Source organism: Balaenoptera physalus (genome assembly GCF_965194825.1).
Source record: "Balaenoptera physalus genome assembly, contig: HAP1_SCAFFOLD_1260, whole genome shotgun sequence".
Lineage (NCBI taxonomy): Eukaryota > Metazoa > Chordata > Mammalia > Artiodactyla > Balaenopteridae > Balaenoptera > Balaenoptera physalus.
This window is the reverse complement of record NW_028125536.1, coordinates 153115-225203: the sequence shown is the minus strand read 5'-3', so window position 1 is coordinate 225203 and position 72089 is coordinate 153115.

Here is a 72089-nt window from a genome sequence, read left to right as displayed (position 1 = left end):
AGTTTACAGAAACTAAATACAAAAATCATGCTGCAAAATGAAATCTTGAAATCCTCCTATTGTTGTTTGGGAATCAGAGATAGAGTGAATATCAATAAGTCTTAAGACTTATCCCACCACCAGAGCCTCCCATCAAGCCTCTTAGATAGCCTCAACCACCAGAGGGCAGGCAACAGAAGCAAGAAAAACTACAATCCTGCAGCCTGTGGACCAAAAACCACAGTTACAGAAAGAGAGAGAAGATGAAAAGGCAGAGGGCTATGTACCAGATGAAGGAACAAGAAAAAACCCCAGAAAAACAACTAAATGAAGTAGAGATAGGCAACCTTCCAGAGAAAGAATTCAGAATAATGATAGTGAAGATGATCCAGGACCTCGGAATAAGAATGGAGGCAAAGATTGAGAAGATGCAAGAAATGATTAACAAAGACCTAGAAGAATTAAAGAACAAACAGAGATGACCAATACAATAACTGAAATGAAAACTACACTAGAAGGAATCCATAGCAGAATAACTGAGGCAGAAGAACGGATAAGTGACCTGGAAGACAGAATGGTGGAATTCACTGCTGCGGAACAGACTAAAGAAAAAAGAATGAAAAGAAATGAAGATAGCCTAAGAGATCTCTGGGACAACATTAAACGCAACAACATTCGCATTATAGGGGTCCCAGAAGGAGAAGAGAGAGAGAAAGGACCAGAGAAAATATTTGAAGAGATTATAGTCGAAAACTTCCCTAACATGGGAAAGGAAATAGCCACCCAAGTCCAGGAAGCGCAGAGAGTCCCATACAGAATAAACCCAAGGAGAAACACGCCGAGACACATAGTAATCAAAGTGGCAAAAATTAAAGACAAAGAAAAATTATTGAAAGCAGCAAGGGAAAAACGACAAATAACATACAAGGGAACTCCCATAAGGTTAACAGCTGATTTCTCAGCAGAAACTCTGCAAGCCAGAAGGGAGTGGCATGATATACTTAAAGTGATGAAAGGGAAGAACCTACAACCAAGATTACGCTACCCGGCAAGGATCTCATTTAGATTTGATGGAGAAATCAAAAGCTTTACAGACAAACAAAAGCTAAGAGAATTCAGCACCACCAAACCAGCTCTACAACAAATGCTAAAGGAACTTCTCTGAGTGGGAAACACAAGAGAAGAAAAGGACCTACAAAAACAAACCCAAAACAATTAAGAAAATGGTCATAGGAACATACATATCGATAATTACCTTAAACGTGAATGGATTAAACGCCCCAACCAAAAGACATAGACTGGCTGAATGGATACAAAAACAGGACCCATATATATGCTGTCTACAAGAGACCCACTTTAGACCTAGGGACACATACAGACTGAGAGTTAGGGGATGGAAAAAGATATTCCATGCAAATGGAAATCAAAAGAAAGCTGGAGTAGCTATACTCATATCAGATAAAATAGACTTTAAAATAAAGAATGTTACAAGAGGCAAGGAAGGACACTACATAATGATCCAGGGATCAATCCAAGAAGAAGATATAACAATTATAAATATATATGCACCCAACATAGGAGCACCTCAATACATAAGGCAACTGCTAACAGCTATAAAAGAGGAAATCGACAGTAACACAATAATAGTGGGGGACTTTAACACTTCACTTACACCAATGGACAGATCATCCAAAATGAAAATAAATAAGGAAACAGAAGCTTTAAATGACACAATAGACCAGATAGATTTAATTGATATATATAGGACATTCCATCCAAAAACAGCAGATTACACATTCTTCTCAAGTGCGCACGGAACATTCTCCAGGATAGATCACATCTTGGGTCACAAATCAAGCCTCAGTAAATTTAAGAAAATTGAAATCATACCAAGCATCTTTTCTGACCACAACGCTATGAGATTAGAAATGAATTACAGGGAAAAAAACGTAAAAAAGACAAACACATGGAGGCTAAACAATACGTTACTAAATAACCAAAAGATCACTGAAGAAATCAAAGAGGAAATAAGAAAATACCTAGAGACAAATGACAATGAAAACACGACGACCCAAAACCTATGGGATGCAGCAAAAGCGGTTCTAAGAGGGAAGTTTATAGCTATACAAGCCTACCTAAAGAAACAAGAAAAATCTCAAGTAAACAATCTAACCTTACACCTAAAGAAACTAGAGAAAGAAGAACAAACAAAACCCAAAGTTAGCAGAAGGAAAGAAATCATAAAGATCAGAGCAGAAATAAATGAGATAGAAACAAAGAAAACAATAGCAAAGATCAATAAAACTAAAAGTTGGTTCTTTGAGAAGATAAACAAAATTGATAAGCCATTAGCCAGACTCATCAAGAAAAAGAGGGAGAGGACTCAAATCAATAAAATCAGAAATGAAAAAGGAGAAGTTACAACAGACACTGCAGAAATACAAAACATCCTAAGAGACTACTATAAGCAACTTTATGCCAATAAAATGGACAACCTGGAAGAAATGGACAAATTCTTAGAAAGGTATAACCTTCCAAGACTGAATCAGGAAGAAACAGAAAATATGAACAGACCAATCACAAGTAATGAAATTGAAACTGTGATTAAAAATCTTCCAACAAACAAAAGTCCAGGACCAGATGGCTTCACAGGTGAATTCTATCAAACATTTAGAGAAGAGCTAACACCCATCCTTCTAAAACTCTTCCAAAAAATTGCAGAGGAAGGAACACTCCCAAACTCATTCTATGAGGCCACCATCACCCTGATACCAAAACCAGACAAAGACACTACAAAAAAAGAAAATTACAGACCAATATCACTGATGAATATAGATGCAAAAATCCTCAACAAAATACTAGCACACAGAATCCAACAACACATTAAAAGGATCATACACCACGATCAAGTGGGATTTATCCCAGGGATGCAAGGATTCTTCAATATACGCAAATCAATCAATGTGATACACCATATTAACAAACTGAAGAATAAAAACCATATGATCATCTCAATAGATGCAGAAAAAGCTTTTGACAAAATTCAACACCCATTTCTGATAAAAACTCTCCAGAAAGTGGGCATAGAGGGAACCTACCTCAACATAATAAAGGCCATATATGACAAACCCACAGCAAACATCATTCTCAATGGTGAAAAACTGAAAGCATTTCCTCTAAGATCAGGAATGAGACAAGGATGTCCACTCTCACCACTATTATTCAACATAGTTCTGGAAGTCCTAGCCACGGCAATCAGTGAAGAAAAAGAAATAAAAGGAATACGAATTGGAAAAGAGGAAGTAAAACTGTCACTGTTTGCGGATGACATGATACTATACATAGAGAATCCTAAAACTGCCACCAGAAAACTGCTAGAGCTAATTAATGAATATGGTAAAGTTGCAGGATACAAAATTAATGCACAGAAATCTCTTGCATTCCTATACACTAATGATGAAAAATCTGAAAGAGAAATTATGGAAGCACTCCCATTTACCATTGCAACAAAAAGAATAAAATACCTAGGAATAAACCTACCTAGGGAGACAAAAGACCTGTATGCAGAAAACTATAAGACACTGATGAAAGAAATTAAAGATGATACCAACAGATGGAGAGATATACCATGTTCTTGGATTGGAAGAATCAACATTGTGAAAATGAGTATACTACCCAAAGCAATCTACAGATTCAATGCAATCCCTATCAAATTACCAATGGCATTTTTTACGGAGCTAGAACAAATCATCTTAAAATTTGTATGGAGACACAAAAGACCCCGAATAGCCAAAGCAGTCTTGAGGCAAAAAAATGGAGCTGGAGGAATCAGACTCCCTGACTTCAGACTATACTACAAAGCTACAGTAATCAAGACAATATGGTACTGGCACAAAAACAGAAACATAGATCAATGGAACAAGATAGAAAGCCCAGAGATTAACCCACGCACCTATGGTCAACTAATCTATGACAAAGGAGGCAAAGATATACAATGCAGAAAAGACAGTCTCTTCAATAAGTGGTGCTGGGAAAACTGGACAGCTACATGTAAAAGAATGAAATTAGAATACTCCCTAACACCATACACAAAAATAAACTCAAAATGGATTAGAGACCTAAATATAAGACTGGACACTATAAAACTCTTAGAGGAAAACATAGGAAGAACACTCTTTGACATAAATCACAGCAAGATCTTTTTTGATCCACCTCCTAGAGTAATGGAAATAAAAACAAAAATAAACAAGTGGGACCTAATGAAACTTCAAAGCTTTTGCACAGCAAAGGAAACCATAAACAAGACGAAAAGACAACCCTCAGAATGGGAGAAAATATTTGCAAATGAATCAACGGACAAAGGATTAATCTCCAAAATATATAAACAGCTCATTCAGCTCAATATCAAAGAAACAAACACCCCAATCCAAAAATGGGCAGAAGACCTAAATAGACATTTCTCCAAAGAAGACATACAGACGGCCACGAAGCACATGAAAAGCTGCTCAACATCACTAATTATTAGAGAAATGCAAATCAAAACTACAATGAGGTATCACCTCACTCCTGTTAGAATGAGGATCATCAGAAAATCTACAAACAACAAATGCTGGAGAGGGTGTGGAGAAAAGGGAACCCTCTTGCACTGTTGGTGGGAATGTAAATTGATACAGCCACTCTGGAGAACAATATGGAGGTTCCTTAAAAAACTAAAAATAGAATTACCATATGACCCAGCAATCCCACTACTGGGCATATACCCAGAGAAAACCGTAATTCAAAAAGACACATGCACCCGAATGTTCATTGCAGCACTATTTACAATAGCCAGGTCATGGAAGCAACCTAAATGCCCATCAACAGACGAATGGTTAAAGAAGATGTGGTACATATATACAATGGAATATTACTCAGCCATAAAAAGGAACGAAATTGAGTCATTTGTTGAGACATGGATGGATCTAGAGGCTGTCATACAGAGTGAAGTAAGTCAGAAAGAGAAAAACAAATATCATATATTAATGCATGTATGTGGAACCTAGAAAAATGGTACAGATGAGCCAGTTTGCAGGGCAGAAGTTGAGACACAGATGTAGAGAATGGACATATGGACACCAAGGGGGGAAAACTGCGGTGAGGTGGGGATGGTGGTGTGCTGAATTGGGCGATTGGGATTGACATGTATACACTGATATGTATAAAATTGATGCCTAATAAGAACCTGCAGTATAAAAAAACAAACAAAACAACTAAAAAAAAAAAAAAAAAAAAAAAAAACTACAATGAGGAACCACCTCGCACCAGTGAGAATGGCCATAATCAAAAGGTCTACAAACAATAAATGCTGGAGAGGGCGTGGAGAAAAGGGAACCCTCTTACACGGTTGGTGGGAATGTAAAATGGTACAGCCACTATGCAGAACAGTATGGAGGTTCCTTAAACAACTAAAAATAGAACTACCATATGATCCAGCAATCCCACTTCTGAGCACATATCTAGAGAAAACCATAATTCAAAAAGATGCATGCACCCCAGTGTTCACTGCAGCACTATTTACAATAGCCAGGACATGGAAGCAGCCTGAATATCTATTGACAGATGAATGGACAAAGAAGATGTGGTATATATATATATGTGTATATATATATATATATATACATATATATATATATATATATATATACATATATATATATATATATGTATATATGTATATATGTATATATGTGTATATATATATATATATATATATAAAACGGAACACTACTCAGACATGAAAAAGATGAAATAATGCCATTTTCACCAACATGGATGGAACTAGAGTTAATCATACTAAGTGAAGTTAAGTCAGACAGAGAAAGACAAATACCATATGATATTACTAGAGTGTGGAACTAAAAAAGAAAAAATGATACACATGAACTTATTTACCAAACAGAAACCAACTCACAGATAAAGAAAACAAACTTATGGTTACCAAAGGGGAAAACAAACTTATGGTTACCAAAGGGGAAAACAAACTTATGGTTACCAAAGGGGAAATGTGGGGGGGAGGAATAAATTATGAAGTTGGGAGTAACATATACATACTACTAATATATAAGATAGATAAACAACAAGGACCTATGTATAGTACAAAGAACGATACTCAATATTTTGTAATAAACTGTATTACAAAAAAAAGTTACTTTGCTACACTTGTAACTCACACAACACTGTAAATTAACTATACTCCAATAAAAAAAAAACTGCCTGAAATTAAAAATAGTAATAATACTTTAAAATCATCTGTAGCCATGATTCTTTATGAAATGTAAAAAGTGACCAATATTTTTGTATCATTGTTAATTACATATATATTTTTTGCTCTATTTCTTTGATGTGATTTGGAAACTTCAGACAAGGATATTCATCCCCTCAATGCTTAGTCTAATGTATAGATAGACCTACTATAATCAATCTTTCAGGTAACATAAACATACAGGTCTACTCGTGTATAATTAATTTTCAAAAATAACACTTTCTAAATACAGACATAGGGGAAATATTTACAGGGAATTTTCATTATAAAGAAAAACTCAAATTACAATTTTAAACAGACCACTGAGCAAATCATTTTGAAATACTTGATCAGGTATTTAGAGGTTACTATAACAATAATCAGATCTCCCTCAAATACAGTAGTATGTATGTGTCTATATATCTATACATATATATATCTATCTATATTATATTAAAAAACTTTAAAGTAATTTTTCCCACCCCAATGGATAGTGTATATCTCCAACCCAGTTAAATCTTACCCTCTTTCAACAAAAATTAAACAAAAAAGTGTTTGTGGTTTCTAACACCTTGTCTTCAAAACAAAACAACAACCAAAACAACAGAAACAAAACAAAAAATAAAAGCAACGTACCTACTAGTTATGTCAGGGTCATTAAAACCCCAGGGAGTCCAAAACCCCAAGGGGCACGTCTGGATGGAAGCTGCCTCCCTTTGCCGGAAGCTCCAAATTACAAAAATATCAGTTGCAAAAATTTTCCTTGACTGCTGGAAGATTGGAGCATTGTAAATTAGACCACAGAGTTCCAATAAACCTTAACTGGAAAAAAAATGTCTAGCACACTCTAGTGAATCTTGGTCTCTATTTTGATGATTCATCTAGTGAGTCATATTCCTGGAAAGATTCTCTAGGGTCCCACAAAGGCTCACGCTTATTGTCCAAGGCTAGAACTCTTATGCACAGTCACATCCAGTCTCTGTTTTGGGGGTCTGCCACTGTGCCTGGGTGGCTGGTGCTGCAAAGACTCAAAACATAACCACAGAGGAATAATCTAGACAAACCAACAGGTCCTGGAGATATTTCTGGATCTCAAATAAAGAGGCCCTCTTGCTTCCTGGTGAGTTCCCCTCTGAGGTCTTTGGAGCCTTTAATGTGAGTGGACTTCATTCTGGACAATCTAGAAAGAGGTTCTAATCATGTTTTTCGTCCAAAGAGAAGATACCAGGTTCATAATCTGTGATAACATCATCCCCTCCTCTCAAGGAGTATCTGCAACAGGATGCAACACTATCTGTTCTAGCTATTGCCACCACTGTTGTAACTTTTTCTGGGGCAAAAAGATCCCTAATCCCTTTCAGTCAGCATCACTGAGAAGGGGCCAGGCCATGGAAAAGTCTGAAAAAGAATGGTAATCCAAAAGATAGTTTGCATTTTCTCCTAGACACAAAAATACTAGTGACTGCTCTACCAATTGATACAGGAATACTTCTTCCTGTCTTCTAAATATTCCACTATACTTGAATAAATCAAGCTCCCTGACTCTTAATTAGGGGCCCAGGGAATAACACCCCGTACTTCCCATTCTATAATAATGGTTTTGACATTTTTATTTCTATCTCTTTTCCATAGTCTACAAGCTTTAAGAGGAAGCACACAATGTACCTTATATTTACCATAATAATTTCATTGTATAGCACAGTGCCTGACCTGATATAGTTAGTATACACAAAAAATACTTCTTAGTTAAATGAATGTATCAAGATTTTCCCATCAGTAAGTTATGCCAACTAGCTAAAAGTTTAGGGTTTTGTCATTCCATACTTCTTCTTTTCCAAAGAAGTGCATGAAGTAGAAATTAGCCCTTTCTAAATATTATTGCATGTCTTTACATAACAAGAAAACTAAATAATAAAAAGCGTAGATTGAATTTTTCTTCACGAAACAACAGTTCTCAGTATATGAAACAACAGGATGGAATGCACAGCACAACTTGCTTTGGGGACCTCACCTGACTCTCCCTCAGATCATCTTGAAAAATGCACTGTGAATTATATCTTATCAGGTTAACTGACTACTCATTTTAGCTCTAAGTAAATGGCCAAACATAGCTGACATTTAACAGAGAACACAGAAGTAAAGATCGCAATCTTTTAAGTAAGTTTCAGACTTATCAAACATAGCATTTTTCTTGCATATTGCTGTCAGGAAAACTATGAGTAACACTTTTTAAAAAAAAAATCATCGTTGCCGTCAAAAACTGAAAAACTTTGTAAGTTAATTGGGAAGTAAATTAAGAATCAGCATGTGAAAAATATAAAATCAAAATATTCATTTCACACAAAACCTCTGTGTCATGATTAATAACACTATTTTATAATAATCATGATTTCTCACAGTTTGATCTTTATAGGTTACCATAAGAATGCAGTTGATTAGTGTTTGCATGTATCTTTCTTGGTTATTACCTCTTAATCTCCTTTCTACACAAACAAAGGCATAAGGATATTAAGAAGAAGGAGAAGGAGAAAGAAGAGAACAGAGAGAAGAGGAAGGAGAAAATGAAGACAGAAAAAATATTACATAAAGGAATAGTTACTTTTCTGTATCAATTTAGTTAGGCCACGGCAACCAGATATTTGGTCAAATATTATTCTAGATGTTTCTGTGAGGGTATTTTTTAGATGAGATTAACCTTTAAATCGGTAAACTTTGAGTAAAACGGATTACCCTCTATAATATGGGTGGGCCATAGCTAATTAGCCTCTTAAGGGAATTCTGCCAGCAGACAGCCTTCAGAATCAAACTGTAGCTCTCTCCTTAATTTACTGTCACCTAAGGAAAAGGCCATATGTCTCTCTGCGGAAGAACTGAAGAAATCCTTGTCATATGTACTGACTGCATTGTTGCAAAAAACCCTTTGTTCTAGCTATCTGGCTCTTCACCAATAAATGAGCTATGGATCTTCAAATAGACACAGTTCCAGAAACTGAGTAGAGAATTATGACTTTTTACTGGAGTGACTACTGTTCTCTTTCTGCTCCGCCATGCGTGCCATTTTCTTGCTGTAAGACGTTAACAGCACCCAAGCTGGCTGCCTGTCTCTTTTGCCCTTTGGAACACTATGCTCACTATCTTTACCACCACCTTTAGGTCACATGAACCTTAGCTGCTTTTCTGACATTGGAGGTCACTCCTGTTATTTTGAGATCCATAGATTAACAATTCCAAGTTTGTTACTGCCTCCCTTGTCATCAACTCAGCCTTACGGAAGAGCGCTACCACTTAACCTGTTGTGTTGCCGATGCCGCTCATCAATGCAGTTTGGATGGCCCTGGCGAATGGTATGTATTCTGGCTCCTCCTGAAAACCTCTCCTCTGGCAGGTTTTCTGGACTCACGTAATTTATTCTATCCAGCTTTCTCTCTTCCTGTAGCCTCTTTATTCTGTCATGGCAACTCAGCTATGTCTGTTGCTCAACATGGGACATTTCTTTCTTCATTCTTCTAGAGTGTTGAGATAGCTCTATTTTCTGGGGCCCTTGCCTGAGTGTTAAATCCTCATGTCCTGAGAATTCTTGCTTATGCAGTCTTATATTCTGGCCTACTCAGCAAGTACCCCCAAAGTGCAATCCCTGGGTCATTCCTTCAACTCCTGCTAATATAAGCTAATTCTTATATCTCCTCTATAAGTGTGTATGCTCTTTCTTATCAACACATTCCAGTTGGATTAGGTTGCAATTTAATGTTAATTCCCAGCCTGTGACCCACGGGAGAAGAAATGAATCTCTCGAGGAAAGGTGGTCACCTGTTGCCCTTGTGAGAGAGGCTACTACAGTGTTCTCTGTCAGGCATAAACTGTTAGCTTTCACTAGGAAGGACTGGTGAGTCACCTCTGTGAACTCTGAGGATTCCAGGGCTCCAGCACAGACAACTTCTTCAGGATCATCTGTCTAGAGAATCTATCCAGATATCCCCATCCCCCAATTCAGCTTGACAGGTGTTATTTTCAGCTCTTCTGAAATGTTTTCTGAAGTCCTTTAATAACACTAAAATAAAGCAGATTTTGCTGAGTGCTTTGAAGATGAAAAAGGGTTGCAGAAACTAGTCCACTTAACAGTCATTTGTCATGACATTATCCAGTTGCACAAGTCTCCACCAGACCCTGGAGAAAAAATATTTTTTCTTCAAGCATAAGATTTTTGGAGTTTACAGAAACTAAATACAAAAATCATGCTGCAAAATGAAATCTTGAAATCCTCCTATTGTTGTTTGGGAATCAGAGATAGAGTGAATATCAATAAGTCTTAAGACTTATCCCACCACCAGAGCCTCCCATCAAGCCTCTTAGATAGCCTCAACCACCAGAGGGCAGGCAACAGAAGCAAGAAAAACTACAATCCTGCAGCCTGTGGACCAAAAACCACAGTTACAGAAAGAGAGAGAAGATGAAAAGGCAGAGGGCTATGTACCAGATGAAGGAACAAGAAAAAAACCCAGAAAAACAACTAAATGAAGTAGAGATAGGCAACCTTCCAGAGAAAGAATTCAGAATAATGATAGTGAAGATGATCCAGGACCTCGGAATAAGAATGGAGGCAAAGATTGAGAAGATGCAAGAAATGATTAACAAAGACCTAGAAGAATTAAAGAACAAACAGAGATGACCAATACAATAACTGAAATGAAAACTACACTAGAAGGAATCCATAGCAGAATAACTGAGGCAGAAGAACGGATAAGTGACCTGGAAGACAGAATGGTGGAATTCACTGCTGCGGAACAGACTAAAGAAAAAAGAATGAAAAGAAATGAAGATAGCCTAAGAGATCTCTGGGACAACATTAAACGCAACAACATTCGCATTATAGGGGTCCCAGAAGGAGAAGAGAGAGAGAAAGGACCAGAGAAAATATTTGAAGAGATTATAGTCGAAAACTTCCCTAACATGGGAAAGGAAATAGCCACCCAAGTCCAGGAAGCGCAGAGAGTCCCATACAGAATAAACCCAAGGAGAAACACGCCGAGACACATAGTAATCAAAGTGGCAAAAATTAAAGACAAAGAAAAATTATTGAAAGCAGCAAGGGAAAAACGACAAATAACATACAAGGGAACTCCCATAAGGTTAACAGCTGATTTCTCAGCAGAAACTCTGCAAGCCAGAAGGGAGTGGCATGATATACTTAAAGTGATGAAAGGGAAGAACCTACAACCAAGATTACGCTACCCGGCAAGGATCTCATTTAGATTTGATGGAGAAATCAAAAGCTTTACAGACAAACAAAAGCTAAGAGAATTCAGCACCACCAAACCAGCTCTACAACAAATGCTAAAGGAACTTCTCTGAGTGGGAAACACAAGAGAAGAAAAGGACCTACAAAAACAAACCCAAAACAATTAAGAAAATGGTCATAGGAACATACATATCGATAATTACCTTAAACGTGAATGGATTAAACGCCCCAACCAAAAGACATAGACTGGCTGAATGGATACAAAAACAGGACCCATATATATGCTGTCTACAAGAGACCCACTTTAGACCTAGGGACACATACAGACTGAGAGTTAGGGGATGGAAAAAGATATTCCATGCAAATGGAAATCAAAAGAAAGCTGGAGTAGCTATACTCATATCAGATAAAATAGACTTTAAAATAAAGAATGTTACAAGAGGCAAGGAAGGACACTACATAATGATCCAGGGATCAATCCAAGAAGAAGATATAACAATTATAAATATATATGCACCCAACATAGGAGCACCTCAATACATAAGGCAACTGCTAACAGCTATAAAAGAGGAAATCGACAGTAACACAATAATAGTGGGGGACTTTAACACTTCACTTACACCAATGGACAGATCATCCAAAATGAAAATAAATAAGGAAACAGAAGCTTTAAATGACACAATAGACCAGATAGATTTAATTGATATATATAGGACATTCCATCCAAAAACAGCAGATTACACATTCTTCTCAAGTGCGCACGGAACATTCTCCAGGATAGATCACATCTTGGGTCACAAATCAAGCCTCAGTAAATTTAAGAAAATTGAAATCATACCAAGCATCTTTTCTGACCAAAACGCTATGAGATTAGAAATGAATTACAGGGAAAAAAACGTAAAAAAGACAAACACATGGAGGCTAAACAATACGTTACTAAATAACCAAAAGATCACTGAAGAAATCAAAGAGGAAATAAGAAAATACCTAGAGACAAATGACAATGAAAACACGACGACCCAAAACCTATGGGATGCAGCAAAAGCGGTTCTAAGAGGGAAGTTTATAGCTATACAAGCCTACCTAAAGAAACAAGAAAAATCTCAAGTAAACAATCTAACCTTACACCTAAAGAAACTAGAGAAAGAAGAACAAACAAAACCCAAAGTTAGCAGAAGGAAAGAAATCATAAAGATCAGAGCAGAAATAAATGAGATAGAAACAAAGAAAACAATAGCAAAGATCAATAAAACTAAAAGTTGGTTCTTTGAGAAGATAAACAAAATTGATAAGCCATTAGCCAGACTCATCAAGAAAAAGAGGGAGAGGACTCAAATCAATAAAATCAGAAATGAAAAAGGAGAAGTTACAACAGACACTGCAGAAATACAAAACATCCTAAGAGACTACTATAAGCAACTTTATGCCAATAAAATGGACAACCTGGAAGAAATGGACAAATTCTTAGAAAGGTATAACCTTCCAAGACTGAATCAGGAAGAAACAGAAAATATGAACAGACCAATCACAAGTAATGAAATTGAAACTGTGATTAAAAATCTTCCAACAAACAAAAGTCCAGGACCAGATGGCTTCACAGGTGAATTCTATCAAACATTTAGAGAAGAGCTAACACCCATCCTTCTAAAACTCTTCCAAAAAATTGCAGAGGAAGGAACACTCCCAAACTCATTCTATGAGGCCACCATCACCCTGATACCAAAACCAGACAAAGACACTACAAAAAAAGAAAATTACAGACCAATATCACTGATGAATATAGATGCAAAAATCCTCAACAAAATACTAGCACACAGAATCCAACAACACATTAAAAGGATCATACACCACGATCAAGTGGGATTTATCCCAGGGATGCAAGGATTCTTCAATATACGCAAATCAATCAATGTGATACACCATATTAACAAATTGAAGAATAAAAACCATATGATCATCTCAATAGATGCAGAAAAAGCTTTTGACAAAATTCAACACCCATTTCTGATAAAAACTCTCCAGAAAGTGGGCATAGAGGGAACCTACCTCAACATAATAAAGGCCATATATGACAAACCCACAGCAAACATCATTCTCAATGGTGAAAAACTGAAAGCATTTCCTCTAAGATCAGGAATGAGACAAGGATGTCCACTCTCACCACTATTATTCAACATAGTTCTGGAAGTCCTAGCCACGGCAATCAGAGAAGAAAAAGAAATAAAAGGAATACGAATTGGAAAAGAGGAAGTAAAACTGTCACTGTTTGCGGATGACATGATACTATACATAGAGAATCCTAAAACTGCCACCAGAAAACTGCTAGAGCTAATTAATGAATATGGTAAAGTTGCAGGATACAAAATTAATGCACAGAAATCTCTTGCATTCCTATACACTAATGATGAAAAATCTGAAAGAGAAATTATGGAAGCACTCCCATTTACCATTGCAACAAAAAGAATAAAATACCTAGGAATAAACCTACCTAGGGAGACAAAAGACCTGTATGCAGAAAACTATAAGACACTGATGAAAGAAATTAAAGATGATACCAACAGATGGAGAGATATACCATGTTCTTGGATTGGAAGAATCAACATTGTGAAAATGAGTATACTACCCAAAGCAATCTACAGATTCAATGCAATCCCTATCAAATTACCAATGGCATTTTTTACGGAGCTAGAACAAATCATCTTAAAATTTGTATGGAGACACAAAAGACCCCGAATAGCCAAAGCAGTCTTGAGGCAAAAAAATGGAGCTGGAGGAATCAGACTCCCTGACTTCAGACTATACTACAAAGCTACAGTAATCAAGACAATATGGTACTGGCACAAAAACAGAAACATAGATCAATGGAACAAGATAGAAAGCCCAGAGATTAACCCACGCACCTATGGTCAACTAATCTATGACAAAGGAGGCAAAGATATACAATGGAGAAAAGACAGTCTCTTCAATAAGTGGTGCTGGGAAAACTGGACAGCTACATGTAAAAGAATGAAATTAGAATACTCCCTAACACCATACACAAAAATAAACTCAAAATGGATTCGAGACCTAAATATAAGACTGGACACTATAAAACTCTTAGAGGAAAACATAGGAAGAACACTCTTTGACATAAATCACAGCAAGATCTTTTTTGATCCACCTCCTAGAGTAATGGAAATAAAAACAAAAATAAACAAGTGGGACCTAATGAAACTTCAAAGCTTTTGCACAGCAAAGGAAACCATAAACAAGACGAAAAGACAACCCTCAGAATGGGAGAAAATATTTGCAAATGAATCAACGGACAAAGGATTAATCTCCAAAATATATAAACAGCTCATTCAGCTCAATATCAAAGAAACAAACACCCCAATCCAAAAATGGGCAGAAGACCTAAATAGACATTTCTCCAAAGAAGACATACAGACGGCCACGAAGCACATGAAAAGCTGCTCAACATCACTAATTATTAGAGAAATGCAAATCAAAACTACAATGAGGTATCACCTCACTCCTGTTAGAATGAGGATCATCAGAAAATCTACAAACAACAAATGCTGGAGAGGGTGTGGAGAAAAGGGAACCCTCTTGCACTGTTGGTGGGAATGTAAATTGATACAGCCACTCTGGAGAACAATATGGAGGTTCCTTAAAAAACTAAAAATAGAATTACCATATGACCCAGCAATCCCACTACTGGGCATATACCCAGAGAAAACCGTAATTCAAAAAGACACATGCACCCGAATGTTCATTGCAGCACTATTTACAATAGCCAGGTCATGGAAGCAACCTAAATGCCCATCAACAGACGAATGGTTAAAGAAGATGTGGTACATATATACAATGGAATATTACTCAGCCATAAAAAGGAACGAAATTGAGTCATTTGTTGAGACATGGATGGATCTAGAGGCTGTCATACAGAGTGAAGTAAGTCAGAAAGAGAAAAACAAATATCATATATTAATGCATGTATGTGGAACCTAGAAAAATGGTACAGATGAGCCAGTTTGCAGGGCAGAAGTTGAGACACAGATGTAGAGAATGGACATATGGACACCAAGGGGGGAAAACTGCGGTGAGGTGGGGATGGTGGTGTGCTGAATTGGGCGATTGGGATTGACATGTATACACTGATATGTATAAAATTGATGCCTAATAAGAACCTGCAGTATAAAAAAACAAACAAAACAACTAAAAAAAAAAAAAAAAAAAAAAAAAAAAAACAACTACAATGAGGAACCACCTCGCACCAGTGAGAATGGCCATAATCAAAAGGTCTACAAACAATAAATGCTGGAGAGGGCGTGGAGAAAAGGGAACCCTCTTACACGGTTGGTGGGAATGTAAAATGGTACAGCCACTATGCAGAACAGTATGGAGGTTCCTTAAACAACTAAAAATAGAACTACCATATGATCCAGCAATCCCACTTCTGAGCACATATCTAGAGAAAACCATAATTCAAAAAGATGCATGCACCCCAGTGTTCACTGCAGCACTATTTACAATAGCCAGGACATGGAAGCAGCCTGAATATCTATTGACAGATGAATGGACAAAGAAGATGTGGTATATATATATATGTGTATATATATATATATACATATATATATATATATACATATATATATATATATGTATATATGTATATATGTATATATATATATATATATATATATAAAACGGAACACAACTCAGACATGAAAAAGATGAAATAATGCCATTTTCAGCAACATGGATGGAACTAGAGTTAATCATACTAAGTGAAGTTAAGTCAGACAGAGAAAGACAAATACCATATGATATTACTAGAGTGTGGAACTAAAAAAGAAAAAATGATACACATGAACTTATTTACCAAACAGAAACCAACTCACAGATAAAGAAAACAAACTTATGGTTACCAAAGGGGAAAACAAACTTATGGTTACCAAAGGGGAAAACAAACTTATGGTTACCAAAGGGGAAATGTGGGGGGGAGGAATAAATTATGAAGTTGGGAGTAACATATACATACTACTAATATATAAGATAGATAAACAACAAGGACCTATGTATAGTACAAAGAACGATACTCAATATTTTGTAATAAACTGTATTACAAAAAAAAGTTACTTTGCTACACTTGTAACTCACACAACACTGTAAATTAACTATACTCCAATAAAAAAAAAACTGCCTGAAATTAAAAATAGTAATAATACTTTAAAATCATCTGTAGCCATGATTCTTTATGAAATGTAAAAAGTGACCAATATTTTTGTATCATTGTTAATTACATATATATTTTTTGCTCTATTTCTTTGATGTGATTTGGAAACTTCAGACAAGGATATTCATCCCCTCAATGCTTAGTCTAATGTATAGATAGACCTACTATAATCAATCTTTCAGGTAACATAAACATACAGGTCTACTCGTGTATAATTAATTTTCAAAAATAACACTTTCTAAATACAGACATAGGGGAAATATTTACAGGGAATTTTCATTATAAAGAAAAACTCAAATTACAATTTTAAACAGACCACTGAGCAAATCATTTTGAAATACTTGATCAGGTATTTAGAGGTTACTATAACAATAATCAGATCTCCCTCAAATACAGTAGTATGTATGTGTCTATATATCTATACATATATATATCTATATATATTATATTAAAAAACTTTAAAGTAATTTTTCCCACCCCAATGGATAGTGTATATCTCCAACCCAGTTAAATCTTACCCTCTTTCAACAAAAATTAAACAAAAAAGTGTTTGTGGTTTCTAACACCTTGTCTTCAAAACAAAACAACAACCAAAACAACAGAAACAAAACAAAAAATAAAAGCAACGTACCTACTAGTTATGTCAGGGTCATTAAAACCCCAGGGAGTCCAAAACCCCAAGGGGCACGTCTGGATGGAAGCTGCCTCCCTTTGCCGGAAGCTCCAAATTACAAAAATATCAGTTGCAAAAATTTTCCTTGACTGCTGGAAGATTGGAGCATTGTAAATTAGACCACAGAGTTCCAATAAACCTTAACTGGAAAAAAAATGTCTAGCACACTCTAGTGAATCTTGGTCTCTATTTTGATGATTCATCTAGTGAGTCATATTCCTGGAAAGATTCTCTAGGGTCCCACAAAGGCTCACGCTTATTGTCCAAGGCTAGAACTCTTATGCACAGTCACATCCAGTCTCTGTTTTGGGGGTCTGCCACTGTGCCTGGGTGGCTGGTGCTGCAAAGACTCAAAACATAACCACAGAGGAATAATCTAGACAAACCAACAGGTCCTGGAGATATTTCTGGATCTCAAATAAAGAGGCCCTCTTGCTTCCTGGTGAGTTCCCCTCTGAGGTCTTTGGAGCCTTTAATGTGAGTGGACTTCATTCTGGACAATCTAGAAAGAGGTTCTAATCATGTTTTTCGTCCAAAGAGAAGATACCAGGTTCATAATCTGTGATAACATCATCCCCTCCTCTCAAGGAGTATCTGCAACAGGATGCAACACTATCTGTTCTAGCTATTGCCACCACTGTTGTAACTTTTTCTGGGGCAAAAAGATCCCTAATCCCTTTCAGTCAGCATCACTGAGAAGGGGCCAGGCCATGGAAAAGTCTGAAAAAGAATGGTAATCCAAAAGATAGTTTGCATTTTCTCCTAGACACAAAAATACTAGTGACTGCTCTACCAATTGATACAGGAATACTTCTTCCTGTCTTCTAAATATTCCACTATACTTGAATAAATCAAGCTCCCTGACTCTTAATTAGGGGCCCAGGGAATAACACCCCGTACTTCCCATTCTATAATAATGGTTTTGACATTTTTATTTCTATCTCTTTTCCATAGTCTACAAGCTTTAAGAGGAAGCACACAATGTACCTTATATTTACCATAATAATTTCATTGTATAGCACAGTGCCTGACCTGATATAGTTAGTATACACAAAAAATACTTCTTAGTTAAATGAATGTATCAAGATTTTCCCATCAGTAAGTTATGCCAACTAGCTAAAAGTTTAGGGTTTTGTCATTCCATACTTCTTCTTTTCCAAAGAAGTGCATGAAGTAGAAATTAGCCCTTTCTAAATATTATTGCATGTCTTTACATAACAAGAAAACTAAATAATAAAAAGCGTAGATCGAATTTTTCTTCACGAAACAACAGTTCTCAGTATATGAAACAACAGGATGGAATGCACAACTTGCTTTGGGGACCTCACCTGACTCTCCCTCAGATCATCTTGAAAAATGCACTGTGAATTATATCTTATCAGGTTAACTGACTACTCATTTTAGCTCTAAGTAAATGGCCAAACATAGCTGACATTTAACAGAGAACACAGAAGTAAAGATCGCAATCTTTTAAGTAAGTTTCAGACTTATCAAACATAGCATTTTTCTTGCATATTGCTGTCAGGAAAACTATGAGTAACACTTTTTTAAAAAAAAATCATCGTTGCCGTCAAAAACTGAAAAACTTTGTAAGTTAATTGGGAAGTAAATTAAGAATCAGCATGTGAAAAATATAAAATCAAAATATTCATTTCACACAAAACCTCTGTGTCATGATTAATAACACTATTTTATAATAATCATGATTTCTCACAGTTTGATCTTTATAGGTTACCATAAGAATGCAGTTGATTAGTGTTTGCATGTATCTTTCTTGGTTATTACCTCTTAATCTCCTTTCTACACAAACAAAGGCATAAGGATATTAAGAAGAAGGAGAAGGAGAAAGAAGAGAACAGAGAGAAGAGGAAGGAGAAAATGAAGACAGAAAAAATATTACATAAAGGAATAGTTACTTTTCTGTATCAATTTAGTTAGGCCACGGCAACCAGATATTTGGTCAAATATTATTCTAGATGTTTCTGTGAGGGTATTTTTTAGATGAGATTAACCTTTAAATCGGTAAACTTTGAGTAAAACGGATTACCCTCTATAATATGGGTGGGCCATAGCTAATTAGCCTCTTAAGGGAATTCTGCCAGCAGACAGCCTTCAGAATCAAACTGTAGCTCTCTCCTTAATTTACTGTCACCTAAGGAAAAGGCCATATGTCTCTCTGCGGAAGAACTGAAGAAATCCTTGTCATATGTACTGACTGCATTGTTGCAAAAAACCCTTTGTTCTAGCTATCTGGCTCTTCACCAATAAATGAGCTATGGATCTTCAAATAGACACAGTTCCAGAAACTGAGTAGAGAATTATGACTTTTTACTGGAGTGACTACTGTTCTCTTTCTGCTCCGCCATGCGTGCCATTTTCTTGCTGTAAGACGTTAACAGCACCCAAGCTGGCTGCCTGTCTCTTTTGCCCTTTGGAACACTATGCTCACTATCTTTACCACCACCTTTAGGTCACATGAACCTTAGCTGCTTTTCTGACATTGGAGGTCACTCCTGTTATTTTGAGATCCATAGATTAACAATTCCAAGTTTGTTACTGCCTCCCTTGTCATCAACTCAGCCTTACGGAAGAGCGCTACCACTTAACCTGTTGTGTTGCCGATGCCGCTCATCAATGCAGTTTGGATGGCCCTGGCGAATGGTATGTATTCTGGCTCCTCCTGAAAACCTCTCCTCTGGTAGGTTTTCTGGACTCACGTAATTTATTCTATCCAGCTTTCTCTCTTCCTGTAGCCTCTTTATTCTGTCATGGCAACTCAGCTATGTCTGTTGCTCAACATGGGACATTTCTTTCTTCATTCTTCTAGAGTGTTGAGATAGCTCTATTTTCTGGGGCCCTTGCCTGAGTGTTAAATCCTCATGTCCTGAGAATTCTTGCTTATGCAGTCTTATATTCTGGCCTACTCAGCAAGTACCCCCAAAGTGCAATCCCTGGGTCATTCCTTCAACTCCTGCTAATATAAGCTAATTCTTATATCTCCTCTATAAGTGTGTATGCTCTTTCTTATCAACACATTCCAGTTGGATTAGGTTGCAATTTAATGTTAATTCCCAGCCTGTGACCCACGGGAGAAGAAATGAATCTCTCGAGGAAAGGTGGTCACCTGTTGCCCTTGTGAGAGAGGCTACTACAGTGTTCTCTGTCAGGCATAAACTGTTAGCTTTCACTAGGAAGGACTGGTGAGTCACCTCTGTGAACTCTGAGGATTCCAGGGCTCCAGCACAGACAACTTCTTCAGGATCATCTGTCTAGAGAATCTATCCAGATATCCCCATCCCCCAATTCAGCTTGACAGGTGTTATTTTCAGCTCTTCTGAAATGTTTTCTGAAGTCCTTTAATAACACTAAAATAAAGCAGATTTTGCTGAGTGCTTTGAAGATGAAAAAGGGTTGCAGAAACTAGTCCACTTAACAGTCATTTGTCATGACATTATCCAGTTGCACAAGTCTCCACCAGACCCTGGAGAAAAAATATTTTTTCTTCAAGCATAAGATTTTTGGAGTTTACAGAAACTAAATACAAAAATCATGCTGCAAAATGAAATCTTGAAATCCTCCTATTGTTGTTTGGGAATCAGAGATAGAGTGAATATCAATAAGTCTTAAGACTTATCCCACCACCAGAGCCTCCCATCAAGCCTCTTAGATAGCCTCAACCACCAGAGGGCAGGCAACAGAAGCAAGAAAAACTACAATCCTGCAGCCTGTGGACCAAAAACCACAGTTACAGAAAGAGAGAGAAGATGAAAAGGCAGAGGGCTATGTACCAGATGAAGGAACAAGAAAAAAACCCAGAAAAACAACTAAATGAAGTAGAGATAGGCAACCTTCCAGAGAAAGAATTCAGAATAATGATAGTGAAGATGATCCAGGACCTCGGAATAAGAATGGAGGCAAAGATTGAGAAGATGCAAGAAATGATTAACAAAGACCTAGAAGAATTAAAGAACAAACAGAGATGACCAATACAATAACTGAAATGAAAACTACACTAGAAGGAATCCATAGCAGAATAACTGAGGCAGAAGAACGGATAAGTGACCTGGAAGACAGAATGGTGGAATTCACTGCTGCGGAACAGACTAAAGAAAAAAGAATGAAAAGAAATGAAGACAGCCTAAGAGATCTCTGGGACAACATTAAACGCAACAACATTCGCATTATAGGGGTCCCAGAAGGAGAAGAGAGAGAGAAAGGACCAGAGAAAATATTTGAAGAGATTATAGTCGAAAACTTCCCTAACATGGGAAAGGAAATAGCCACCCAAGTCCAGGAAGCGCAGAGAGTCCCATACAGAATAAACCCAAGGAGAAACACGCCGAGACACATAGTAATCAAAGTGGCAAAAATTAAAGACAAAGAAAAATTATTGAAAGCAGCAAGGGAAAAACGACAAATAACATACAAGGGAACTCCCATAAGGTTAACAGCTGATTTCTCAGCAGAAACTCTGCAAGCCAGAAGGGAGTGGCATGATATACTTAAAGTGATGAAAGGGAAGAACCTACAACCAAGATTACGCTACCCAGCAAGGATCTCATTTAGATTTGATGGAGAAATCAAAAGCTTTACAGACAAACAAAAGCTAAGAGAATTCAGCACCACCAAACCAGCTCTACAACAAATGCTAAAGGAACTTCTCTGAGTGGGAAACACAAGAGAAGAAAAGGACCTACAAAAACAAACCCAAAACAATTAAGAAAATGGTCATAGGAACATACATATCGATAATTACCTTAAACGTGAATGGATTAAACGCCCCAACCAAAAGACATAGACTGGCTGAATGGATACAAAAACAGGACCCATATATATGCTGTCTACAAGAGACCCACTTTAGACCTAGGGACACATACAGACTGAGAGTTAGGGGATGGAAAAAGATATTCCATGCAAATGGAAATCAAAAGAAAGCTGGAGTAGCTATACTCATATCAGATAAAATAGACTTTAAAATAAAGAATGTTACAAGAGGCAAGGAAGGACACTACATAATGATCCAGGGATCAATCCAAGAAGAAGATATAACAATTATAAATATATATGCACCCAACATAGGAGCACCTCAATACATAAGGCAACTGCTAACAGCTATAAAAGAGGAAATCGACAGTAACACAATAATAGTGGGGGACTTTAACACTTCACTTACACCAATGGACAGATCATCCAAAATGAAAATAAATAAGGAAACAGAAGCTTTAAATGACACAATAGACCAGATAGATTTAATTGATATATATAGGACATTCCATCCAAAAACAGCAGATTACACATTCTTCTCAAGTGCGCACGGAACATTCTCCAGGATAGATCACATCTTGGGTCACAAATCAAGCCTCAGTAAATTTAAGAAAATTGAAATCATACCAAGCATCTTTTCTGACCAAAACGCTATGAGATTAGAAATGAATTACAGGGAAAAAAACGTAAAAAAGACAAACACATGGAGGCTAAACAATACGTTACTAAATAACCAAAAGATCACTGAAGAAATCAAAGAGGAAATAAGAAAATACCTAGAGACAAATGACAATGAAAACACGACGACCCAAAACCTATGGGATGCAGCAAAAGCGGTTCTAAGAGGGAAGTTTATAGCTATACAAGCCTACCTAAAGAAACAAGAAAAATCTCAAGTAAACAATCTAACCTTACACCTAAAGAAACTAGAGAAAGAAGAACAAACAAAACCCAAAGTTAGCAGAAGGAAAGAAATCATAAAGATCAGAGCAGAAATAAATGAGATAGAAACAAAGAAAACAATAGCAAAGATCAATAAAACTAAAAGTTGGTTCTTTGAGAAGATAAACAAAATTGATAAGCCATTAGCCAGACTCATCAAGAAAAAGAGGGAGAGGACTCAAATCAATCAAATCAGAAATGAAAAAGGAGAAGTTACAACAGACACTGCAGAAATACAAAACATCCTAAGAGACTACTATAAGCAACTTTATGCCAATAAAATGGACAACCTGGAAGAAATGGACAAATTCTTAGAAAGGTATAACCTTCCAAGACTGAATCAGGAAGAAACAGAAAATATGAACAGACCAATCACAAGTAATGAAATTGAAACTGTGATTAAAAATCTTCCAACAAACAAAAGTCCAGGACCAGATGGCTTCACAGGTGAATTCTATCAAACATTTAGAGAAGAGCTAACACCCATCCTTCTAAAACTCTTCCAAAAAATTGCAGAGGAAGGAACACTCCCAAACTCATTCTATGAGGCCACCATCACCCTGATACCAAAACCAGACAAAGACACTACAAAAAAAGAAAATTACAGACCAATATCACTGATGAATATAGATGCAAAAATCCTCAACAAAATACTAGCACACAGAATCCAACAACACATTAAAAGGATCATACACCACGATCAAGTGGGATTTATCCCAGGGATGCAAGGATTCTTCAATATACGCAAATCAATCAATGTGATACACCATATTAACAAACTGAAGAATAAAAACCATATGATCATCTCAATAGATGCAGAAAAAGCTTTTGACAAAATTCAACACCCATTTCTGATAAAAACTCTCCAGAAAGTGGGCATAGAGGGAACCTACCTCAACATAATAAAGGCCATATATGACAAACCCACAGCAAACATCATTCTCAATGGTGAAAAACTGAAAGCATTTCCTCTAAGATCAGGAATGAGACAAGGATGTCCACTCTCACCACTATTATTCAACATAGTTCTGGAAGTCCTAGCCACGGCAATCAGAGAAGAAAAAGAAATAAAAGGAATACGAATTGGAAAAGAGGAAGTAAAACTGTCACTGTTTGCGGATGACATGATACTATACATAGAGAATCCTAAAACTGCCACCAGAAAACTGCTAGAGCTAATTAATGAATATGGTAAAGTTGCAGGATACAAAATTAATGCACAGAAATCTCTTGCATTCCTATACACTAATGATGAAAAATCTGAAAGAGAAATTATGGAAGCACTCCCATTTACCATTGCAACAAAAAGAATAAAATACCTAGGAATAAACCTACCTAGGGAGACAAAAGACCTGTATGCAGAAAACTATAAGACACTGATGAAAGAAATTAAAGATGATACCAACAGATGGAGAGATATACCATGTTCTTGGATTGGAAGAATCAACATTGTGAAAATGAGTATACTACCCAAAGCAATCTACAGATTCAATGCAATCCCTATCAAATTACCAATGGCATTTTTTACGGAGCTAGAACAAATCATCTTAAAATTTGTATGGAGACACAAAAGACCCCGAATAGCCAAAGCAGTCTTGAGGCAAAAAAATGGAGCTGGAGGAATCAGACTCCCTGACTTCAGACTATACTACAAAGCTACAGTAATCAAGACAATATGGTACTGGCACAAAAACAGAAACATAGATCAATGGAACAAGATAGAAAGCCCAGAGATTAACCCACGCACCTATGGTCAACTAATCTATGACAAAGGAGGCAAAGATATACAATGGAGAAAAGACAGTCTCTTCAATAAGTGGTGCTGGGAAAACTGGACAGCTACATGTAAAAGAATGAAATTAGAATACTCCCTAACACCATACACAAAAATAAACTCAAAATGGATTCGAGACCTAAATATAAGACTGGACACTATAAAACTCTTAGAGGAAAACATAGGAAGAACACTCTTTGACATAAATCACAGCAAGATCTTTTTTGATCCACCTCCTAGAGTAATGGAAATAAAAACAAAAATAAACAAGTGGGACCTAATGAAACTTCAAAGCTTTTGCACAGCAAAGGAAACCATAAACAAGACGAAAAGACAACCCTCAGAATGGGAGAAAATATTTGCAAATGAATCAACGGACAAAGGATTAATCTCCAAAATATATAAACAGCTCATTCAGCTCAATATCAAAGAAACAAACACCCCAATCCAAAAATGGGCAGAAGACCTAAATAGACATTTCTCCAAAGAAGACATACAGACGGCCACGAAGCACATGAAAAGCTGCTCAACATCACTAATTATTAGAGAAATGCAAATCAAAACTACAATGAGGTATCACCTCACTCCTGTTAGAATGAGGATCATCAGAAAATCTACAAACAACAAATGCTGGAGAGGGTGTGGAGAAAAGGGAACCCTCTTGCACTGTTGGTGGGAATGTAAATTGATACAGCCACTCTGGAGAACAATATGGAGGTTCCTTAAAAAACTAAAAATAGAATTACCATATGACCCAGCAATCCCACTACTGGGCATATACCCAGAGAAAACCGTAATTCAAAAAGACACATGCACCCGAATGTTCATTGCAGCACTATTTACAATAGCCAGGTCATGGAAGCAACCTAAATGCCCATCAACAGACGAATGGTTAAAGAAGATGTGGTACATATATACAATGGAATATTACTCAGCCATAAAAAGGAACGAAATTGAGTCATTTGTTGAGACATGGATGGATCTAGAGGCTGTCATACAGAGTGAAGTAAGTCAGAAAGAGAAAAACAAATATCATATATTAATGCATGTATGTGGAACCTAGAAAAATGGTACAGATGAGCCAGTTTGCAGGGCAGAAGTTGAGACACAGATGTAGAGAATGGACATATGGACACCAAGGGGGGAAAACTGCGGTGAGGTGGGGATGGTGGTGTGCTGAATTGGGCGATTGGGATTGACATGTATACACTGATATGTATAAAATTGATGCCTAATAAGAACCTGCAGTATAAAAAAACAAACAAAACAACTAAAAAAAAAAAAAAAAAAAAAAAACTACAATGAGGAACCACCTCGCACCAGTGAGAATGGCCATAATCAAAAGGTCTACAAACAATAAATGCTGGAGAGGGCGTGGAGAAAAGGGAACCCTCTTACACGGTTGGTGGGAATGTAAAATGGTACAGCCACTATGCAGAACAGTATGGAGGTTCCTTAAACAACTAAAAATAGAACTACCATATGATCCAGCAATCCCACTTCTGAGCACATATCTAGAGAAAACCATAATTCAAAAAGATGCATGCACCCCAGTGTTCACTGCAGCACTATTTACAATAGCCAGGACATGGAAGCAGCCTGAATATCTATTGACAGATGAATGGACAAAGAAGATGTGGTATATATATATATGTGTATATATATATATATACACATATATATATACACATATATATATATATATGTATATATGTATATACGTATATATATATATATATATATAAAACGGAACACTACTCAGACATGAAAAAGATGAAATAATGCCATTTTCAGCAACATGGATGGAACTAGAGTTAATCATACTAAGTGAAGTTAAGTCAGACAGAGAAAGACAAATACCATATGATATTACTAGAGTGTGGAACTAAAAAAGAAAAAATGATACACATGAACTTATTTACCAAACAGAAACCAACTCACAGATAAAGAAAACAAACTTATGGTTACCAAAGGGGAAAACAAACTTATGGTTACCAAAGGGGAAATGTGGGGGGGAGGAATAAATTATGAAGTTGGGAGTAACATATACATACTACTATATATAAGATAGATAAACAACAAGGACCTATGTATAGTACAAAGAACGATACTCAATATTTTGTAATAAACTGTATTACAAAAAAAATGTTACTTTGCTACACTTGTAACTCACACAACACTGTAAATTAACTATACTCCAATAAAAAAAAAACTGCCTGAAATTAAAAATAGTAATAATACTTTAAAATCATCTGTAGCCATGATTCTTTATGATATGTAAAAAGTGACCAATATTTTTGTATCATTGTTAATTACATATATATTTTTTGCTCTATTTCTTTGATGTGATTTGGAAACTTCAGACAAGGATATTCATCCCCTCAATGCTTAGTCTAATGTATAGATAGACCTAGTATAATCAATCTTTCAGGTAACATAAACATACAGGTCTACTCGTGTATAATTAATTTTCAAAAATAACACTTTCTAAATACAGACATAGGGGAAATATTTACAGGGAATTTTCATTATAAAGAAAAACTCAAATTACAATTTTAAACAGACCACTGAGCAAATCATTTTGAAATACTTGATCAGGTATTTAGAGGTTACTATAACAATAATCAGATCTCCCTCAAATACAGTAGTATGTATGTGTCTATATATCTATACATATATATATCTATCTATATTATATTAAAAAACTTTAAAGTAATTTTTCCCACCCCAATGGATAGTGTATATCTCCAACCCAGTTAAATCTTACCCTCTTTCAACAAAAATTAAACAAAAAAGTGTTTGTGGTTTCTAACACCTTGTCTTCAAAACAAAACAACAACCAAAACAACAGGGACAAAACAAAAAATAAAAGCAACGTACCTACTAGTTATGTCAGGGTCATTAAAACCCCAGGGAGTCCAAAACCCCAAGGGGCACGTCTGGATGGAAGCTGCCTCCCTTTGCCGGAAGCTCCAAATTACAAAAATATCAGTTGCAAAAATTTTCCTTGACTGCTGGAAGATTGGAGCATTGTAAATTAGACCACAGAGTTCCAATAAACCTTAACTGGAAAAAAAATGTCTAGCACACTCTAGTGAATCTTGGTCTCTATTTTGATGATTCATCCAGTGAGTCATATTCCTGGAAAGATTCTCTAGGGTCCCACAAAGGCTCACGCTTATTGTCCAAGGCTAGAACTCTTATGCACAGTCACATCCAGTCTCTGTTTTGGGGGTCTGCCACTGTGCCTGGGTGGCTGGTGCTGCAAAGACTCAAAACATAACCACAGAGGAATAATCTAGACAAACCAACAGGTCCTGGAGATATTTCTGGATCTCAAATAAAGAGGCCCTCTTGCTTCCTGGTGAGTTCCCCTCTGAGGTCTTTGGAGCCTTTAATGTGAGTGGACTTCATTCTGGACAATCTAGAAAGAGGTTCTAATCATGTTTTTCGTCCAAAGAGAAGATACCAGGTTCATAATCTGTGATAACATCATCCCCTCCTCTCAAGGAGTATCTGCAACAGGATGCAACACTATCTGTTCTAGCTATTGCCACCACTGTTGTAACTTTTTCTGGGGCAAAAAGATCCCTAATCCCTTTCAGTCAGCATCACTGAGAAGGGGCCAGGCCATGGAAAAGTCTGAAAAAGAATGGTAATCCAAAAGATAGTTTGCATTTTCTCCTAGACACAAAAATACTAGTGACTGCTCTACCAATTGATACAGGAATACTTCTTCCTGTCTTCTAAATATTCCACTATACTTGAATAAATCAAGCTCCCTGACTCTTAATTAGGGGCCCAGGGAATAACACCCCGTACTTCCCATTCTATAATAATGGTTTTGACATTTTTATTTCTATCTCTTTTCCATAGTCTACAAGCTTTAAGAGGAAGCACACAATGTACCTTATATTTACCATAATAATTTCATTGTATAGCACAGTGCCTGACCTGATATAGTTAGTATACACAAAAAATACTTCTTAGTTAAATGAATGTATCAAGATTTTCCCATCAGTAAGTTATGCCAACTAGCTAAAAGTTTAGGGTTTTGTCATTCCATACTTCTTCTTTTCCAAAGAAGTGCATGAAGTAGAAATTAGCCCTTTCTAAATATTATTGCATGTCTTTACATAACAAGAAAACTAAATAATAAAAAGCGTAGATTGAATTTTTCTTCACGAAACAACAGTTCTCAGTATATGAAACAACAGGATGGAATGCACAGCACAACTTGCTTTGGGGACCTCACCTGACTCTCCCTCAGATCATCTTGAAAAATGCACTGTGAATTATATCTTATCAGGTTAACTGACTACTCATTTTAGCTCTAAGTAAATGGCCAAACATAGCTGACATTTAACAGAGAACACAGAAGTAAAGATTGCAATCTTTTAAGTAAGTTTCAGACTTATCAAACATAGCATTTTTCTTGCATATTGCTGTCAGGAAAACTATGAGTAACACTTTTTTAAAAAAAAATCATCGTTGCCGTCAAAAACTGAAAAACTTTGTAAGTTAATTGGGAAGTAAATTAAGAATCAGCATATGAAAAATATAAAATCAAAATATTCATTTCACACAAAACCTCTGTGTCATGATTAATAACACTATTTTATAATAATCATGATTTCTCACAGTTTGATCTTTATAGGTTACCATAAGAATGCAGTTGATTAGTGTTTGCATGTATCTTTCTTGGTTATTACCTCTTAATCTCCTTTCTACACAAACAAAGGCATAAGGATATTAAGAAGAAGGAGAAGGAGAAAGAAGAGAACAGAGAGAAGAGGAAGGAGAAAATGAAGACAGAAAAAATATTACATAAAGGAATAGTTACTTTTCTGTATCAATTTAGTTAGGCCACGGCAACCAGATATTTGGTCAAATATTATTCTAGATGTTTCTGTGAGGGTATTTTTTAGATGAGATTAACCTTTAAATCGGTAAACTTTGAGTAAAACGGATTACCCTCTATAATATGGGTGGGCCATAGCTAATTAGCCTCTTAAGGGAATTCTGCCAGCAGACAGCCTTCAGAATCAAACTGTAGCTCTCTCCTTAATTTACTGTCACCTAAGGAAAAGGCCATATGTCTCTCTGCGGAAGAACTGAAGAAATCCTTGTCATATGTACTGACTGCATTGTTGCAAAAAACCCTTTGTTCTAGCTATCTGGCTCTTCACCAATAAATGAGCTATGGATCTTCAAATAGACACAGTTCCAGAAACTGAGTAGAGAATTATGACTTTTTACTGGAGTGACTACTGTTCTCTTTCTGCTCCGCCATGCGTGCCATTTTCTTGCTGTAAGACGTTAACAGCACCCAAGCTGGCTGCCTGTCTCTTTTGCCCTTTGGAACACTATGCTCACTATCTTTACCACCACCTTTAGGTCACATGAACCTTAGCTGCTTTTCTGACATTGGAGGTCACTCCTGTTATTTTGAGATCCATAGATTAACAATTCCAAGTTTGTTACTGCCTCCCTTGTCATCAACTCAGCCTTACGCAAGAGCGCTACCACTTAACCTGTTGTGTTGCCGATGCCGCTCATCAATGCAGTTTGGATGGCCCTGGCGAATGGTATGTATTCTGGCTCCTCCTGAAAACCTCTCCTCTGGTAGGTTTTCTGGACTCACGTAATTTATTCTATCCAGCTTTCTCTCTTCCTGTAGCCTCTTTATTCTGTCATGGCAACTCAGCTATGTCTGTTGCTCAACATGGGACATTTCTTTCTTCATTCTTCTAGAGTGTTGAGATAGCTCTATTTTCTGGGGCCCTTGCCTGAGTGTTAAATCCTCATGTCCTGAGAATTCTTGCTTATGCAGTCTTATATTCTGGCCTACTCAGCAAGTACCCCCAAAGTGCAATCCCTGGGTCATTCCTTCAACTCCTGCTAATATAAGCTAATTCTTATATCTCCCCTATAAGTGTGTATGCTCTTTCTTATCAACACATTCCAGTTGGATTAGGTTGCAATTTAATGTTAATTCCCAGCCTGTGACCCACGGGAGAAGAAATGAATCTCTCGAGGAAAGGTGGTCACCTGTTGCCCTTGTGAGAGAGGCTACTACAGTGGTCTCTGTCAGGCATAAACTGTTAGCTTTCACTAGGAAGGACTGGTGAGTCACCTCTGTGAACTCTGAGGATTCCAGGGCTCCAGCACAGACAACTTCTTCAGGATCATCTGTCTAGAGAATCTATCCAGATATCCCCATCCCCCAATTCAGCTTGACAGGTGTTATTTTCAGCTCTTCTGAAATGTTTTCTGAAGTCCTTTAATAACACTAAAATAAAGCAGATTTTGCTGAGTGCTTTGAAGATGAAAAAGGGTTGCAGAAACTAGTCCACTTAACAGTCATTTGTCATGACATTATCCAGTTGCACAAGTCTCCACCAGACCCTGGAGAAAAAATATTTTTTCTTCAAGCATAAGATTTTTGGAGTTTACAGAAACTAAATACAAAAATCATGCTGCAAAATGAAATCTTGAAATCCTCCTATTGTTGTTTGGGAATCAGAGATAGAGTGAATATCAATAAGTCTTAAGACTTATCCCACCACCAGAGCCTCCCATCAAGCCTCTTAGATAGCCTCAACCACCAGAGGGCAGGCAACAGAAGCAAGAAAAACTACAATCCTGCAGCCTGTGGACCAAAAACCACAGTTACAGAAAGAGAGAGAAGATGAAAAGGCAGAGGGCTATGTACCAGATGAAGGAACAAGAAAAAACCCCAGAAAAACAACTAAATGAAGTAGAGATAGGCAACCTTCCAGAGAAAGAATTCAGAATAATGATAGTGAAGATGATCCAGGACCTCGGAATAAGAATGGAGGCAAAGATTGAGAAGATGCAAGAAATGATTAACAAAGACCTAGAAGAATTAAAGAACAAACAAACAGAGATGACCAATACAATAACTGAAATGAAAACTACACTAGAAGGAATCCATAGCAGAATAACTGAGGCAGAAGAACGGATAAGTGACCTGGAAGACAGAATGGTGGAATTCACTGCTGCGGAACAGACTAAAGAAAAAAGAATGAAAAGAAATGAAGACAGCCTAAGAGATCTCTGGGACAACATTAAACGCAACAACATTCGCATTATAGGGGTCCCAGAAGGAGAAGAGAGAGAGAAAGGACCAGAGAAAATATTTGAAGAGATTATAGTCGAAAACTTCCCTAACATGGGAAAGGAAATAGCCACCCAAGTCCAGGAAGCGCAGAGAGTCCCATACAGAATAAACCCAAGGAGAAACACGCCGAGACACATAGTAATCAAAGTGGCAAAAATTAAAGACAAAGAAAAATTATTGAAAGCAGCAAGGGAAAAACGACAAATAACATACAAGGGAACTCCCATAAGGTTAACAGCTGATTTCTCAGCAGAAACTCTGCAAGCCAGAAGGGAGTGGCATGATATACTTAAAGTGATGAAAGGGAAGAACCTACAACCAAGATTACTCTACCCGGCAAGGATCTCATTTAGATTTGACGGAGAAATCAAAAGCTTTACAGACAAACAAAAGCTGAGAGAGTTCAGCACCACCAAACCAGCTCTACAACAAATGCTAAAGGAACTTCTCTGAGTGGGAAACACAAGAGAAGAAAAGGACCTACAAAAACAAACCCAAAACAATTAAGAAAATGGTCATAGGAACATACATATCGATAATTACCTTAAACGTGAATGGATTAAACACCCCAACCAAAAGACATAGACTGGCTGAATGGATACAAAAACAAGACCCATATATATGCTGTCTACAAGAGACCCACTTTAGACCTAGGGACACATACAGACTGAAAGTGAGGGGATGGAAAAAGATATTCCATGCAAATGGAAATCAAAAGAAAGCTGGGGTAGCTATACTCATATCAGATAAAATAGACTTTAAAATAAAGAATGTTACAAGAGACAAGGAAGGACACTACATAATGATCCAGGGATCAATCCAAGAAGAAGATATAACAATTATAAACATATATGCACCCAACATAGGAGCACCTCAATACATAAGGCAACTGCTAACAGCTATAAAAGAGGAAATCGACAGTGACACAATAATAGTGGGGGACTTTAACACTTCACTTACACCAATGGACAGATCATCCAAAATGAAAATAAATAAGGAAACAGAAGCTTTAAATGACACAATAGACCAGATAGATTTAATTGATATATATATATAGGACATTCCATCCAAAATCAGCAGATTACACGTTCTTCTCAAGTGCGCACGGAACATTCTCCAGGATAGATCACATCTTGGGTCACAAATCAAGCCTCAGTAAATTTAAGAAAATTGAAATCATACCAAGCATCTTTTCTGACCACAACGCTATGAGATTAGAAATGAATTACAGGGAAAAAAACGTAAAAAAGACAAACACATGGAGGCTAAACAATACGTTACTAAATAACCAAGAGATCACTGAAGAAATCAAAGAGGAAATCAAAAAATACCTAGAGACAAATGACAATGAAAACACGACCACCCAAAACCTATGGGATGCAGCAAAAGCGGTTCTAAGAGGGAAGTTTATAGCTATACAAGCCTACCTAAAGAAACAAGAAAAATCTCAAGTAAACAATCTAACCTTACACCTAAAGAAACTAGAGAAAGAAGAACAAACAAAACCCAAAGTTAGCAGAAGGAAAGAAATCATAAAGATCAGAGCAGAAATAAATGAAATAGAAACAAAGAAAACAATAGCAAAGATCAATAAAACTAAAAGTTGGTTCTTTGAGAAGATAAACAAAATTGATAAGCCATTAGCCAGACTCATCAAGAAAAAGAGGGAGAGGACTCAAATCAATCAAATCCGAAATGAAAAAGGAGAAGTTACAACAGACACTGCAGAAATACAAAGCATCCTAAGAGACTACTACAAGCAACTTTATGCCAATAAAGTGGACAACCTGGAAGAAATGGACAAATTCTTAGAAAGGTATAACCTTCCAAGACTGAATCAGGAAGAAACAGAAAATATGAACAGACCAATCACAAGTAATGAAATTGAAACTGTGATTAAAAATCTTCCAACAAACAAAAGTCCAGGACCAGATGGCTTCACAGGTGAATTCTATCAAACATTTAGAGAAGAGCTAACACCCATCCTTCTCAAACTCTTCCAAAAAATTGCAGAGGAAGGAACACTCCCAAACTCATTCTATGAGGCCACCATCACCCTGATACCAAAACCAGACAAAGACACTACAAAAAAAGAAAATTACAGACCAATATCACTGATGAATATAGATGCAAAAATCCTCAACAAAATACTAGCAAACAGAATCCAACAACACATTAAAAGGATCATACACCACGATCAAGTGGGATTTATCCCAGGGATGCAAGGATTCTTCAATATACGCAAATCAATCAATGTGATACACCATATTAACAAATTGAAGAATAAAAACCATATGATCATCTCAATAGATGCAGAAAAAGCTTTTGACAAAATTCAACACCCATTTCTGATAAAAACTCTCCAGAAAGTGGGCATAGAGGGAACCTACCTCAACATAATAAAGGCCATATATGACAAACCCACAGCAAACATCATTCTCAATGGTGAAAAACTGAAAGCATTTCCTCTAAGATCAGGAACGAGACAAGGATGTCCACTCTCACCACTATTATTCAACATAGTTCTGGAAGTCCTAGCCACGGCAATCAGAGAAGAAAAAGAAATAAAAGGAATACAAATTGGAAAAGAAGAAGTAAAACTGTCACTGTTTGCGGATGACATGATACTATACATAGAGAATCCTAAAACTGCCACCAGAAAACTGCTAGAGCTAATTAATGAATATGGTAAAGTTGCAGGATACAAAATTAATGCACAGAAATCTCTTGCATTCCTATACACTAATGATGACAAATCTGAAAGAGAAATTATGGAAACACTCCCATTTACCATTGCAACAAAAAGAATAAAATACCTAGGAATAAACCTACCTAGGGAGACAAAAGACCTGTATGCAGAAAACTATAAGACACTGATGAAAGAAATTAAAGATGATACCAACAGATGGAGAGATATACCATGTTCTTGGATTGGAAGAATCAACATTGTGAAAATGAGTATACTACCCAAAGCAATCTACAGATTCAATGCAATCCCTATCAAATTACCAATGGCATTTTTTACGGAGCTAGAACAAATCATCTTAAAATTTGTATGGAGACACAAAAGACCCCGAATAGCCAAAGCAGTCTTGAGGCAAAAAAATGGAGCTGGAGGAATCAGACTCCCTGACTTCAGACTATACTACAAAGCTACAGTAATCAAGACAATATGGTACTGCCACAAAAACAGAAACATAGATCAATGGAACAAGATAGAAAGCCCAGAGATTAACCCACGCACCTATGGTCAACTAATCTATGACAAAGGAGGCAAAGATATACAATGGAGAAAAGACAGTCTCTTCAATAAGCGGTGCTGGGAAAACTGGACAGCCACATGTAAAAGAATGAAATTAGAATACTCCCTAACACCATACACAAAAATAAACTCAAAATGGATTCGAGACCTAAATGTAAGACTGGACACTATAAAACTCTTAGAGGAAAACATAGGAAGAACACTCTTTGACATAAATCACAGCAAGATCTTTTTTGATCCGCCTCCTAGAGTAATGGAAACAAAAACAAAAACAAGTGGGACCTAATGAAACTTCAAAGCTTTTGCACAGCAAAGGAAACCATAAACAAGACGAAAAGACAACCCTCAGAATGGGAGAAAATATTTGCAAATGCATCAACGGACAAAGGATTAATCTCCAAAATATATAAACAGCTCATTCAGCTCAATATCAAAGAAACAAACACCCCAATCCAAAAATGGGCAGAAGACCTAAATAGACATTTCTCCAAAGAAGACATACAGACGGCCACGAAGCACATGAAAAGATGCTCAACGTCACTAATTATTAGAGAAATGCAAATCAAAACTACAATGAGGTATCACCTCACTCCTGTTAGAATGGGCATCATCAGAAAATCTACAAACAACAAATGCTGGAGAGGGTGTGGAGAAAAGGGAACCCTCTTGCACTGTTGGTGGGAATGTAAATTGATACAGGCCCTATGGAGAACAATATGGAGGTTCCTTAAAAAGCTAAACATAGAATTACCATATGACCCAGCAATCCCACTACTGGGCATATACCCAGAGAAAACCGTAATTCAAAAGGACACATGCACCCGAATGTTCATTGCAGCACTATTTACAATAGCCAGGTCATGGAAGCAACCTAAATGCCCATCAACAGACGAATGGATAAAGAAGTTGTGGTACATATATACAATGGAATATTACTCAGCCATAAAAAGGAACAAAATTGAGTCATTTGTTGAGACGTGGATGGATCTAGAGACTGTCATACAGAGTGAAGTAAGTCAAAAAGAGAAAAACAAATATCATATATTAATGCATGTATGTGGAACCTAGAAAAGTGGTACAGATGAGCCAGTTTGCAGGGCAGAAGTTGAGACACAGATGTAGAGAATGGACATATGGACGCCAAGGGGGGAAAACTGCGGTGAGGTGGGGATGGTGGTGTGCTGAATTGGGCGATTGGGATTGACATGTATACACTGATGTGTATAAAATTGATGCCTAATAAGAACCTGCAGTATAAAAAAACAAACAATACAACTAATACTAAACTTTCATTGGGTTATTTGTATGGAAATATGTTAATATAAATGTTCCAGACATTACATGAAACTTCTAAAAATCTTATATGTTCTGGTATAATGTTATAAGTCATAATCCTAGTTATTACTTTAAAATGTATATCTCAGAAATAACTAATTTTCTTGTCAACTGCATTATTATGAACTTTCATCAAATCTTTTACTGTGGTCATTTTTAAGTCTTTTGTCATTTACAGACAGTTCTGGGTGTACTCTGATGATTTTGCAAATATGTTCCTATAAAAGGGTTTCATCTTCAAGAAATTCATGGAAAAGACTCTGACAAGTACAGGTTTCTGGTCACTGACTGTACTGCTGAACTGAATGAATAAGCATTTTCAGAACTCTGATGAAAAACTGATGAACACATAAAAGTGCTAACAAAAGATCAAGATGAAAAAAAACAATTAATTACATGGGACTGAGTGAACTGATGAGGATGAGTATAATTTTTGTGACTTTCTGTCTGAATTAAAAAAAAAAAAAAAATCCCACAAGGACTCAGAGGCAAAGAATATACAAATCCATTTTCACTGCAAAGTAAAGGAGCTGTTACAGTGGAGGATTACTGGACTGAACGTCAATATTATGACATAGTATGAGTGTGTTTCATGTAGGGTAATTGCAATCATTGTTGCTTTTGTTGTGGTCATCCATGTACAATGCTTGGTGTCAGTCTATTTATCTCTTGTAAAAATAAAATATACTGTGTGTGTGTGAAAAAAAAAAAAAAAAAAGACGACTTGTAAGCCAACTGGAAGATCTGACCAACAAAATTGTGCAGTTTTTTCCCCCTTCCTTTAAATACAAGTATATGATTAAGAAGGGTTCCTTTCTCTGAATCTTCTCAGCCTCAAAATGTGACTTGGAGAGAAGAAGAAGAATATTGTGATGAGTAGTTAAAATGGTTGCTTTGAAATCCATTTGCTTTGAATGGTTGCTTTGAAATGGGAGGCAGCTAAATTTACGTTCTCTTCTTTGAGCTGTAGCTGGCTTTTTTGAAGTCAGTCCCATGCTTGTCTGGTTCAGGGGTCAGTCAGATATTTGGGTAAAATTTATACACAGAGTTTGGGGCTTCTCCTCCCTAACTCTGTACTTTCTGCCATTTTCACCTTCAGATTCCAGAAGCTATGACTGCCCTGAACTCTGTCTTCTAGTTCTCCACAAGAATGAGGCTGATTTCTATTGAAGCTTTAGCCTCCCTGTCAGATGTAACTCTGGAGTAGTCTCAGGCTAAAAGCAAAACAAATGAGAAACTCACCTTTTACCCTGTGGTTTTCTCTGTTTCTAAGTGTTAACTCCCCTCTAGTATCTGCTTTTTATATATTTATTTTTCCAGAAAATATATCCACCTTTTCTTTATTCAACTTAAATCACTGAACTACATCAAGCCAAAAAGCCCTACTATTTTACATGTTATATGCCAGAAAACATACCTCACTAGAATATCGTATAGTAGTAATTTGTTATATCTAGGCCTAGTTAGATAAAGAAACAGTATCGAGCAGAGCTTTTTTAACGAAAAAAGGGAGGAAGAAGCTGCAATTTCCTATTCCTACATTAATAATTTTCATTAGAGTCGGTGTTCTTTGTGGGAAGAGAAGAGAAAACTAAATATAAAACTAGAATTTATGCATTGGCCAAAATAAACAGACCTAGAGGAAAATGTTGTCTAATTAAAAGATCACTGAAAATTATTTGCAGGCTATGATATCTACAATTACTAATCATTCTTATGTATAGTGTTCTATAGAGATTTTTTTTTTTAACATAGAGATTTTCTGAGACTTGACCAGTTTCTCAAGTGTCCCTCCAGGATAAAAAATAGTAATAAAAATAAAATTAAACATTTAATCAGTTTTAAAATTTAAAAATCATTTAAAGTTAATAAGGAGCCATAGAGTATTATTTATTAAGACTGTGAGATAGCAACATTTTAGATTTAAGTATACAGAACATAATAATCCTTTGAGAAAACAAACAAAAATTTAATAGAAATGTACCATACATATGTTCAAATTAGGAAGTTTTAATTGACATGTGGTGTGGATTTTTTTCTTCATGCCTATTATTAGATTTAATATATTTTACAGTTCAAAAGATTAAATCTCTTTGTATTATTATGGTTTGACAGTAAACCTGGATTTTCAAGCACATGGGTGACAGTAATGCAACTGGAAAGTTTCAGAGATAATAATACAGACCCATGTAGAGGGTGTAATTGTCCCAGGGGGGTAAGAGACATAGGTGTACTTGCTTATTCATAGACTGGTGACAGTTTACTATGACGCTAATCCTTACTTGTTTGAATGAATTAAATATATTTAAAATGAATGGTCATGAAGGCTGAAACATTTGACGCTAACATCCTAGCAACATTTCTTAGTTTCCTGTTGGTACCGAAGTACAAAATGCTAGGAAATATCAGTGACGTTTATTGAAGCGATTTCCTTTTTCCGTACTTGTGGGTTGATACTTCCAATCAAGTGTTGCTGATTAGATTCTGAAAGCATGTAATTGATTTTCAAACTCTTTACATCCTGGTTGCTATGTTTAAACAGCCACATGAGAAACATTTCCTGAGTCTAGGTAGATTGCTTTTTGTTTTACATGAGCAATAGCTTAAAAGGTGAGTTGACATTTAAAGAAATAAATATTCAAGCACGAGGTACATATGAAAGTCATTAAGATTAATAAAGGTTTACAATAACATATTATCCTTAAGTGTTGACACAAATACTATGCTGTACTTATCTGACACTAATCTGTCTAACATATGAAGAATGGAAGCAATGATTTGATTTTGACCCAAATAATGATGTAATCATAACCTTTGCAAGAATGAATTAAAGCATATTCTAACCTTTTCATTATTTCACATTTTCACTACCAGAAAATCATTACTCAAAAGGGAAAGGAATGATTTTGCAACGGGGTCTTGCTTAGGGTTATATTTCAATTCCTCATAATGAAACATAAAGGACAGGAAAAAGAAGGTGAGGACATTCTATCAAATCACTACTTGCAGTTTTTCATATGTAATACTCAGTATAGTTTAAGACTTAACCAAGAGAACAACACATTATGTCTCAGCAGCAAATCTGTCAATATGCTGATGGAGCAGAGGCATAATATATGTTATTTGAATATTGCAACAGGTAACTTTTATTTGTAAAATGCAAGGAAGATTTTACTTTAAGGGAAAAACTTCACAACCTAAGGATTTAATTAAAAAATATCAAGTGAACAAAAATTCTGAAAGCCTGTGAACATTAAACTAGATGAAAATTACAAACTTTTAATATGAAAAATTAAGTAGATCATCCCTTGATTTGTTGAGCATAATAAAGCTTATTGAAACTAATCAAATGACATTTTTTCTCATGAAGGTCTTTCTGATATATAGCATTGGAAACTTACTTCATTGTTCATGATCATTAATGCTGAATTTAATTTAATTCTATTTATTTTAATATTCAAACCTTTATTAGCTTCTGACACCGGTCAACCCCACTCCTGGGAGCAGTTCCCTCCTATACTTGTAAGATCATTTAATATCTACTTCGTAAGGAAGTCTGCATTTAGACTCAGGTTTGTTTGCTTGATTAATTTGGTGAACTTAAAGACATTGCTTAGTCAAAATTCAAACAACACATGGATTCTAAATTGCTCCAAGGTAAATTCTCAATTCTATACAATTTGCTGATTTTTAAAGGGGGGAAAAAAAAGATTTTCTAACTTTTCTCCAATTGTTTCCAAGGACAATTGACAATTTAATGCTATCATTTACATGTAGGCCAAAACATGATTTGTTCCTGTCTCCTTTTCACTTAATTCAACTTAAAAAAAAAAATGTATTGATGGCCCACAATGAGCCAGGTTTTATTTCACTTTCCAAAGATACTTTAGTGAATCAAACAAAGATGCCTGCCTTTGTGGAGCTTATATTCTAGAAGCGATGGGGCAGCAGATAATGATAAACATGGACACATAAATGATATTTTACATTAAAAGGCAATGAGCCTTATGGAATGAAAGAACAAGGAAAGGGTTTTCAATTGTAGGCGGGGCCTGGGGGTGGATTATACTTTTACTTAGGCTGGTATGGGTAGACCTCCTTTTGGTGATAGTTGAGCCAAAAATTTGAAGAAGTGAGGGACTTCACCCATGAAGATATCTGGGGAAAATTGACCCATTCAGAGTCAGAGCAAAATCCTAAATGCGGAACTTGTCTGGTATGTTTGGAGAAAGCTATGAAGCTAGTGTCACCGGAGAAGCAGAAGGTGAACCGGAGCTCCCGCTGCATCTCAGTGATGTGAGATGTCTGAGAACTAAGGGAGGGGTAATCATGTGGGGCTTTTAAGTCATTTTGAAGAGTTTGGTTTATATTCAGAGTGAAATGGGAGCTAATTTAGAAAGACTGAACTTCTGTTTGTTAATGACAATTCTGGCTACCATATAGAGAAGTTGTGGGAGAGGAACTGGGGTCAAATCAGGTCACCTAACGATCAAGCGCTTCCTGTAATTCAGACAGGGAGTGACAGAAAATACAGCCAATCCAAATAAGTACATCTATTTCAGGAAACACCCTGAAGCATCTTTGAATAGGACACTATCTAGTTTACACACCAGTCACATCCGATATTCAAAGGATTTTATAAGGTTATCACTTTAAGTTAAGTTTGGGAACACACATTCACTCCTCTTCTGTGGAGAATGGCTTTTGGCAAGATATTTTTAGTGCCATAACTACATTTCAGTGTGAATTATTTGGTGTGCAGATTATATAAAATGCTTTGACGTATACTATATCAGTACACAGTAAAATCAAAGAGGAGAACTAAGCAGGGCTTAATTCATAGGCCTAGTGTTGCAAACTTCTTTCCCTTTGTCCCTCTGAAATCTGCTTCTCAGAGTGAGACACAATAGGTTGAGCAACAAGCAAGGATTAGGTATGGTTCACATATGATTCCAGAGTTGGTTTATAATCTTGAATGAGAACTGAAAAGTCAAAACCCCTTTACTACAATTCCTTTTCATGTGACTCTTGGGCATGCCATGTTTAAGAGGTACTGTGTCCCACATCCCTTTAGAAATACTAAGTATTTATCTAACTGCCATTCTCCTAGCTCTTTCTAGTCATGGTTCCAAACTGAGCCATGATTTTGAACCATCATTCAACATTTTAACGAGTATGTATTTATGTATCTAGTAAGTTTGGCCAGCCTGGCATTTTCATATGGATTCCCACATATACAGTTTAGGAAGATTACACACATTAAAATGGTTCTTTCTTCCAAAAGTCCCTGTTATATTTACTATAGAGAAAAAAAATTGGATGATCATTTTAACCCTTGCTAATGTTTTTTACAAGATTACAAAAAGTTTTATCTAATAAATAACATAAAATATGTTTTATAAAATATAGATAAATTTTACAAAATATATACAGAGGTTGTATTAATAATTAGTAATTAGTAAATAATTAATAACCAATACAAAACCAATCAGGGGGTTGCTGCTCAGATACACAATTATGAGGATAAAAACAGAACAAAAACAAACATCACTGGAATACAGACCCCCCTCAGCTCCACCACTAACTAATAATAGGGATTGTCCTTAAGGACCTCCTGCCTCCCTCTTGCTGTCAGAATCCATTGTTAGCGACACCCTTTCTCTTTCATCCCTCCACATGTGTACAAAACTCCCAGTACAACTGTATTTAGCTGTGTTCTTTCTCATATCAGGTAAAAAGTAATATGCAAATAAACATGTAATCAAAGAGGTGAGTTATTTGTCAAATCTTGTGAGTTGCAAGGTCTTCTTAGTATGACAGCTAAGGAGAAATTCAATGTTTATATTAGGAAAAAAAACGAATTTAATTATGAAATGTAATCAGCACTCATATGCTGTGTGCCTGCTCCTTGAAAAAAGTTTTGCTAAGTCATGCCTTCAATTTCAAGACCTTACAGTTCATTGGAATGAGGAACTATGAATAGATATGTGCACATCACTACCTCCAGTATAAGACACTGGGAGAGAAGAGCTGGAAGGTAGCACTATAATGCCCTAGATTGCACTAGACATTAAATCTTTACCCATAGGATACCCATTTCATTTTACTAAATGGCTCTCTATAAACCTAGTGAAATGAATGATTTGCCAGATATTGTAAAGAGGGTAGAACTACAGGATTTTATAGTGTAGGTTCAAACTCTTTGCCTGACTCTCATAGTTTATAAGCTAGTCTCTTGCAGCCTTCACACAATGATGTTAAAAGCAAAGCAGCTACAAATTCCCTACCGTCGTCCTGGGCCCCCGTATCTCCAACCAGGAGTCGCTGAGAGGACAGAGCAAAGCGTCACCCTGCTGAATAGCAATTACTGCTTCTGTAATACCTATAATAACTGGCCCTAGTTTATAAAATTGAAACAAATTGCTTACAAGTGATTATTTTCAAGCAACATAAATAGTTTAAAGCTACTGCATCTGAAAAGTTAATTACCCTGAGTGCAACTCAGCATAATTTGCCTTTATAAAATATTTTATATTAAAAACCAGGCTGTTCACTAATGTCAGACAAAGGATTGTTCCCTTTGTGACAAGTTCACTTTTAATTTGCTTTTATTAATTATTTACTGATCCTATTAATAAAGAAAAACTGGAAATATATTACATAGCCTTTTATTTTTGGAAATTGAGATGTATTTAGAACTAAAGAGGAAATGAAGGAAGTAAATGTTCTTGTAATTCTTCACTCTCTGGCCGCTTCTATTCCAGAGACAGGAACAGCCCCCAAGACCACACTGTGAATTCGTCTGAGAATATCAACTGGGCTCAGAAACTTCCTCTCCCCCGCCCTCCAGCAAAACACATTTTATAACCAATCTTAACGAGCTGCAGTCTAGTGACTGTCAGTGGCCAGACCAACAAAGCTGACAAATTAATTTACCTTAAAGCATAGTTAAGTGGTAATAGCAGTGCTGTTTTCTCAGAGAATGTTTGCATTTCAGTAGGGACTCCAGGTTACCCCAAAGGAATTGACAATTAATAGTGAAGCTATACAAATGGCACTGATCAGAAATACCTATACAAATGGGACAGTATTAAGGTATATATATTTTTTCTACATATATTTGCTCCTACAATTTCAATTAGGTAATGATTTTCTGTTTTCTTTCTCAATGGACATTTGTTGTAGGAAAGCAGAAAAAAGCAGCTTAAAGCCAAAGACTTTTCCAGTATTTTATAAAATCTGAAATTGAATAAAGAGGTAGGTGTTCCACATTAGAAATAAAGAGGATGATAACTTTGGGAAAGACAAGCCAACGACGGGCTGGTTTTCCCCAAGGATGAAAGCAGGTTGGAAGAACCTGAGGATTGTGAGAGTCGTGAGCCGACCTCCACCTGTTTGTGGGGAGGAGGCTGGGGGTGAGCTCGGGCTTATGGAAAAGGATGGAACTGAGCAACGTGGACGCTGGATCCCCACCCAGGAGCATCTGTATTGACCTAGTTCCTGAGCACGGCCCAGAAGCAACAGAGCTAATGGGAATGTGTCCTATAATACCTTGGGGCCATGTAAACATGTAAAGCACTGCGTTGTGCTGGAGTGGAAGTGTGCGCCCCACTAATTGAGTTTAAATTGTACTTCTCCCATTCCTAGTAACTCTATTTTTGCATCCACACCCCAATCTCTCAGCTTCTGTCTTTCTAGGTGTCTCCTTGAGCACTATACATCACAGCAGATGCAAAGCAGGGTGTGATACGTCTTTCTGGAGCATCAAGTTTTTTTTGTTTTAAAGTATTTATTTATTTCTTTATTTATGGCTGTGTTGGGTCTTAGTTTCTGTGCTAGGGCTTTCTCTAGTTGTGGCAAGCGGGGGCCACTCTTCATCGCGGTGCGCGGGCCTCTCACTGTCGCGGCCTCTCTTGTTGCGGAGCACAGGCTCCAGATGCACAGGCTCAGTAATTGTGGCTCACGGGCCCAGCTGCTCCGCGGCACATGGGATCTTCCCAGACCACGGCTCGAACCCGTGTCCCCTGCATTGGCGGGCAGATTCTCAACCACTGCGCCACCAGGGAAGCCCGAGCATCAAGTTTATTAACTAGAATTGGAAGAACCAAGGAGTCCTTGGAACAAGAACTATCCCCCTCCCCCACCAACACGGAAGACAGAAGAGTGGGGGAGGGGAGACGTGACCCAGGAATGACAGTCCAGTCTCTGAAGTTTCACCCAGGTGGGGGTTGAGGGGCAGACCTGCAGCCACGGTGGCCTCACTTTCGGTCGCCCGGGCTGCTCCGGACCATCCTCTGAGCTGGCCAGGGTCTTGGATACGATGCTTCTGAAGGCCGCGCAGAGAACACCCTCATCTTCCCCTGCACCGGGCCCCAGGGAGCGCGGCGGCCTGACCTTCCTGCCTCGGTCATGCATGGGGTTCACATGGGCTCACTTTATTATGACGCCTCATGCTGGGCAGCTTGCAACAAAGATGTTTCAAAACAAAGTTCCAGATTCTCCTAGCCACCCCTTGCTTTTTCTGGCTGTGGCCAGAGGGAGTGGATGAGGACACACTCTCAGGCTGCCCAGTGTGGGAGGACCCTCCAGTGTTGGACACACCCGGGGGGCAGCTGGTTCCCTCTGGGGCTCCAATCCTGCTGCTGGTGGAGGGGGATGTCCCAGTGCCACACTGGGGGGCTGGGCTGGGGGTGGCAGTCCTCGACTGCAGGCTGGGTGGGGGACAGGCAGACTCACCGGTCTTCTGCCCCGCCTGCTGGTCTTCCTGCAGCTGCACGTTTTCTCCCTGGTAGAGCCACCTGCTTTTCAGGGGGGACACCACAGGGCTTGGAGAAGGCTCGAGTTCACTGCCGCTGAGGTCCCCGCGACAGAAGGGCCTCACAGTTACGATGGAGGCCCCTACCTGGGGTTTCTCGGCGCTCACACTGCCTGTTCCAGCATCCTGGATCTGGTCGCAAGTCAAGCCCGGAGTCGTCACCGTTGTCACCTTCAGGTCCTCTTCACAGGGTGGCTGGAGTGGCTCCTTCTGGCCCATGTTTAACCAAGCATGCCTCATGAGGTCAGGTAAGGTGCCTCTGTCACTGGGGTTGAGGGCAATCATTTTTTGTAATAGATCCCTTATCTCCAAAGACAGATAAGGTGGGATGTGGTATTTCCCTTGTAGGACTTGCTTCCGCAGCTCCTGGAAGTCTTTTCCCACAAAGGGCCGGGACCCAGTTACCATGGCGTAGAGCACTACTCCCAGGCTCCACACGTCCACCGCAGGGCCGCTGTAGCTCTGCCCCAGGAAGATTTCCGGGGCACAGTAAAGGGGTGTGCCGCAGATTGTGTCCATTTGTCCAGAGTCATCACACTTGTTGCTGAGGCCAAAGTCTGCAAGTTTGATATTCATGTTCGAATCAAAGAGGAGGTTCAGTGGCTTCAGGTCCCGATGCACGATGCCCCTCTGGTGGCAGTGCTGCAGGGCGGAGAGCAGCTGCCGGAACGGGCCTCGGGCCTCCGCCTCTGTCATACGGCCATGGATCTTCAAATAGTGGTACATGTCCCCCCCACTGAGGTACTCCATCACCAGAATAAATGCCTCCTCTGTGTTAATCGCCCCCAGCAGTTTTACAATATTGGGGTGATTCAGGAGCTTCATACCGCACACTTCCCGGAAAAGTGCCTGGACACTTGCGACGCTCTGACGCCTTTTCTTAACCACCTTGAGAGCCACCTGTGTCCCGGTCAGAATGTGCCGCGCCAACTTCACTTTACCGAAGGTGCCTTCACCAATGGTGCGGAGGATCTCAAAGCCATCAATATGAGCCTCCTTGTCAGCAGAGTTGGCTGTGAGGCCCTGCATCGTGGTGACCTGCTAACTACACTGACTGACAGCACTACCTAGCAACGCTAACTACGCTAACTAACAATGCTAACTGTACTAACAGTGCTAAGTGTGCTGTCTCTACTAACAACGCTAACTACGCTAACTGTACCAACGGCGCTAACTAGCACTAACTACACTAACTATGCTAATCAAGTATTAACTACACCAGCTATGCTAACTATACCAACAGTACTGACTATGCTAACTGTACTAATCTAGCAATACTAACTAAAATTAAGATACAAATGAGAAAAAGAACAAAGGAAGAAAAGAAAGCAGAAGAAATGGAAAAGAAACACCAAAAAATGGAGAAGAAAAAATTTAAAACTAAAAGAAATGATAAAGAGAGAAAAATGAGAAGAAGGCAAAGAAGAAAGAAAAATGAGAAAAATAAAAAAGAGTAGAGAAAAGAGAAAAACAAATCAACAAAATGGCAGCAACAAGGAAAAAACAAGCTAACTGTAGGTCCAAGGCCGTCAGGTCACCAAAAGCAGCTTCCTGGGCTCTAAGGACCAAAAACCTGGGCCCAGCTGCCCCTTTTACAGGGCTCTGTGAAGTACATCACAGTGGTGCACTCTGAGGTCAGAGCAAGAAATGGACGCATCACAGCTGGGGGTAAACCACAGGGGTTTTCTCACTTCTTGAGTTCAAGGCCCCTTTACACTTAGGAAAAAGGATCCCAAAGAAATTTTTCTTTACGTGTGTTATTAGACATTGGTATTCACTTTGTTATAAATTAAAATCTGTAGGATACTTCAGTGGCCTTTTTATTTCTCGTTTGAAAATCTGTAATAATTTTAAAGACCTCATAATCTCTACACTTGAAATATTCAATTCCTTTTCCTTAAATTCTGGTCTCAAAATAATGTTGCAACTTAACTGACTTCACGATACTATACAAAATGTTCTGCTGCATAAGACACGATAAGGTACATTATGAAAGTTCTATGAAGCTGAGAGAAGATTTGCCAGGAAGGTCATGAGCAGATTTCTCATCAGGAGCCTCGGAGGCCAGATGGCATGGCTCAATGTACTTCAAGTGTTGAAGGAAAGAAACCGTCAACCAAGAATCCTATATCTAGCAAAACTTTCCTTCGAAAATGAGGGAGAAATCAAGACATTCCCAGTTAATCAAGAGTTGAGAGAGTTCTTAACCACCAGACCCGCCTGCCACAGGGAGTTCTTCAGGTTGGAGTCAAGGACCCTGCACAGTAGCTCAAAGCCTTATGAAGAAATAAAGACCTCTGGCAAAAGTAGACAGACGGGCGATGAGAAAAGCTAATACTGTTGTAACTTTGGTTTGTAGCTCCACTTTTTGTTTTCTATTTGATTTAAGAGACTAATATATAATAAAACACACCACACACATAGAAATCAAAAAAAAATCTATACCTAAAGCTATCACTAGAATTAAAAAATTTCACACATCTTATTAATATATACACTTGATGAAAAAAGCGTTGAAACTTAGCATCAATATTGATATAACTATTTAGGAATTTAGATGACATGTTCCCCTATGTAATTAAATTAATATTTGGGAGAAAATTAGGAGATAAAAATTCTTTGAAATCTTAACATTTCATTATAAAAATAACCTTAATAATTACATAAATGAAGTAGAACTTTGGTGTGTAGATTTCTATCTACATATACATGGAAAATTATGAAATATATACAAACATGTACACACAGAATGGCCTTTACATATTCTATGAAAAATTCGTTCCCACCAACTAATGTATCACGGAAAAAAATTTCCAGAGGAGATATAGATAGATAGATAGATAGACAGACAGACAGATATGGATATATGTATCTATGTTTGCCTCTATAGACCCTTACTAGTAGTTGGCATTATGGATGGTTCTACTAATTGACTCTTCTCAAATTTCTCCATGTAAGTTTGAGATAAACATGTAGGACAGCTTTCTTACCATGTGGGTAGTAAATGGGAGCAACAAGGACTATTGAAGGAGAACACAGCACATTGCTGCGTTAGTCTACTGAATATACTAAAGGGAGAAATTGAACCATCCCCATGTCAATCCTTGGGGATTAAGCAGAAGAACAAGGTGTTTACGTTACTCAAGTTTCAAACAAGCGAACAGACACCTCAGCACTTCCAGGTAACTACATTTCCACAAAAACTCCTATGAACATGCCAATAAGTCCAGAGCATCAAGAACTATGGCTAAAGAGGCCTTATGAGGCACTCAAAGACCTCACTTAGCCTAGAGTAAGTGGTTATACAGACTAATCCTTCTGTAACCCAAGTGAGGGGTGGAGAAGAAGCACTTCCTCATAGCATAGGGCAGTGGTGATGGACAGAGAATATGCAAGGAATGAACTCTTAATACTGGCATCTTGTAGGCACACAGAGTATATAGATCATAGGAACAATGAGAAAAGAAACCTTTAGTTCCTTTAATTGGCTGAATTCATTAGAGGCTAGTATGGTTTCGACAAAAAAAAAAAAAAAAAAAAAAGAGGCTCTTTCTAGCACAAGAGTTGGAAGATTGGTGGCCTATTTCAGTAGTTCTTATATAATCCAAACTCAGGTGAACAAGTGTTAGAGACAATATACTTTATTATGATCAATCTTTGTAGGAGAGGCATAAACCCAGTCTGATTATATTTGAAAAAAAACTACTGTGATAATACTTCCCTTCCACGTGTTGGAGTATAATCTGCCATAATATATTTGGAGAAAATCTGGAATTTATCACATTCACAGTGAAAAAAAGAACAATCTGCCAGGGATTGGGGAGGGGAGGAGGGAAGGATGAACAGCTAGAGCAGACAGGATTTTTAGGGCAGTAAAACTATTCCACATGATGTGGTGGTAATGGTGGGTACATAACATCATGCCTTTGACAAAACCCACAGAACTGTAGATCACAAAGAATGTGAGCCCTTAAAATAACTGACTTTATTTTATAACAATGTATCAATGTAGGTTCAATTTTAACATGCTTACCACACCAAGGCAAGATGTTAATAATGAGGGCAAGGGAAGGAGTGGGAGGGGGAGTATATGGGAACTCTGAACATTCTGCTCAATTTTTCTGCAAGCTCAAAACTATTCTAAAAATAAATTCCAATAATTCAAAAAATGTAAAGGGAATAAGAAAGGCATATGAAGTTAATACTAAACTAAAAACTTTGGAGTAGGCATATTAATTTCAACAAAGCTGATTTAAGAATCAGCTTGGGACACCTGGAAACAAAGGGCAGGGTTAGCCCCTACAGCCAGTGCTGCTTTACAAGATTTGGAATAAACACATAACTGAGTCTTTTGCTCCATGTGGGAGTGAAGAAAAGTGTAGGAGGGGCCTTGCCTCCAGCCTTACAGTCAGCTCCCTGAGGGGTTGTTCTCTATCTTGTTTCATAGTGAGACTGTTTATTGGTGACATTCTTTCTGGGTCAAAACCATTCCAGTGGGGGTAAGCTGAGACGAAGTGAGAGAGTGTCATGGACATACATACACTACCAAATGTAAAACAGATAGCTGGTGGGAAGCAGCCGCATAGCACAGGGAGATCAGCTCGGTGCTTTGTGACCACCTAGAGGGGTGGGATAGGGAGGGTGGGAGGGAGATGCAAGAGGGAGGAGATACGGGGATATATGTATACATATAGCTGATTCACTTTGTTATACAGCAGAAACTAACACAACATTGTAGAGCAATTATACTCCAATAAAGATGTTAAAAAAAATTTTTTTTAATTAAAAATACCAAGGAAAAGGTGGGACATTACATATTAATAAAAGTATCAATTCTCCAAAAAGACATAAAACTCCTAAAGTTGTGGAATCTGACATCAAGCTTTCAATATATGTGAAGCAACAACTGATAGATCAAGTAGGTACAGAATCAGTAAGGATAGACTTGACCTGGACAGTAATAGCAATCAAACTAATATAATTGGCATTTATAGACTACTCCACTCAACAACAATAAAAGATACATTTTTCTCAAGCTCATGTGGATCACAGAGAAAAGTCTCAAGAGGAATTTTAAAAAGCAATTATATAGAATTAAAAATTTTAAAAAAATTGTAGATACAGAGAAAGCAGTGCTGAGAGGAAAATTAAGTGCATATATTCAGAAAGAAGAAAGATCTATAATCAGTAATCTGAGCTCCACCTCAGGAAACTAGAGAATGAAGAACAATTTAATATTAGTGTAAACAGAAAGTAAAAAGAAATAATACATATGTGAGCATAAGTTATTGAAACTGAAAACTTTAGTAGAGAAAAATCAATGAAACCAAAAACTTCTTTGAAAAGACCAGCAAAACTGATAAACCTCTAGCCAGGTTAACAGAAAAAGAAAAGAAAAGAAAAAATAATTACCAGTATCAGAAATTAAAGAGACGTCATCCTGACCTGTTTCATGAATGTTAAAAAGGCAGTAAAGAACAACAAGCAGAACTCTATAATTTAGATGAAACAGAATGATTTCTTCACAGACACAAATGCTTAAAACTTACACAAGGAGAGACAGGTAATCTGATCAGGCCCATATCTATTAAAAAAAAAATTGTATCAATAATCAAAAACCTTCCAAAAAAGAAACCTTCAGTTCAGATAGTCACCGGTGAATTTTACCAAATCAAAAGAAAGGGTGCCAATTACCACAATCTCTTCCAGAAAACAGAAGCTGAGGAAACTCATTCTATGAGGTCAGCATTACCATAATACCAAAACCAGACACAAGCATTACGTGACATAAAAATATTTATATATCATGTTAAGAAGTTGAAAACTTTCTCACTAAAATCCAGAAAAAAGGAAAGATATTCTCTTTTACTCTTCCTACTCTCCGTTTTACTGAGATTTTTAGCTAGTACTTTAAAACAAGAAAAAAAAAAAAAAAAGAGAAAGTATTTGGCTTGGAAAGGATTACATAAAGCTGTCTATACTTGCAGATGACATGACTGTCTCTGCAGAAAAATATAATTTTGGAAAATTATGGAAATAATAAAGGACCATAACAAGGTCACAGGATTCATGGTTTAGTATATATTTTTGTGTATATGCTATACATACATATATATGTATTTTGTATATATACCGTACATATAAATATAAACACACATACATTTAATACGTCAATGAAATTTGAAATTAAAACATACCATGTTGGGCTTCCCTGGTGGTGCAGTGGTTGAGAATCTGCCTGCCAATGCAGGGGACACGGGTTCGAGCCCTGGTCTGGGAAGATCCCGCGTGCCGCGGAGCAACTGGGCCCGTGAGCCACAACTACTGAGCCTGCGCGTCTGGAGCCTGTGCCCTGCAACAAGAGAGGCCGCGACAGTGAGAGGCCCGCGCACCGCGATGAAGAGTGGCCCCCGCTTGCCGCAACTAGAGAAAGCCCTCGCACAGAAACAAAAACCCACCACAGCCAAAAATAAATAAAATAAATTTCTAGTTAATATTAAAAACAAAAAAAAAACATACCATGTATATTGTACCATAAAAATGAAGTACTTAAATATAAATCTAACAAAATATGTATAGGAACTATATGTGCAAAACTATAAAATGCTGATAAAAGAAACCAAAGATTAAATAAATCAAGAGTTATTCTGTGTATACTGACTGGAAAAATCAATATTATTAAGATGTTTATTCTTCTTAACTGTATCTATATATTCCATGCAATTCCAATCAAAATTCCAGTGAGCTCTTTTCTTGATATTGACACACTAATATCAAGTTAATGTGGAAAGGAGAAAGACCTAAAACAGCCAAAACAATAATAGAAGATTAACAGCATAGCTGTAGTGCTAACAATTCCTGATTTCAAGAATTACTATAAAGCTACAGTAATCAAGAGAGCATGATATTGGCTCAAGAGTAGACACATAGATCAATTAAACCATAGAAACAGCCCAGAAGGAGAGGCACAGAAATGCAGTCAACTGGTATTTCACAAGGGACAAAGACAATCAAGAGAGAAATAGATGAATGGATAAACAAAGTGTGGTACATTCAAACAGTGCAATATTCTTCAATGAAGAAAAATAAATGAACTAAAATGCCATGAAAGGATATGGATGAATATTAAATGTATAGGGTAAAATGAAAGAAGCCAGTAGCAAAAGTCTACATACTGAATTATTCCACTTATATGACATCTGGAAATGACAGAACCTATAGGCATGGTAAATCAGTAATGGCCAGTAGATTAAAGAAGGGCTAGAAATGATGATGAAACACAGGGAATATGTTCAGAGTTTCAAAACAATGCTGTATACTTTCATTGCAGATACATGACACTAAGCATTTGTAAAATTCCATAGAGCTTTACAGCTCAAATAGTAAATATTAATATAAACAAATTTTAAAAAATCATTTAAGAGGTCAGGGGAATCCAGGATGGGTGCAGAATGTAACTCGGGGCTGGGTATATGGGAACTGTCTGTATTACCCTTTCAATTTTTCTATAAATCTAAAATGTTTTCTAAAAACAAAAACTTATTTTTAAAAAATTCTGCAAGACACAAATAGAATACATTCAAAGAAAGTCACATCATAGTCAAACATCATAAATGAAAATAATATTTAACCAGAAAATAAAAAGATACATTATATTCTGGCACAACAATAAGAAGAATGAGAGCTAACATCATCAGAAACAAGTGAAGCCAGAGATAATAAAATCATATATTTAATGAAATTATAGGAAAAATGTGTAACCCCCAAACTTTATCTCTACTAATAATTTTGTCCCAAAATTAAGGTTAAATAATGAAATTTTCAAATAAACAAGAACAGGCAGAATTTGTTGCTAGCTGAACCAGACTGCAAGGAATACTGTTGATAGCTCTTCAGATAAGACAAAGAAAACCAAACCAAACCAAAACAAACAAACAAAAATGAGCACAAATTTACTGATGTACGTATCTGCAGGAAGAAACGAAGAGCACCGGAAAGGGAAATTGTGAATTTAACTATAAAATAATATTTATAAAATATATTAAATAGTTACTAACTCTTTAAAGAAAAAACTACACTGTGCATACATAACACATAATAGGAGGAGAATGAGTGACAACTAAAGTACAAAGGACAAAACAACAATACATGGTATTTTACTTACAATAATGGCTAATTGGCATAATTTAAGTCACTTTGAAAAGGTAAAGATTAAAAAGCTGAATTTAGAAAATAACCAGTAATAACACAAAGCAACATACATTTAAAACACTGACAGAATTAACAGGAGTTACAGAAAAATATACAATGAACCACAGCTATTTCAAATAGGATTTTCTCATAATTAAAAACAAAACAATCAGTAATGCTATAAAAGCTTTATTTTTTATTGAAGTAAAATTGATGTATACCATTATAAAAGTTTCCGGTGTGCAACACTGTAATTCAATACACAACGGGATCATCATCAAAAGTGTAGTTATCATCCATCACCACAGAGTCGATCCCTTTTACCCATTTTGCCCACCTCTCAACCCCTTCTCCTCTGCTGTATCTCTTCTAGATATAAAAGTTTTAAACTATATTATTATCTAACTTACCTAACAGAAATTTATAGAATACTACATCTGGCAGCTAAAATACATAGTCTTTGGGGCTATAAAACAAGTCTCAATAAGTCACAAAGGATCATATGTTCTGTGAACATACATAAATGAATAAATGCTTTCGCGAAGAATAATGAGATAATCTTATGTGTTTGAGAATTAGCAGTACGTGTCTAAATGAACACTTGTTTAAAAAAATGCAATGGGAATTTAAAATATATTATTGACAGTATGGAAATAGAAATGTACCTTATCAAAACTTATATGATTGAGGCAAAACAGTCTTTGGCTATACTTTATCATTTAAATATGAAAGTTTAAAAAATCAATCAGCTAAGCCTCCATCTCAAGATTCTAAAAAGGAAAAGGGGAAATTTAAAACCCAGAGGAAGAAGAAGGATAAAAAGTAGAATGATGAGAACAAAGATCAAAGATATAAAATAGAGAAAAATAACAAAGCCATAAGCGTTAATCTTTGAAAGTTTAATAAAATTGATAAACTCTGTAGTAGTAGAATAATACCCCCTCCCAAGTTGTATAAGTGTTATTTCCCAGAACCTGGGAATATGTTCCCTTACGTGGCAAAGAGACATTGCAGATGCAGTTAAGTCAGGATCTCCATAGCGTTTCCTGAATTACCCTGGTGAGCCAGTGTAATCACAAAGGTCCTTATTTTGAAAAAGAGTAGACGAGGGAAGCAGAAGTGTCGGAGTCAGAAAAGGAGATGTGACAGTGGAAGCAAAGTGAGAATGATTTCATTTCAGGCTGTAAGTATGGAAGGGGGCCAGTAGCTGAGGATTGGGGAGAGCCTCTAGAAGCTGAGAAAGGCAAGAAACTGGATTCCCAGAATGTGCAGAAGGAATGGGGTCCTGTAAACATTTTAACTGTAGCTTAGTTAGACCTATTTTGAACTGTGATCTCCAGAACTGTAAAATAATCAATTTGTGGTGTTTTAAGTCACTAAGATTGTGTTAATTTGGTACAGCAGCAACAGGAAACTAAGAGAAACCCTTAGCAAGACTGATAAAAAAATGTAAAGTACACACAAATTAACGTTAACTGAAAGCAGTATAGTGGTGCCAATACACATATTTTCAAATTAAAGGAGAATAAGAGAATAGTGTATTTCCTTCTTGATTTTCAATACTGTATTTAGCAGAAACCAACTTTATTTATTAGCATAAGGACATAGGGGCGACAATGAAAAACAACAATCATAAGGAGAAAAAAGAAAAGAAAACAAAATGTACTATTTAATTAATTGTAAATGGATTAAAAAAATCATCCATTTTTAATTTGCTGTTTGTTAACTTTTTTTTTTTTAACATCTTTATTGGAGTATAATTCCTTTACAGTGTTGTGTTAGTTTCTGCTGTATATCAAAGTGAATCAGCTATACATATACATATAGCCCCAGATGCCCTCCCTCTTGCCTCTCCCTTCCCCCGTCCCTATCCCACCCCTCTAGGTGGTCACAAAGCACGGAGCTGATCTCCCTGTGCTTGAGTATCTTTTTAAAACAGCAAGATGTCCGGATCCTAATATCAATAAAACAAATTAGGACCATAAATGACTCCATTAAAATAAATCTGTTGCCCATAAATTTTCTAGCAATTAATATAAATCAACTTTATTATAAATTGTATAGTACACTCCTGCCAAACTGAGAACTATATATTTTATTTCCATCTGTATTTTGAAGTGTGAATACTAGAAAATTAGCTTTAATAAAAGCTCAATTAATCTAAGTAATAATGCCTAAATATCTCTTGGTGTGAAGGGTCTTGAAACACATGACTTTCCATCCCAATGCCAGTTTTGTCTAATCATCTTATGGGCAAAATTTATGTCATATTTTTACTTTGAAAAATCTATTTGGAACAAAGAAAACTATAGTTAGGCAACAATTCCTGTATTGTTGAAAATTAGCAACTGTTATCACAACAACAACAATAAAATGTACTTTGACTCCAATGTAATTATGTACTTAATTTTTCTCTTTTTTAGTTTTCAAGAACCATTTTTTATTAAACCCATATAAGAAAATTTACTTATCGGTGTTATTTCTATTTAATTTACAAGAAGACTGAAGCAACAGTTATGTCAGTATTATATATTGCTTAAATTTTTTCACTGATTTTATGTTAGAGTTATTTGGAAAGTTTATAGTCCTTAAATTTCGATTAATGTCCTCACATTTTGTTGCATGTGTGCTCAGTTCTCCCAAAAATTATTTGAACTTGACCACTCTGAATATAAAGCTGGCATTCAAGTCGATCAAAAAATTACTTATGTCTTTGGTGAAATGTCTATTTACGTCTTCCGCCCATTTTTTAATTGGATTGTTTGTTTTTTTTGATATTGAGCTGCACGAGCTGTTTGTATATTTAGGAGATTGATCCTTTATCAATTGTTTCATTGGCAAATATTTTCTCCCATTCTGAGGGTTGTCTTTTCATCTTATTTATGGTTTCCTTTGCTGTGCAAAAGCTTTTAAGTTTAATTAGGTCCCAGAAGACATACAGATGGCCAAGAGGCACACGAAAAGATGCTCAACATCACTAATTATTAGAGAAATGCAAGTCAAAACTACAGTGAGGTGATACCTCACACCGGTCAGAATGGCCATTATCAAAAAATCTAGAAACAATAAATGCTGGAAAGGGTGTGGTGAAAAGGGAACCCTCCTGCACTGTTGGTGGGAATGTAAGTTGATACAACTATGGAGAACAGTGTGGAGGTTCCTTAAAAAACTAAAAATAGAACTACCATATGACCCAGCAATCCCACTACTGGGCATATACCCTGAGAAAAGCATAATTCAAAAAAGAGACATGTACCACAGTGTTCACTGCAGCACTATTTACAATAACCAGGACATAGAACTAACCTAGATGGATAAAGAAGATGTGGCACCTATAGACAATGGAGTATTACTCAGTCATAAAAAGAAACGAAACTGAGTTATTTGTAGTGAGGTGGATGGACCTAGAGTCTGTCATACAGAGTGAAGTAAGTCAGAAAAAGAAAAACAAATACGTATGCTAACGCATATATGGAATAGATTCCATATATGCAATCTAAAAAAAAAAAAAAATGGTACTGATGAACCTAGTGGCAGGGCAGGAATAAAGATGTAGACATAGAGAATGGACTTGAGGATATTGGGGTGGAAGGGAAAGCTGGGGCGAACTGAGAGTAGCATTGACATACATACACTACCAAATGTAAAACAGTTTGCTAGTGGGAAGAAGCAGCACAGCACAGGGAGATCAGCTCGGTGCTTTGCGATGACCTAGAGGGGTGGGATAGGGAGGATGGGAGGGAGGCTCAAGAGGGATATGGGGACACGTGTATGCATATGGCTGATTCACTTTGTTGTACAGCAGAAACTAACACAGCATTGTGAAGCAACTATACTCCAATAAAGATCTATTTAAAAATTACGTATGATTTAAGTGAAATTCATTAAGACTAAGTACTTAATGAAAATTAGCAAGGTGTTTCATCTCTCTTCAGAAACAAATATCCATTTTTACCTTTACTTGATATATCTGAAGTAACGTATATAGATTTGCCTTTGAATATTACATTTCTTCCATCTGGTCCACTACTATTTTGGAAAGCTTGGTCCTTTCTGAGTGAGAAACATAAGATTTGAAATGATTAAGGTCCATTTATAACATTACTATTTGCTTAAATTTTATATCATTATCTGTCATTATTGAGTAGAATGCATCACCCCTGAAGGAGGCATATGAGTCTAATGGTAAAAATATAAGGATGAGGCATATATTTAGGTCATGGATAACTCAGCAGGTAATGAAGAACGGAGGAGGCATTTAAAATCCCCTACATTTGAAAATCTTGTAAGCCAAAAGATGATTCTTAAACTACAGAAAATGTTATGTGTTTATCTAATTGCTTGATAGTGTTTCTTGTTTTCTTTCATAAAGATGCATGGTACTGCTATTGGGGAAATTAAATTTACTTAGACCGCATGAAATCGTAAAGTAAAACAGTACTAATTATTACTAATACTAATACTATGAGAAGAAGAAGGAGAAGAAGGAGAGGAAGAGGGGAAAATTCAATTGTAATAATATCCATTTTTAAGTATTTTATGTCCCAAGCTCTCTGCTATGTGGTATATGTGAATTAACTTATTAAATCATCTCACCAGACTTGTGGGTAAGTACTACACTATATAAGATTCTTTTGCCTGAAAAAAATAGAAAATCCCAATTCAGTAAGAAAAATTTATTACCTCATATAGCAAAGACTCTAAAGGTCAGGCACCCCCAGGGTTGTTTAATTCAGTGGCTGAATGATGTCATCAAGAACCCAGCTCTTTTCGTTATTTTCTGACCCGCCCTCCTCAGCACCTTTGTTCTCAGCCTTCCTCCCTTCATGAGAGTAAAATGGTTATGACTCTGTGTGTAAGCATGAGAACGTGTAGTAGAAAATGTGGGTAACTCTTCTTGCGTGAGTTTTCTTTTTTAAAGGGGCAACTTTCCCCAGACTCTTTCCAGCAGACTTCTCCAAATGTAAATGAAGATGAATACAAATTTAACCATGATTAAAATATATTTTTTATCTTTAGGGTAGGATCAAAGTTTCGTAATCATCCCTAGATCTATCACTGGCAAAGAGAATAAGATTTTAATGATCAGCTTAGAGTACGCAGGATTTAACAGTGAGTCCTATGGGAGAGAATTAAAAACATGAACAAAATAACCAAGTAGGGAGATTGAAAGTGAGGTAGGCAACCACTTATGTCTGCTACAGATATTATCTTTACTTTCTAGATAATCAAACAAGGGATAAAAGAAATGGTGAGATTAACATTATTGGGACAGGAAGTTGCAGAATATGAATTCAATGACACGTTGAAGGGTTGGAGAGATTTAGTAGCTTGTTCCAATAAGACAATGCACAGTAATGTGTTAGAGGAGGAAAAAATAAAAGAAAGACATTTCTCTGGACTTAAGAAGGTGATGTCTGTGCCAGAATTCATATCATTAAGTTATTTTCTGGACCAGACATTTATTTCAGAGATCTAACTAATATTTTTACTGTCTTTTTTTTTTTTTTCTATTTGAGGTAAGAGATTCTAGAGCATATTTGAATGTTGATGTGATGATCCAATACACAGGAAGAGATTAAGGAAACAGAGAAAATCAAGTAACGGCAGGAGAAATTTCTTTCCTAAGTCACTAGTAGAGGATAACAAGAATAATTACTGAGAGATTTAAAAGAAAGAAAGCCCTTCCAATGTTTGAGAAGAATGAGAAAACATGGATATACTCAGTAAAGTCTGGAAAATTATTCATAGAAGACAATGCAGCCAGTGTTTTAGTTCACATCCTCATTATTATCCTCAATTTTTAATTTTTCATCTTTATTCACCTCTTTATTCTTCACATGTTTCTCCTCATATACTAACTATTAATTTTCAAGTTCCTTATAAAAATTAAAATACTATTCTGGGGAAAATGTTACTAGAAATCTTTATACACTTACACAAACCTTAGAACTCAAGCACATCATAATGAAAACATGAACTAAGACAAATATATAGTGCTTGAATGGCATCAAATTTTATTGTGTTAAACTGTGTAAAACTTTCCTATAAAAAAATGTAAAGGTTTATATTAAGAAGTCAGAGTGCCATTGTACTTTAATCAGGCGCTCATCTAAATGGAAATGAGCAAGACTAATTTTGTAGAATTTAGATGCTGAGCTGAACCAAACTTATTATAAAAGAACTGGTGAATCTATCAGAGCAAAGGTAAGTAACTATCTTGTAAAGTAAATTCATCTATAATGCAATAAAAAGATGTATTAAATCCAAGGATGAGAGATTTGTTGCTGCCCTTGAATATACATTCAAATAGCTTTAAAAAAATCTGCCTGAAGGCCCCCCCAGGTGTGTGGTTGGACCAGGAGTATAGGGGGGAACTGAAGCCTTAAAGCCCACTTAAAGCCAACAAAAGATCAGAAAGAAAAATTAAGGAAACAATCCTATTTACCATCACATCAAAAGAAATAAAATACCTAAGAACAAACTTACCTAAGGAGACAAAAGAACTGTACTCTGAACACCATAAGATGCTGATTAAAGAAATTAAACATGACACAAACAGTTGGATGATATACCATGTTCTTGGACTGGAAGAATCAATATTGTTAACATGATCATATAACCCAAGACAATCCACAGATTCGACGCAATCCCTATCAAATGACCAATGGCATTTTTCACAGAACTAGAACAAAAAATTTTTTAATTTGTATGAAAACACAAAGACCCCTATTAGCCACACCAACTTTAAGAAAGAAAAACGGAGCTGGAGGTAACAGACTTCCTGACTTCAGACCATACTACAAAGTTACAGTCATGAAAACAACATGGTACTGGCACAAAACAGAAATATAGATCAATGGAACAGGAAAGAGAGCCCCGAAGTAGACCCAACCACCTATGGTCAATTAATCTATGACAACAAAGGCAAGAATACGCAGTAGAGAAAAGACAGCCTCTTCAATAACTGGTGCTGGGAAAACTGGACAGCTACATGTAAAAGAATGAAATTGAACATTCTTTAACATCATACGCAAAAATAATCTTAAAATGAGTTAAAGACCTAAATGTAAGAGTGGATACTATAAAACTCCTAGAGGAAAACATAGGCAGAAGACACTTTGACATAAATTGTAGCAAAATCTTTTTGGAACCACCTCCTAGAGCAATGAAAATGGAAACAAAAATTAACAAATGGGACTTAGTTAAACTGAAAATCTTTTGCGCAGCAAAGGAAACCATAAACAAAACGAAAAGAGCCTACAGAATGGGAGAAAATATTTGCAAACGATGTAACCCATGAGGGATTAAACTCTAAAATATACAAACAGCTCACACAGCTCAATATAAAAAGAAAAACTCAATGAAAAAAATTGCAGGAGATCTAAATAGACATTTCTCCCAAGAAGACATAGAGATGGCCAACAGGCACATGAAAGGATGCTCAAATCGCTAATTATTAGAGAAAGGTAAATCAAAACTACAATGAGGACAGCAACAGTCAGCTCTACCCACCACCAGAGCCTCCCATCAAGCCTCTTAGATAGCCTCAACCACCAGAGGGCAGAGAGCAGAAGCAAGAAAAACTACAATCCTGCAGCCTGCGGACCAAAAACCACAGTTACAGAAAGATAGAGAAGATGAAAAGGCAGAGGGCTATATACCAGATGAAGGAACAAGAAAAAACCCCAGAAAAACAACTAAATGAAGTGGAGATAGGCAACCTTCCAGAGAAAGAATTCAGAATAATGATAGTGAAGATGATCCAGGACCTCGGAATAAGAATGGAGGCAAAGATTGAGAAGATGCAAGAAATGATTAACAAAGACCTAGAAGAATTAAAGAACAAACAAACAGAGATGACCAATACAATAACTGAAATGAAAACTACACTAGAAGGAATCCATAGCAGAATAACTGAGGCAGAAGAACGGATAAGTGACCTGGAAGACAGAATGGTGGAATTCACTGCTGCGGAACAGACTAAAGAAAAAAGAATGAAAAGAAATGAAGACAGCCTAAGAGACCTCTGGGACAACATTAAACGCAACAACATTCGCATTATAGGGGTCCCAGAAGGAGAAGAGAGAGAGAAAGGACCAGAGAAAATATTTGAAGAGATTATAGTCGAAAACTTCCCTAACATGGGAAAGGAGATAGCCACCCAAGTCCAGGAAGCGCAGAGAGTCCCATACAGAATAAACCCAAGGAGAAACACGCCGAGACACATAGTAATCAAAGTGGCAAAAATTAAAGACAAAGAAAAATTATTGAAAGCAGCAAGGGAAAAACGACAAATAACATACAAGGGAACTCCCATAAGGTTAACAGCTGATTTCTCAGCAGAAACTCTGCAAGCCAGAAGGGAGTGGCATGATATACTTAAAGTGATGAAAGGGAAGAACCTACAACCAAGATTACTCTATCCGGCAAGGATCTCATTTAGATTTGATGGAGAAATCAAAAGCTTTACAGACAAACAAAAGCTAAGAGAATTCAGCACCACCAAACCAGCTCTACAACAAATGCTAAAGGAACTTCTCTAAGTGGGAAACACAAGAGAAGAAAAGGACCTACAAAAACAAACCCAAAACAATTAAGAAAATGGTCATAGGAACATACATATCGATAATTACCTTAAACGTGAATGGATTAAACGCCCCAACCAAAAGACATAGACTGGCTGAATGGATACAAAAACAGGACCCATATATATGCTGTCTACAAGAGACCCACTTTAGACCTAGGGACACATACAGACTGAGAGTTAGGGGATGGAAAAAGATATTCCATGCAAATGGAAATCAAAAGAAAGCTGGAGTAGCTATACTCATATCAGATAAAATAGACTTTAAAATAAAGAATGTTAAAAGAGGCAAGGAAGGACACTACATAATGATCCAGGGATCAATCCAAGAAGAAGATATAACAATTATAAATATATATGCACCCAACATAGGAGCACCTCAATACATAAGGCAACTGCTAACAGCTATAAAAGAGGAAATCGACAGTAACACAATAATAGTGGGGGACTTTAACACTTCACTTACACCAATGGACAGATCATCCAAAATGAAAATAAATAAGGAAACAGAAGCTTTAAATGACACAATAGACCAGATAGATTTAATTGATATATATAGGACATTCCATCCAAAAACAGCAGATTACACATTCTTCTCAAGTGCGCACGGAACATTCTCCAGGATAGATCACATCTTGGGTCACAAATCAAGCCTCAGTAAATTTAAGAAAATTGAAATCATACCAAGCATCTTTTCTGACCACAACGCTATGAGATTAGAAATGAATTACAGGGAAAAAAACGTAAAAAAGACAAACACATGGAGGCTAAACAATACGTTACTAAATAACCAAAAGATCACTGAAGAAATCAAAGAGGAAATAAGAAAATACCTAGAGACAAATGACAATGAAAACACGACGACCCAAAACCTATGGGATGCAGCAAAAGCGGTTCTAAGAGGGAAGTTTATAGCTATACAAGCCTACCTAAAGAAACAAGAAAAATCTCAAGTAAACAATCTAACCTTACACCTAAAGAAACTAGAGAAAGAAGAACAAACAAAACCCAAAGTTAGCAGAAGGAAAGAAATCATAAAGATCAGAGCAGAAATAAATGAGATAGAAACAAAGAAAACAATAGCAAAGATCAATAAAACTAAAAGTTGGTTCTTTGAGAAGATAAACAAAATTGATAAGCCATTAGCCAGACTCATCAAGAAAAAGAGGGAGAGGACTCAAATCAATCAAATCAGAAATGAAAAAGGAGAAGTTACAACAGACACTGCAGAAATACAAAACATCCTAAGAGACTACTATAAGCAACTTTATGCCAATAAAATGGACAACCTGGAAGAAATGGACAAATTCTTAGAAAGGTATAACCTTCCAAGACTGAATCAGGAAGAAACAGAAAATATGAACAGACCAATCACAAGTAATGAAATTGAAACTGTGATTAAAAATCTTCCAACAAACAAAAGTCCAGGACCAGATGGCTTCACAGGTGAATTCTATCAAACATTTAGAGAAGAGCTAACACCCATCCTTCTCAAACTCTTCCAAAAAATTGCAGAGGAAGGAACACTCCCAAACTCATTCTATGAGGCCACCATCACCCTGATACCAAAACCAGACAAAGACACTACAAAAAAAGAAAATTACAGACCAATATCACTGATGAACATAGATGCAAAAATCCTCAACAAAATACTAGCACACAGAATCCAACAACACATTAAAAGGATCATACACCACGATCAAGTGGGATTTATCCCAGGGATGCAAGGATTCTTCAATATACGCAAATCAATCATTGTGATACACCATATTAACAAACTGAAGAATAAAAACCATATGATCATCTCAATAGATGCAGAAAAAGCTTTTGACAAAATTCAACACCCATTTATGATAAAAACTCTCCAGAAAGTGGGCATAGAGGGAACCTACCTCAACATAATAAAGGCCATATATGACAAACCCACAGCAAACATCATTCTCAATGGTGAAAAACTGAAAGCATTTCCTCTAAGATCAGGAATGAGACAAGGATGTCCACTCTCACCACTATTATTCAACATAGTTCTGGAAGTCCTAGCCACGGCAATCAGAGAAGAAAAAGAAATAAAAGGAATACGAATTGGAAAAGAGGAAGTAAAACTGTCACTGTTTGCGGATGACATGATACTATACATAGAGAATCCTAAAACTGCCACCAGAAAACTGCTAGAGCTAATTAATGAATATGGTAAAGTTGCAGGATACAAAATTAATGCACAGAAATCTCTTGCATTCCTATACACTAATGATGAAAAATCTGAAAGAGAAATTATGGAAGCACTCCCATTTACCATTGCAACAAAAAGAATAAAATACCTAGGAATAAACCTACCTAGGGAGACAAAAGACCTGTATGCAGAAAACTATAAGACACTGATGAAAGAAATTAAAGATGATACCAACAGATGGAGAGATATACCATGTTCTTGGATTGGAAGAATCAACATTGTGAAAATGAGTATACTACCCAAAGCAATCTACAGATTCAATGCAATCCCTATCAAATTACCAATGGCATTTTTTACGGAGCTAGAACAAATCATCTTAAAATTTGTATGGAGACACAAAAGACCCCGAATAGCCAAAGCAGTCTTGAGGCAAAAAAATGGAGCTGGAGGAATCAGACTCCCTGACTTCAGACTATACTACAAAGCTACAGTAATCAAGACAATATGGTACTGGCACAAAAACAGAAACATAGATCAATGGAACAAGATAGAAAGCCCAGAGATTAACCCACGCACCTATGGTCAACTAATCTATGACAAAGGAGGCAAAGATATACAATGGAGAAAAGACAGTCTCTTCAATAAGTGGTGCTGGGAAAACTGGACAGCTACATGTAAAAGAATGAAATTAGAATACTCCCTAACACCATACACAAAAATAAACTCAAAATGGATTCGAGACCTAAATATAAGACTGGACACTATAAAACTCTTAGAGGAAAACATAGGAAGAACACTCTTTGACATAAATCACAGCAAGATCTTTTTTGATCCACCTCCTAGAGTAATGGAAATAAAAACAAAAATAAACAAGTGGGACCTAATGAAACTTCAAAGCTTTTGCAGAGCAAAGGAAACCATAAACAAGACGAAAAGACAACCCTCAGAATGGGAGAAAATATTTGCAAATGAATCAACGGACAAAGGATTAATCTCCAAAATATATAAACAGCTCATTCAGCTCAATATCAAAGAAACAAACACCCCAATCCAAAAATGGGCAGAAGACCTAAATAGACATTTCTCCAAAGAAGACATACAGACGGCCACGAAGCACATGAAAAGCTGCTCAACATCACTAATTATTAGAGAAATGCAAATCAAAACTACAATGAGGTATCACCTCACTCCTGTTAGAATGAGGATCATCAGAAAATCTACAAACAACAAATGCTGGAGAGGGTGTGGAGAAAAGGGAACCCTCTTGCACTGTTGGTGGGAATGTAAATTGATACAGCCACTCTGGAGAACAATATGGAGGTTCCTTAAAAAACTAAAAATAGAATTACCATATGACCCAGCAATCCCACTACTGGGCATATACCCAGAGAAAACCGTAATTCAAAAAGACACATGCACCCGAATGTTCATTGCAGCACTATTTACAATAGCCAGGTCATGGAAGCAACCTAAATGCCCATCAACAGACGAATGGTTAAAGAAGATGTGGTACATATATACAATGGAATATTACTCAGCCATAAAAAGGAACGAAATTGAGTCATTTGTTGAGACATGGATGGATCTAGAGGCTGTCATACAGAGTGAAGTAAGTCAGAAAGAGAAAAACAAATATCATATATTAATGCATGTATGTGGAACCTAGAAAAATGGTACAGATGAGCCAGTTTGCAGGGCAGAAGTTGAGACACAGATGTAGAGAATGGACATATGGACACCAAGGGGGGAAAACTGCGGTGAGGTGGGGATGGTGGTGTGCTGAATTGGGCGATTGGGATTGACATGTATACACTGATATGTATAAAATTGATGCCTAATAAGAACCTGCAGTATAAAAAAACAAACAAAACAACTAAAAAAAAAAAAAAAAAAAAAAAAACTACAATGAGGAACCACCTCGCACCAGTGAGAATGGCCATAATCAAAAGGTCTACAAACAATAAATGCTGGAGAGGGCGTGGAGAAAAGGGAACCCTCTTACATGGTTGGTGGGAATGTAAAATGGTACAGCCACTATGCAGAACAGTATGGAGGTTCCTTAAACAACTAAAAATAGAACTACCATATGATCCAGCAATCCCACTTCTGAGCACATATCTAGAGAAAACCATAATTCAAAAAGATGCATGCACCCCAGTGTTCACTGCAGCACTATTTACAATAGCCAGGACATGGAAGCAGCCTGAATATCTATTGACAGATGAATGGACAAAGAAGATGTGGTATATATATATATGTGTATATATATATATATACATATATATATATATACACATATATATATATATATGTATATATGTATATATGTATATATATATATATATATATATATATAAAACGGAACACTACTCAGACATGAAAAAGATGAAATAATGCCATTTTCAGCAACATGGATGGAACTAGAGTTAATCATACTAAGTGAAGTTAAGTCAGACAGAGAAAGACAAATACCATATGATATTACTAGAGTGTGGAACTAAAAAAGAAAAAATGATACACATGAACTTATTTACCAAACAGAAACCAACTCACAGATAAAGAAAACAAACTTATGGTTACCAAAGGGGAAAACAAACTTATGGTTACCAAAGGGGAAATGTGGGGGGGAGGAATAAATTATGAAGTTGGGAGTAACATATACATACTACTATATATAAGATAGATAAACAACAAGGACCTATGTATAGTACAAAGAACGATACTCAATATTTTGTAATAAACTGTATTACAAAAAAAATGTTACTTTGCTACACTTGTAACTCACACAACACTGTAAATTAACTATACTCCAATAAAAAAAAAACTGCCTGAAATTAAAAATAGTAATAATACTTTAAAATCATCTGTAGCCATGATTCTTTATGATATGTAAAAAGTGACCAATATTTTTGTATCATTGTTAATTACATATATATTTTTTGCTCTATTTCTTTGATGTGATTTGGAAACTTCAGACAAGGATATTCATCCCCTCAATGCTTAGTCTAATGTATAGATAGACCTACTATAATCAATCTTTCAGGTAACATAAACATACAGGTCTACTCGTGTATAATTAATTTTCAAAAATAACACTTTCTAAATACAGACATAGGGGAAATATTTACAGGGAATTTTCATTATAAAGAAAAACTCAAATTACAATTTTAAACAGACCACTGAGCAAATCATTTTGAAATACTTGATCAGGTATTTAGAGGTTACTATAACAATAATCAGATCTCCCTCAAATACAGTAGTATGTATGTGTCTATATATCTATACATATATATATCTATATATATTATATTAAAAAACTTTAAAGTAATTTTTCCCACCCCAATGGATAGTGTATATCTCCAACCCAGTTAAATCTTACCCTCTTTCAACAAAAATTAAACAAAAAAGTGTTTGTGGTTTCTAACACCTTGTCTTCAAAACAAAACAACAACCAAAACAACAGAAACAAAACAAAAAATAAAAGCAACGTACCTACTAGTTATGTCAGGGTCATTAAAACCCCAGGGAGTCCAAAACCCCAAGGGGCACGTCTGGATGGAAGCTGCCTCCCTTTGCCGGAAGCTCCAAATTACAAAAATATCAGTTGCAAAAATTTTCCTTGACTGCTGGAAGATTGGAGCATTGTAAATTAGACCACAGAGTTCCAATAAACCTTAACTGGAAAAAAAATGTCTAGCACACTCTAGTGAATCTTGGTCTCTATTTTGATGATTCATCCAGTGAGTCATATTCCTGGAAAGATTCTCTAGGGTCCCACAAAGGCTCACGCTTATTGTCCAAGGCTAGAACTCTTATGCACAGTCACATCCAGTCTCTGTTTTGGGGGTCTGCCACTGTGCCTGGGTGGCTGGTGCTGCAAAGACTCAAAACATAACCACAGAGGAATAATCTAGACAAACCAACAGGTCCTGGAGATATTTCTGCATCTCAAATAAAGAGGCCCTCTTGCTTCCTCGTGAGTTCCCCTCTGAGGTCTTTGGAGCCTTTAATGTGAGTGGACTTCATTCTGGACAATCTAGAAAGAGGTTCTAATCATGTTTTTCGTCCAAAGAGAAGATACCAGGTTCATAATCTGTGATAACATCATCCCCTCCTCTCAAGGAGTATCTGCAACAGGATGCAACACTATCTGTTCTAGCTATTGCCACCACTGTTGTAACTTTTTCTGGGGCAAAAAGATCCCTAATCCCTTTCAGTCAGCATCACTGAGAAGGGGCCAGGCCATGGAAAAGTCTGAAAAAGAATGGTAATCCAAAAGATAGTTTGCATTTTCTCCTAGACACAAAAATACTAGTGACTGCTCTACCAATTGATACAGGAATACTTCTTCCTGTCTTCTAAATATTCCACTATACTTGAATAAATCAAGCTCCCTGACTGTTAATTAGGGGCCCAGGGAATAACACCCCGTACTTCCCATTCTATAATAATGGTTTTGACATTTTTATTTCTATCTCTTTTCCATAGTCTACAAGCTTTAAGAGGAAGCACACAATGTACCTTATATTTACCATAATAATTTCATTGTATAGCACAGTGCCTGACCTGATATAGTTAGTATACACAAAAAATACTTCTTAGTTAAATGAATGTATCAAGATTTTCCCATCAGTAAGTTATGCCAACTAGCTAAAAGTTTAGGGTTTTGTCATTCCATACTTCTTCTTTTCCAAAGAAGTGCATGAAGTAGAAATTAGCCCTTTCTAAATATTATTGCATGTCTTTACATAACAAGAAAACTAAATAATAAAAAGCGTAGATTGAATTTTTCTTCACGAAACAACAGTTCTCAGTATATGAAACAACAGGATGGAATGCACAGCACAACTTGCTTTGGGGACCTCACCTGACTCTCCCTCAGATCATCTTGAAAAATGCACTGTGAATTATATCTTATCAGGTTAACTGACTACTCATTTTAGCTCTAAGTAAATGGCCAAACATAGCTGACATTTAACAGAGAACACAGAAGTAAAGATTGCAATCTTTTAAGTAAGTTTCAGACTTATCAAACATAGCATTTTTCTTGCATATTGCTGTCAGGAAAACTATGAGTAACACTTTTTTAAAAAAAAATCATCGTTGCCGTCAAAAACTGAAAAACTTTGTAAGTTAATTGGGAAGTAAATTAAGAATCAGCATATGAAAAATATAAAATCAAAATATTCATTTCACACAAAACCTCTGTGTCATGATTAATAACACTATTTTATAATAATCATGATTTCTCACAGTTTGATCTTTATAGGTTACCATAAGAATGCAGTTGATTAGTGTTTGCATGTATCTTTCTTGGTTATTACCTCTTAATCTCCTTTCTACACAAACAAAGGCATAAGGATATTAAGAAGAAGGAGAAGGAGAAAGAAGAGAACAGAGAGAAGAGGAAGGAGAAAATGAAGACAGAAAAAATATTACATAAAGGAATAGTTACTTTTCTGTATCAATTTAGTTAGGCCACGGCAACCAGATATTTGGTCAAATATTATTCTAGATGTTTCTGTGAGGGTATTTTTTAGATGAGATTAACCTTTAAATCGGTAAACTTTGAGTAAAACGGATTACCCTCTATAATATGGGTGGGCCATAGCTAATTAGCCTCTTAAGGGAATTCTGCCAGCAGACAGCCTTCAGAATCAAACTGTAGCTCTCTCCTTAATTTACTGTCACCTAAGGAAAAGGCCATATGTCTCTCTGCGGAAGAACTGAAGAAATCCTTGTCATATGTACTGACTGCATTGTTGCAAAAAACCCTTTGTTCTAGCTATCTGGCTCTTCACCAATAAATGAGCTATGGATCTTCAAATAGACACAGTTCCAGAAACTGAGTAGAGAATTATGACTTTTTACTGGAGTGACTACTGTTCTCTTTCTGCTCCGCCATGCGTGCCATTTTCTTGCTGTAAGACGTTAACAGCACCCAAGCTGGCTGCCTGTCTCTTTTGCCCTTTGGAACACTATGCTCACTATCTTTACCACCACCTTTAGGTCACATGAACCTTAGCTGCTTTTCTGACATTGGAGGTCACTCCTGTTATTTTGAGATCCATAGATTAACAATTCCAAGTTTGTTACTGCCTCCCTTGTCATCAACTCAGCCTTACGCAAGAGCGCTACCACTTAACCTGTTGTGTTGCCGATGCCGCTCATCAATGCAGTTTGGATGGCCCTGGCGAATGGTATGTATTCTGGCTCCTCCTGAAAACCTCTCCTCTGGTAGGTTTTCTGGACTCACGTAATTTATTCTATCCAGCTTTCTCTCTTCCTGTAGCCTCTTTATTCTGTCATGGCAACTCAGCTATGTCTGTTGCTCAACATGGGACATTTCTTTCTTCATTCTTCTAGAGTGTTGAGATAGCTCTATTTTCTGGGGCCCTTGCCTGAGTGTTAAATCCTCATGTCCTGAGAATTCTTGCTTATGCAGTCTTATATTCTGGCCTACTCAGCAAGTACCCCCAAAGTGCAATCCCTGGGTCATTCCTTCAACTCCTGCTAATATAAGCTAATTCTTATATCTCCCCTATAAGTGTGTATGCTCTTTCTTATCAACACATTCCAGTTGGATTAGGTTGCAATTTAATGTTAATTCCCAGCCTGTGACCCACGGGAGAAGAAATGAATCTCTCGAGGAAAGGTGGTCACCTGTTGCCCTTGTGAGAGAGGCTACTACAGTGTTCTCTGTCAGGCATAAACTGTTAGCTTTCACTAGGAAGGACTGGTGAGTCACCTCTGTGAACTCTGAGGATTCCAGGGCTCCAGCACAGACAACTTCTTCAGGATCATCTGTCTAGAGAATCTATCCAGATATCCCCATCCCCCAATTCAGCTTGACAGGTGTTATTTTCAGCTCTTCTGAAATGTTTTCTGAAGTCCTTTAATAACACTAAAATAAAGCAGATTTTGCTGAGTGCTTTGAAGATGAAAAAGGGTTGCAGAAACTAGTCCACTTAACAGTCATTTGTCATGACATTGTCCAGTTGCACAAGTCTCCACCAGACCCTGGAGAAAAAATATTTTTTCTTCAAGCATAAGATTTTTGGAGTTTACAGAAACTAAATACAAAAATCATGCTGCAAAATGAAATCTTGAAATCCTCCTATTGTTGTTTGGGAATCAGAGATAGAGTGAATATCAATAAGTCTTAAGACTTATCCCACCACCAGAGCCTCCCATCAAGCCTCTTAGATAGCCTCAACCACCAGAGGGCAGGCAACAGAAGCAAGAAAAACTACAATCCTGCAGCCTGTGGACCAAAAACCACAGTTACAGAAAGAGAGAGAAGATGAAAAGGCAGAGGGCTATGTACCAGATGAAGGAACAAGAAAAAACCCCAGAAAAACAACTAAATGAAGTAGAGATAGGCAACCTTCCAGAGAAAGAATTCAGAATAATGATAGTGAAGATGATCCAGGACCTCGGAATAAGAATGGAGGCAAAGATTGAGAAGATGCAAGAAATGATTAACAAAGACCTAGAAGAATTAAAGAACAAACAAACAGAGATGACCAATACAATAACTGAAATGAAAACTACACTAGAAGGAATCCATAGCAGAATAACTGAGGCAGAAGAACGGATAAGTGACCTGGAAGACAGAATGGTGGAATTCACTGCTGCGGAACAGACTAAAGAAAAAAGAATGAAAAGAAATGAAGACAGCCTAAGAGATCTCTGGGACAACATTAAACGCAACAACATT